The sequence below is a fragment of the Nomascus leucogenys genome, chromosome 10 (assembly GCF_006542625.1).
Source record: "Nomascus leucogenys isolate Asia chromosome 10, Asia_NLE_v1, whole genome shotgun sequence".
NCBI classification, from domain to species: Eukaryota; Metazoa; Chordata; class Mammalia; order Primates; family Hylobatidae; genus Nomascus; species Nomascus leucogenys.
Genome location: NC_044390.1, coordinates 1,889,041 through 1,961,129, shown reverse-complemented (window position 1 = coordinate 1,961,129; position 72,089 = coordinate 1,889,041). Strand labels below are relative to the sequence as shown.

The window sequence follows — 72,089 nt, the reverse complement described above, 5'->3', positions numbered from 1 at the left end:
AGATCATATGGGCATTTTATTTTTACTTTTTTCAGAAACTTTTATATAGTTTTCCATAGTGGCTGCCTTATATCACACCCAAACAACAGCACAAACGTTTTCCAATTTCTCCAAAGCCTGCCAGTACTTCTTATGCTCTGTCTTGTGTTTAGCAGCCATATTACTGAGAGTAACATGATTTCTTTTCTCTTTGGAAAAAACATACTATTTATTTCACTTTTCAATATTGCTTAATAATGGGAGGTATGTGCCTGTTGGGCACTGCACGACTTCTCACACTTTGGAATCAGCCTGGAAAATGTGATCCTCAGTTCCTTGTCTTTGCTGACTTCTAGGTGATACTTGCTTTTCTTTACAGCGACCACTGACAACCCAGCATCACAAATATGTGATGTGAACAAAAGTAAATGTTGAGGGGTCTAATTTGGAGACTGTGAGCCTCTGGAGCTGGTAGTTTGTGTGATGCATGATGACATAGAATATTGCTGTGGTTCCTTTCCATTGAAAATATAGCGATTCCTCTGCCGACATTTGCAGCTGTGAGAACAGAACAGCAGGAATGCAGTAGGTGTTCATTGGAGGGGTGGAGTGGAGGAGCTCATCTGGTTGCCAGGCAATGCTCAGTGTCCTTGGAGATGAGTCGCCATGGAAACAGTGAGGGGCAGAGAGGAGGGGCCGTTCCTTTCCAGCCAAGTGAGCTGCAGAGACGAATGAAAGTGAGGTGGACATCCCACAGTGTCTTTTAAAAATCCTCTCTCTTGTAAATTTGTTTGAGTTCATTGTAGATTCTGGATATTAGCCCTTTGTCAGATGAGTAGGTTGCAAAAATTTTCTCCCATTCTGTAGGTTGCCTGTTCACTCTGATGGTGGTTTCTTTTGCTGTGCAGAAGCTCTGTAGTTTAATTAGATCCCATTTGTCAATTTTGGCTTTTGTTGCCATTGCTTTTGGTGTTTTAGACATGAAGTCCTTGCCCATGCCTATGTCCTGAATGGTATTGCCTAGGTTTTCTTCTAGGGTTTTTATGGTTTTAGGTCTAACATGTAAGTCTTTAATCCATGGGGGAGGAGGGAGGGAAAGCATTAGGAGATATACCTAATGCTAAATGACGAGTTAATGGGTGCAGCACACCAACATGGCACATGTATACATATGTAACCTGCACATTGTGCACATGTACCCTAAAACTTAAAGTATAATAATAATAAAAAAAAAATCCTCTCTCATTGACAAGTTCAGATGGCCTCCATTTATAATTTCATGTATATCCGTTCTGCCTGTGGTTTCCAAAAAGTAGTTCAAGGCCTGCTAGGGGAATCAAGACCCTTTCGTTGTTCCAAACTATGTTTCTAAGAACAGGGAAATTGTATTTGCTTTTTTTCTTCTCATTTCCTCTGTACGATGTAATATTGCAGGTGTTTGAATTACGTAGTCTATCTGGGCAGCAGTTTTTTCATGGGGAAGAAAAACCAGAACAGAATTAAAAAATCAGAGCATGTGGCTTAGAGTAAGTGCCATTCCTTTAAACTTTCACTTCAGTTATACAGACATTTACTTACAGACACACACACTTGTGTGTGCACTGGATCAACATGGAGAAGGTGTGGGTTCCTGGGGCCTGCAGTGACCAATTTTTTTTTTTTTTTTTGAGACAAGAGTTTCGCTGTTGTTCCCCAGACTGGAGTGCAATAGCGTGATCTTGGCTCACTGCAACCTCCGCCTCCCAGGTTCAAGCAAGTCTCCTGCCTCAGTCTCCCAAGTAGCTGGGATTACAGGCATCCCAGTCACCATGCCTGGCTAATTTTGTATTTTTAGTAGAGACGGGGTTTCTCCGTGTTGGTCAGGCTGGTCTCAAACTCCTGATCTCAGGCTATCTATCTGCCTTGGCCTCCCAAACTGCTGGGATTACAGGCGTGAGCCACCACGCCCGGCCTTGCAGTGACCAAATTTTAAACGGTGCTGTTGCGAGCCTGGCTCCCAATTTTCACAGACACGGACTTGGGTGATGCTGCAGCTGCAGAAGTTGATAGCCCAGGGCCCATAACCAAGGGGATCTTTTCCTCCCTGCTTTTTGTTATGGAAATTCTCAAAAGTACACAAAAGTAGACAGAATAATGTATACCCACTGTGAAAGCATTCAGCTGTCTTCTCCTTTTTTCCTTCTAGTTTAAGTAAAGTAAATCCCAGAAATAATATAATTTTACCTACAAATACCTCAGTACATATGTCTATCAGATCATAATTTAACATAATATATTAAAGGAATTTGCAAAAATGTAAAATAATGCCACCTGTATTACTGTTTTTTTGTTTGGAATATGCAGTGTAATTATTGTTCGTAAAAAGTGTGTTATGATAACACACAATAGATTTATTGCAATATTTATTATTTTATTTTATTCATTTATTTTGAGATGGAGCCTTGCTCTGTCACCCAGACTGGATTGCATTGGCATGATCTTAGCTCACTGCAACCTCTGCCTCCCAGGTTCAAACGATTCTCCTGCCTCAGCCTCCTGAGTAGCTGGGATTACAGGCACCCACCACCACGCCCAGCTAATTTTTGTATTTTTAGTAGAGGTGGGGTTTCGCTATGTTGGTCAGGCCGGTCTCGAAGTCCTGACCTCAAGTGATCTGCCCCCATCAGCCTCCCAAAGTGCTGGGATTACAGGCACGAGCCACTGTGCCACAATTTTTATAATTTTAAATTTAATATTTTCAAATGTCGATGTATAATATGGCAAATATACATAGATACAAATCATAGCCAACAAAATTAATCATAGTTCCTTCTTTATCATTTAATATCTAGTCCTACATTTCTGGGGAACTTTATAGCCTTTTCTAAAAATTTAAGCAACGCAAATAAATTAGATCAATGCAAAAATATTTAACTTTGTTCAGGTTGAAATCACGGGCACCTGGTGGGGCAACCTGAGGCAGAGGCAGCAGACGCTGGGACCCACAACTGAGTTAAGACCACAAGGCAACTTCCTCAGGCTGCAAATCCCAATCCGAGCCAACATGAAAATGCTCACAACTGAGAATGATGGTTTCCAGCTTCATCCATGTCCCTACAAAGGACATACACATGTATACATATGTAACAAACCTGCACGGTGTGCACATGTACCCTGGAACTTAAAGTATAATAAAAAAATACATATATAAAATAAAAATAAAAATAAGGGCTGGGTGCGGTGGCTCACGCCTGTAATCCCAGCACTTTGGGAGGCTGAGGCGGGCAGATCACAAGGTCAGGAGATCGAGACCATCCTGGCTAACACGGTGAAACCCCGTCTCTACTAAAAATACAAAAAAAAAAAAAAAAAATTAGCCAGGCATGGTGGCGGGCGCCTGTAGTTCCAGCTACTTGGGAGGTTGAGGCAGGAGAATGGTGTGAAGCTGGGAGGTGGGGCTTGCAGTGAGCCGAGATCACGCCACTGCACTCCAGCCTGGGCGACAGAGTGAGACTCTGTCTCAAAAAACAAATAAACAAATAAATAAATAAATAAAATAAAAATAAAAATAAAAAAGCTTGAAACCTAAAAATAAAAATAAGAATAAAAAATAAAAAAATAAAAAATGAAGATATGCTGTTAACAGCCCCCCCCCAAAAAAATGCTCACAACTCAATTTAAGCGTACATCTAAGTTTCTTATAGAAGGGAATTACATCTCAAGTGGATAGTGGCACAATGCGTGGGACGTGGGTCTATTTTGTAGGTAGGAGCCTTATTCTCCAAACTCCAAATCAGGACTTGCAGGCTGAAAACTATCGTTTACTCTGGACATCAGGGCAGGAGAGCAGCCCCCAGCTGGTCACTTCTACACCCCAGGCCCCACACCTCTTGTGGCCAGTGGACTTCTCTGTCACTGTGCTCATTGCTTCAGATGTACCCAGCACCGATTCATGTCCCCATCAGCTCCTCGAGGCCCTCAGCTCTTCCTCAATGGAAACCAAAAACTATCTGAGTCTGGTCTCAACCACTTGAGAAGTTTATTGGCCAGGCTTGGTGGCTCACGCCTGTAATCCCAGCACTTTGGGAGGCCGAGGCGGGCGGATCACTTGAGGTCAGGAGTTCAAGACCAGCCTGACCAACATGGCGAAACCCCGTCTCTACTAAAAATATAAAAATTAGCCGGGCTTGGTGGCATTCACCTGTAATCCCAGCCACTCAGGAGGCTGAGGCAGGAGAATCGCCTGAACCCGGAAGGCGGAGGTTGCGGTGAGCCAAGATTGTGCCATTGTACTCCAGCCTGGGTAATAGAGTGAGACTCCGTCAAAAAAAAAAAAAAAAAAAATCTAGAAGTTATTTTGCCAACGTTAAGCACATGCCCGGAAGAAATAAACATGAAATCACAGAAACAGTCTGTGGTCTGTGCCTTGCTCCAAAGGTGACTTTGAGACCTTCAATATTGAAAGGGGAGGGGTGGGCTGAAGGGGAAAGAGGGAGGGTATGGTAAGAGGGAAGGTATAGGGAAATAGTCAATTATATATTCAGCTCAGGCTCAGTAAATTGACACTTTACGTAAGATACAGTGAACATAGAGTAGTTGCCTGTAGAGTTTTTTTTTTTTTTTTTTTTTGAGACGAGTTCTTACTCTGTCACTCAGGCTGGAGTATGTGGTGCAATCACAGCTCACTGCAGCCTCAAACTCCCGGTCTGAAGCCATCCTTCCACCCCAGTCTCCCAAGTAGCTGGGACTACAGGCATACACCACCATGCTTGGCTAATTTTTGTATGTTATGTAGAGGCGGGGGTTCGTCATGTTGCCTAGGCTGATCTCGAACTCTTGGGCTCATGTGATCCTTCTGTGTCGGCTTTCCAAAGTGCTGGGGTTACAGGTGTGACCCACCATGCCTGGCCAGGATATACACATTTAATGTTTCTGATACACAATGCCACATTGCTACAATGCTATTGTTCAGGCTCAGAAAACAATACTCCAGAAGCAACCTCAGTAACAACCTCAGACGCAAACGTTTTTCCTTGACCATCTCCTGTCCTCCTGTCATTCAGCCCCATTCTTCCCTTGGGCTAGCCATAGAAACTAGAATCCCTCCTTTAAGGTGGGTGATAGAAACCAGAATGCCTTTTCCCCAAAGCCAGCTATAAAATCCAAAAATATTACTTTAATTTTCCATCCACCCTTCTGTTGAAAAACTGGCCATAAAGAAATCTGGCTGGGCGCTGGTGGCTCATTCCTGTAATCTCAGGATTCTGGGAGGCCGAGGCAGGCAGATTACTTGAGGCCAGCAGTTTGAGACCAGCCTGGTCAACATGGTGAAACCCCATCTCTACTAAAAATACAAAAATTAGCCAGGTGTGGTGGCTCATGCCTGTAACCCCAGCTACTCAGGAGGCTGACACACGAGAATCCCTTGAGCCTGGGAGACAGAGGTTACAGCAAGTGCTGAGATTGCGCCACTGTACTCCAGCCCAGGAGATAGAGCAAGACTCTGTTTCAAAAAAAATAAAAAAAAAAAAATGTCTGATCTACCTTGTCTGACTGTAGGTTACAAGACCCTCATTCCAGAGAGTGTCCCTGCACAAAGAGGCCAAGGAGAATCTGAGCAGACGAACCTCACTGGGTTTCCCCACTCAGTCCGTTAGCATTAAACCAGACCCTTAGCATCCAATATTTCTACGTGGCTCTCCACACTTTGTTGAACCTAAGCATAAAAATGGGCAATTTCTCCCGTATCTTTGGGTGTTCATTCTTAAAGCTCCCATGCGTACATTTTTTTTTTTTTTTTTTGAGGCAGGATCTTGCTCTGTTGCCCGGGCTGGAGTGCAGTGGCATGATATCAGCTCACTGCAAACTCCACCTCCCGTGTTCAAGAGATTCTCCTGCCTCAGCCTCCCGAGTAGCTGGGATTACAGGCGCACGCCACCACACCCATCTAAGTTTTGTATTTTCAGTAGAGATGGGGTTTCAGCATGTTGGCCAGGCTGGTCTCGAACTCTTGACCTCAGGTGATCTGCCCACCTTGGCCTCCCAAAGTGCTGGGATTACAAGGTTGAGCCACTGTGCCTGGCCTCCATATGTACGTGTTAAGTAAGCTTGTTATACCTTTTCTCCTATTAACCAATCTGCTTTATGTCACTGATTTTCAGTGAACCATTAGGAGGCCAAGGGCCTTGGCCCGTACGCTATCTCATTGTTCCTGTGGCTTTAAATTCTCATGGGAAATGTAATCCAGGTCTGTCTGAGTCATTGATTTGCCAGGCTGCCTACCCTGATTAACCCAGTGAAGGAATTTCAATGGCAAGTGTGCTTGGACCCCAGTGACCTGGGCTTGTCGAGATCGCCTCTAGCATAGGATCAGTTTAGAATTCTCAGAAGAGAAGGAAATATGTAGATTCCCAAGATTACAAATCCTAACATTCATTATGTGGGTGATCATGGGCTAGACACCTCCCTTTTCTGAGCCTCATTTTCTTTTCTTCTTTTTTCTTTGTTTGTTGTTGTTGGTTTGAGACAGGGTTTCACTCTGTCACCCAGGCTAGACTGTAGTGGTGTGATCATGGCTCACTGCAGTCTTGACCTCCTGGGCTCAGGTGGTCCTCCCACCTCAGCCTCCTGAGTAGCTGGGACTACAGGTGAGTGCCACCATGCCCAGCTAATTTTTGTATTTTCTTGTAGAGATGGGGTTTTGCTATGTTGCCCAGGCTGGTCTTGAACTCCTGGGCCCAAGTTATCCACCCACCTCAGCCTTGCGAAGGGCTGGGATTACAAGTGTGAGCCAATGGGCCCAGACCCTCTGAGCCTCATTTGTTTTTACCTGTCAATGAGTGATAGACATGGGTAAAATTTTAACACAATGCCCCATACATTGTAAGCAATCAATAAATATTAGTTGGGTGTTTTTGTATTTCTAACATAATATAAAATACAATTTTAATTTAATACTATGAGCCAATGGGTGTTAGAAATGGTAGAGTTACCTTCTTTGTGATGTTTTCTCCATCTGCTGCTTTCACAATTGTTACAAGCTCCACCTCAACACTGTGATAATAATAGTGCTAGTAGGCTGGGCACGGTAGGTCACACCTGTAGTCCCAGTACTTTGGGAAGCTGAGGCGGGCGGATCACTTGAGGTCAGAAGTTCGAGACCAGCCTGGCCAATACGGTGAAACCCCATCTCTACTGAAAAAATACAGAAATTAGCCAGGCGTGGTGGTGGGCACCTGTAGTCCCAGCTACTTGGGAGGCTGAGGCAGGAGAATCACTTGAACCAGGGAGGTGGAGGTTGCAGTGAGCTGGCACCACTGCTCTCCAGCCTGGGTGACAGAGCGAGACTCCGTCTCAAAATAATAATAATAGTAGTAATAATAATAATAATAGTGCTAGTACTCTTGTTCCACATCTCTCATGGTGATGTAACTGACTGTTTGCTTGTTTCCCATGGCACTCCATGAGAATTTGGGCTGTGTCTCTAAAACCTGTATGTGTCTCTCTCTCTTTTTTTTTTTTTTTTTTTTGAGATGGAGTCTCGCTCTGTCACCCCAGGCTGGAGTGCAGTGGCGTGATCTCTGCCCACTGCAAGCTCCGCCTCTTGGGTTCACGCCATTCTCCTGCCTCAGCCTCCCGAGGAGCTGGGACTACCGGCTCCCGCCACCACGCCTGGTTAATTTTTTGTATTTTTAGTAGAGATGGGATTTCACCGTGTTAGCCAGGGTGGTCTCGATCTCCTGACCTTGTGATCTGCCTGACTTGGCCTCCCAAAGTGCTGGGATTACAGGCATGAACCACTGCGCCCAGCCAAACCTGTGTGTGTCTCTAAAGCCTGTATTAACAGCATTTTGCACTTGTAAACCAGGTAAATAGTTCCCTGGTGAAGCACTTGGTTTAAAAGTCAGCACAGCCCCGCCATTGACTATGACCCGTCCATGGTTTTCGAAGGCATGTCGAGCCTATGGACTCACCAATTGGCAATGGAGATTGTTGATGCTATAACTTGTGCAAAGGTGACCTCAAAGTATATTTCAGGAATAAATAAAAGCGAAATTTTGTTGTGTTGTAACCAAGAAGAGAAGGCCCCAATTTGGTCACGCCCTGCCCACAGCCCCACATAAAGACGGGTTAGGTATGTGTTTCTCCCATCAACAGCTCCTTAGCATGTGCCATGTGTTATGAATACTGCTGGGGACAGAGGAAAGAGGGCAGAAATAGTGCATATATAATCCCGCATTTAAAACTCCTCACAGTCTGTGTGATAGAAAGAATGAACGGCAGGGCGCGGTGGCTCACGCCTGTAATCCCAGCACTTTGGGAGGCTGAGGTGAGTAGATCACTTGAGGTCAGGAGTTCGAGACCAACCTGGCCAACATGGTGAAACTCTGTCTCTACTAAAAATACAAAAATTAGCCGGGCTTGGTTGTGGGTGCCTGTAGTCCCAGCTATTCAGGAGGCTGAGACAGGAGAATTGCTTGAATCCGAGAGGTGCAGGTTGCAGTGAACTGAGATGGCGCCAGTGCAATCCAGCCTGGGTGACAGAGCAAGACTCTGTCTCAAAAGAAAGAAAAGAAGAGAAAAGAAAAGAAGAGAAAGAAAAGAAAAGAAAGGAAAGAAAAGGAAAGGAAAGAAAAAAGGAAAGAAAAGAAAAGAACCCAAAATAATGGGCTTCTGAGGTTCCAGGTTGTTAATGGGGATTGAATAGGTCCAAAAAACCCACCAAAACAACTATATCTTCTTTCCTGTTGAACATTTAAAATATTCTTTTAACTTTTGTGTGGGAAATAGAAATTGAATGACCAAAGGTAGAGAGTGTTGGAGGCTTCAGGATAGAAAGCCTGCAGTGGACTAGGTATTCATTGGAGAAGAGAATGGAGGAGCTGGCCTGGTTGCCAAGCAACGCTCGGTGCCCCCGAGATTGGAGATGACTCACCAGGAAATTAGAGTGAGCGCAGGCAGTGAGGGAGAGGCTGTTCTGCCCCATCAAAAGTAGCTTCAGGACAAAGAAAAGTCATGTGAATGTCCTGCAGTTTCTCTAAAAAAAATAGCTTGTTATTTGTACATTCAGATGATCTCAATTTATAATTTTATGTCTATTACTTTTATATATCTTAGCCCACTAGTTCCAAAAGTGTAGTTTAAAAACTTCTGTTGGGGCGGGGGTGGGAATCAAGTTCCTTTTAAAGGGTCCAGAATTCCAAACTATTGTGCTAAGAACATTAAGATTTTATTTGCCTATTTCCGTCTCATTTTCTTCATGATGTAATATTGTGAGTATTTGACTTACTGAATTTGAGAATCTGTCTTGTATTAAAGGTTTTTATTGCCAAAATATGAAGCAATGCTACCTATATTACTGTTTTGTTTGGAAAATATAATCATTTTTCATAAAAAACATGTTTGTTAACAAATAATAGGTTTGTTACTTTTTACAGTTTTAAGTTTAGAATTTTCTGAGCTCCAATTTATAATATGGTAACTGGGTAAAAAATACAAATTATGCAAATAAAAATTATTTGAGGATCCCCAATTACTTTGAAAAATATAAAAGTGGACTGAGATTTAAAAGTTTCATAATTGCTCTCTTAGGTTAAGTACCTAGGTATCATCTGATTGGGTGGAGTAAAGCACACTTTTAATGTTTTTGACACATGAAGCCTGGTTGCTGAAGTGATAGACAGCTGTTCCCCTAGCTCCAAATTCTCATGGGAAATGTAATCTAGGTCTGTCTGACTTTAATTAATTTGTCAAATTATAAAATCAACCTAAGTAACCATCAACAGATATATATATATATATATACACACACAGTGGTTTATTATTCAGCCATGAAAAGAGTGAAATCTTGTCATTCGCAGCAGCGTGGATGGAACTGGAGGACATTATGGTAAGTGAAATGAGCCAGGCACAGGAAGGCAAACATCGCATGTTCTCACTCATACATGGACACTGAAAAAGTAGATCTAATGGAGGTAGAAAGTAGAGTGGTGGTTTCCAGAGACTGAGAAGCAGAGAAGATTGGGCAATGGGTAAAAATGGTTAAACAGAAGGAATAATGTCTAGTGTTTCATAGCACAATAGGGTGACTATAGTTCCTAAGTATTTATAGTATATTTCAAAATACCTAGAAGAGAAGATGTGGAATGTTCCCAAGAAAAATAAATGATAAATGTTTGGGTGATGAATAGCCTAATCACCCTGATTTGATCATTACACATTGTATGAATGTATCAAAGTATCACATGTACCCTATCAATATATACAACTATTATGTGTCAATTAAAAAAATCAGTGCAGTCCCATCACTGATAAGACCTGTCCATGGTGCCAAAAGTCATGTTGAGTCTTGAACTGATGGCATATGCCAAGTGTTCGGAGCCATACTGGATATAGAGGAATGAATGCCTGTATGATCCATGCATTTAAACTTTTTTACAATCCATGAGTATTCTGAAGGCACTAAGCTGGCTGTTACAAGGTTCATATTCTTATTTTTCCAATGGTCTAGAGCATTACCTGTACATAACGTGTGCTGATTGCTAATTAAGTAGGATTCTGGAGACCCCAACAATATTAGACTATGTTGAAGTAAGGATAAAACAAAAATAAGAAAGAGAGGGGAAAATAGGGAGGGAGTAAAATGGAAGAAGGATGAAGATAACATCAAAGAGACAGAGCAGAGTCCATGCAGACAGAAGGTTTTCTAGGAGAGAAATAGGGAGAGGTAAACAGTTTGGCTCCAGCCATGTGGGCCACTCTCTTTTCTTGGAATGAATCATCCTCAGGACCTTTGCACATGCAGTTCCTTCCATGACTCTGGGTCTTCATGTGGCTCCTTCCTGTCTCCATTCAGGATTCTGAGCAGAGTTCACCACCCGGGGAGTCCTCACTGATTGCCACCCCCAAGCACTTGCTTTGGTTCCATCATGAGGCTAACGCTTCCTTTTTAAAAAATACAGTCTCACTCTGTCACCCAGGCTGGAGTGCAGTGGCAGGATCGTAGCTCACCGCAGCCTCAAATTCCTGGGCTCAAGCAATCCTCCCAAGTAACTGAGACCACAGGTGCACACCACCACATCCAGCTCATTTTTTCTTTAAGACAGAGTCTACTCACTCTGATGCTCAGGCTGGAGTGCAGTGCCACAGTCTCAGTTCACTGCAACCTCTGCCTCCCGGGTTCAAGTGATTCTCGTGCCTCAGCCTCCCAAGTAGCTGAGATTACAGGCATGTGCCACAAGGCTTGTCTAATTTTTGTATTCTTAGTAGAGATGGGGTTTTGATATATTGATCAAACTGTTCTCAAACTCCTGGCCCCAAGTGATCTGCCTTCCTCGGCCTCCCAAAGTGCTGGGAATTACAGGCATGAGCCATTGCGCTAAGCCCCAGCTGATTTTTTCTATTTTTAGAGATGGGGTTTTGCTATGTTGCCCAGGCTGGTCTCAAACTCCTGACCTCAAGCAATCCTCCTGTCTCAGCCTCCCACAGCATGGGGATTACAGGCATGAGCCACTGCACCTAAACTGATGCTTCTTTTCCTTGCTTACTCTTTGTGCTCTTCCTTGCCTGGAATGTAAGCTTGGAGTGTGGTAGAAAAATATACCTAAAGTTGTGAGTATCTCAGGTTTTAGGTTTGTTACTGGAGATAGAAGAGGTTCAAAGGGCAAAAGTAAGAATTGTATCTTATTTCCTTTTGGACATCATTAAAAATGTTATTTTAATCTTGTTACTTTTGTTTGGGAAATAGGAATAAGGTGGCAATGGGAATGAAAGAGTTGAAGTCTTAAGATCAGAAAAGTCTGCCGGGGGCAGTGGCTCACGCCTGTAATCCCAGCACTTTGGGAGGCTGAGGCAGGCAGATCACTTGAGGTCAGAAGTTCGAGACCAGCCTGGCCAACACGGTGAAACCCCACCTCCACTAAAAATACAAAAAATTAGCCAGGTGTGGTGGCGCACACCTGTAATCCCAGCTACTCTGGAGGCTAAGGCAGGAGAATCCTTTGAATCTGGAAGGTGGAGGTTGCAGTGAGCCGAGATGGCGCCATTGTACTCCAGCCTGCGTGACAAGAGCGAAAAACTCTGTCAAAAAAAAAAAAAAAAAAAAAAGCCATTATGCAGTGGTCATGCATTGAAGTAGTGGTGTGCATAGGGGAGCTGGTCCTGCTTCCAGGCTGTGCTCGGAATCCTTGGAAGTGAGTCACCATGAAGTGAGGGTGAGAACAGCAATGGGGTAGCAGCTGTTTCTTTCTAGCCACCAGGAGTGAGGAGTAAGGGGGAGGGCAAGGGGAGTCAGAGCCCAACAGGGATGGAGTTTTCCAAGGGAATCACACGAACCAGACTATGAGAGTGGAGTGTGTGCAGAAAGAATCCGTTTCACAGATTGACCCTAGAAGGTGACTTGGATGTGGGAGTGAAGGTTTGATAAAAATGGTGGAATCAATGGAGCATTGGTCGTTAATGAATAAAAGAATGTTGGTATCAGGAGAGGAGGATAAGTCATCTGTTAGGTAGAATGTGATGTTGGAGATGGGAATGGGATGCTGGAAATGAGGGGAATGAGCGATCTTGGTTATTGGTAATGACAAGGCAGGTAGGAGCGGATGGCTTAGGGAGATTGAACGAAAGCCTTGGAGGAGAGGAGGTCAATATGGCGACGGTCAAACACGTTGGGAGGATCATCTGTATCATGTATTCTCTTCCAGGGTAACACTGAAAATTTGGTAGGATATTCTTTGTTGTAGCGGGAAGGGTTGTGCTAGGCAGTGTGGGTCACTCAGGGGCATTCCTGGATTCTCAGCAGCTCTCCACTCCTGTGATGACTAAAAACCCCTTCAGACGCTGCCAACTGTCCCCTAGGGGCATGAGGGCTAGTCCAAGCCTGAGGGTGGAACAAGACAGAAGCCCTGGAAACCCTTCTCCAGGAGGTGCCAGACCCCTCTCCTTGGATGTCCAGAAACAGGCTGGAGGAGCAGGTGATGGGGGTGTGGGCTCAGGGACAGGCAGCTTGGAGACGTCCCATCTCTGAGCTCAGTGCTTTCTGTAAAATGTGGACACTCCTAGGACCTTGCTCACAGCCAAGGCTGCTGGGGATGGTTGTGTGTATTTTCCTCTGCATTGGGATTCCTGTCCGTAGAGCTGAGCGGAATTTGAAATCCAGCCTGCACTCTCTCTACAGTTATGCCCACGCCAGAGCTGAAGAATCTCACCAGAGCCATACCACTGAAAGTGTCTTTGCAAAAATTACAACAGCAAAAATTGTGACAGTGAAAGAGATCTGATCTAACTGACCCCCATCTTGCCTTTAACCTCCAAAGTACCTAGATCATTGCTGAGTTTAGGCCAAGTTAATTTGGGGAGATGTTTTAATTCATAATTTAAATGATAATAGCCCTTCCCCCCAAAAAACCGAAACTGCCTTTGTAAAGCTAATGAAAGGTCAACAGGTTAGGAGGATGAGGAGCCTGCATTCTGCTCAGGGGTAGACTTAAATGATAACCAGGAGTCTGGAGGCCACAAGATTTGCCACTTCCACAATTACCTCTGCAGATAACATCGCTCTTGTAGAACCTAAGATTGGCCTTTTGAAATGTCTTTTCAGGTTTTTGCATTTCTGATGGCCAATGGCTCCATTCGAATCTGTCAACCCACCAACTGGTCCTTTAGCGCCACCCAGAAGTGGGGACTCCCTGGCCCACCAAACTAGCATTGAAGAACCCTAACCTTCGAATTTTCAAGAAGACTGATTTGAGTAATAACTCTGTCTCCCACGCTGTGTGGCCAGCCCCATATCCATAAACTCTTTGTTGCAGTGTCATGGCCTCAGTGAATTGCTTTTTGCTTGTTTGTTTTGTTTTTTCGTTTTTGTTTTTGTTTTTGAGATGGAGTCTTGCTTTGTCACCGAGGCTGAAGTGCAATGGTGCGATTTCGGCTCACTGCAACCTCCGCCTCCTGGGTTCAAGCGATTCTCCTGCCTCAGCCTCTTGAGTAGATGGGATTAGAGGTACCCACCACCATGCTCGGCTAAGTTTGTATTTTTAGTAGAGATGGGGTTTCACCACATTGGTCACCTTCTCTCAAACTCCTGACCTCAGGTGACCCACCTGCCTCAGCCTCCCAAAGTGCTGGGATTACAGGCATGAGCCACCGTGGCTGGTGTCTCGGTGGATTGCTTTTTTCATTGCAGTGAGCAGGAAAAACCAGCCCATCAGGAGGTTACACCATTGTAGATCAATCCGAAGTCCTACAGCCTTCCGTGGCTATGTGCTCATTAATAAAATTTGGGGCACAAATTCTTTTCAAAGAACAAACAAGAAACTGACACAGAAATTTTTAGGGTCTCATTTTTTTCTCTTCTCATTTGAAGCAATGCGTATGATTTTTTTTTCTTTTCTTTTTTCTTTTTTGAGACGGAGTCTTGCTCTGTTACCCAGGCTGGAGTGCAATGGCGCGATCTCAGCTCACTGTAAGCTCCGCCTCCCGGGTTCATGCCATTCTCCTGCCTCAGCTTCCCAAGTAGCTGGGACTACAGGCACCCACCACCACACCCAGCTAATTTTTTGTGTATTTAGTAGAGACGGGGTTTCACCATGTTGGCCAGGATGGTCTCGATCTCTTGACCTCAGGTGATCCACCCGCCTCGGCCTCCCAAAGTGCTGGGATTACAGGCGTGAGCCACCGTGCCCGGCCAATGCGTATGATTTTATCAAATGCTATCAAGGGCCTTTGCCACAGCTAGATGGCACTGTTGAAGCATTGGAAAGTAAATAGGCATTCCTAGTTAAAAATCTGGCAAACTACACAGGATATAAAATTTACCATATACTCCATATTTTGCTAATATTAATTCATAAGCAAAGACTTTCAAGTTTGTTTTAAATTTTTTAATAAAAATTGGGTAAATTATTACATAATTCAATATTTATATTTTAATCATTTTTAAGTGTGTAATTCAGTGTCATTAATTGCATTCACATTATTCACAAACATCACCACCTTCCATACCCAGAGTAGTTTTCGTATTGCAAAACTGGAATTCTGTACTCATGAAACACTAGCTCTCCGTTCCTTCTCTCTTTGCCCCTGGGAACCACCTTCTGTCTTTATAAATTAGACTAGTTTGGGTACGTTACGGAAGTGGAATCATGGAGAGTTGTTGCTTTGGGACTGGCTCATTCCCCTTGGCATCGTGCCCTAAAGTTCATCTGTGTTGCAGCATGTGCCAGGGTTTTATTTCTTTGTAAGGCTCAGTAATATTCCATTGCATGCAAAAACCACATTTTTTTTTTTTTTTTTTTGACAGAGTCTTGCTCTTATCTCCCAGGCACGATCTCAGTGTGGCATGATCATTCAGTGGCATATTCTCAGCTCACTGCAACCTCGAGATCTCTCAGTGGCACGAACTTGGCTCACTGCAGCCTCCGCCTCCCAGGTTCAAACGATTCTCCTGCCTCAGCCTCCCGAGTAGCTGGGATTATAGGCACCCGCCACCATGCCCGGCTAATTTTTGTATTTTTAGTAGAGACAGGGTTTCACCATGTTGGCCAGGCTGGTCTCGAACTCCTAACCTCAGGTGATCCACCCACCTCGGCCTCCCAAAGTGGAAAACCACAGTTTGTTTACCCATTATCCACTCATCCCTTGAAGGACACTTCAGTTTCTCTACTTTTGACTATTATGAAAAAAGCTGCTATAAACATGAGAGTACAAATATCTCTTTAAAACACTGTTTTCAATTATTTGGGGTATATACCCAAATGAGGACACAGCTGGATCATCTGGTAACTTTGTTATGAATTTAACAGAAACCATCTCACTTACAAAACCCCTGCACCACATCACATTCCCAACAACAGGGTGGAAGGCTTCTTATTTTTCCATAGCCTGCCAACACTTGTTATATTCTGTTTTATGGATAATAGCCGTGTTAATGTGTGGTGGTTCCTTCTTTCTCTCAAAATCTATTTTTTCAACTTTTCAGTAATGACAGTTATTGAATAATGGGATATGTGTGTCTGCTGGGCACCGTGCAACTTCTCGAACTTTCAAATCAGACAGGGCCATGCCACCCTCACTCCTCATTCCCACCGATTTTCATTTGGGGATTGCTTTTCTTCACAGCAAGCACTGACACCTCGGCTTCACAGAGACATTGTGTCAGCCCAGGAAATGTAGAGAGACCAAATGCAGAATCTGTGAACCATTGGAGCTGGTAGTTTCCGTGGCATCGGATGTGGAATGTGGCTGTTCTTCCCTCAATTTTAATGTATCTAGGTTTCCTCTGCAGACAACTGCAGGTGTGAGGATAGAACAGCAGGAAGGCAGTAGGTCTTCATTGCAGGGGGAGAGAATGGAGGAGCTGGTCTGGTTGCCAAGCAACGCTTAGTGTCTTTGGAGATGAGTCACCATGGAAACAGTGAGAACTGCAGTGGGGGAGGGGCTGTTCTGCCTCAGCCAAATGCAGCTGCACAGAATTTAAAAAGTGATGTGGATATTTCACAGTTTCTTGAATTAATAATCTCTCATTTGTACACTCTGATGGTCTCCATTTGTAATTTCTTAGACCAGTAATTTCCAAATGTAGCAAATCAAGACCTTTGTAAGGGTTCCACAACTTCAAACTATTTTTCTAAGAACATTAATTTTTATTTTATTTTATTTTATTGAATTTTTTTGAGACAGGGTCTTGCTCTGTTGCCCAGGCAGGAATGCAGTGGTGCCATCACAGCTTACTGCAACCTCGATCTCCTAGGCTCAAGTGATCCTCCCACTTCAGCTTCCTGAGTAGCTGGGACTATAGGCACACACCACCATGCCCCCCTGGTTTTTAATTTTTTTATTTTTAGTATTTTTTTATTTTTAGTAGAGGTCTTGCTACATTGCCCAGGCTGGTCTCAAACTCCTGAGCTCAAGCGATCTGCCCTCCTTGGCCTCCCAAAGTGCTGGGATTACAGGTGTGAGCCACTATGCCCAACCAGAACATTAATATTTTATTTGGCTTTTTTCCTTCTCATTTTCTCTGCAGATATAATTTTATGGGTAGATTGAGGAAATCTATCTGTCTTCTATTTAGGAGGAAATTAAAGGGATTTGCAAAAATGTAAAACAATATCACCTTTACCTTTACTAAGATTTTATTTGAAAAATATTAATGTTGTTCATAAAATGTGGGTTCTTTTAACATATAATAGATTTGTTGCTGTTTTTAAGTTTAAAATTGAAAAATTTCTCTGCTTTTATTTATAATATGACTAACAAAGGAGATATAAACTGTAGAAAGAAACATTCTTCGGGGATTTCTCAATAATTTTTAAGAGTATTGGGTTTCTGTAGATGACACAAATGGAGGGAAAATCATTCCATGATCATGGATTGGAAGAATCAATATCATTAAAATGGCTATACTACACAAAGCAAACTACAGATTCAACGTTATTCCTATCAAACGACCAATGTAATTCTTCACATAATTGGAAAAAAAATCTGAAGCAACAAGAACAAAGTTGGAGGTATCACGTTACCCAACTTCAAACTGTAAGACTACAGTCACCAAAACAGCAGGGTACTGGTACAAAAACACACATAGAGCAATGAAACAGAACAGAGAACCCAGAAATAAAGCCACTCACCTACAGCCATCTAATCTTTGACAAAGTTGACCAAAAAAAGCAATGCAAAAGGACTCTCTATTCAATAAATTGTGTTGGGATCACTGGCTAGCCATATACAGAAGAATAAAACCAGACCCCTATATTTCACCACATACAAAAATTAACTCCAGATGGAATAAAAATTTAAACGTAACACCTCAAGCTATACATAATCCTAGAAGAAAATCTAGAAAACACCATTCTGAACTTGGGCCTTGGGAATAATTTATGACTAAATTCTCAAAAGCTATTGCAACAAAAACAAAAATTGACAAGTGGGACCTAATTAAACTAAAGAGCTTCTGCGCAAGAAAAGAAACTTTCAACAGAGTAAACAGGCACCCTACAGAATGGGAGAAAATATTCACAAACTATGCATCTGACAAAGGTCTAATGTCAAAAAATCTGTAAGGAACTTAAACAATTAAACAAGGAAAAACCAAATAACCCTATTAAAAATTGGCAAAAGATATGAACAGACACTTCTGAAAAGATTACATATAAGCAGCCAACAAATATATGAAAAATGCTTATAATCACTAATAATCAGAGTAATGCAAGTCAAAACCACAATGAGACATCATCTCACACGAATAAGAATGGCTATTAATAAAAAGTCAAAAAACAGTAATCGCTGGTGATGCTGTGGAGAAATGGAAACACTTACACACTGTTGGCAGGAATGTCAATTAGTTCAGTCACTGTGGAAAGCAGTTTAGAGATTTCTCAAAGAACTTCGAACAGGACTACCATTTGACCCAGCAATCCCATTACTGGGTATATACCCAGGCATGGTGGCTCACACTTGTAATCCCAGCACTTTAGGAGGCTAAGGCTGGTGGATCACCTGAAGTCAGGAGCTCAAGACCAGCCTGGCCAACATGGTGAAACACTGCCTCTACTAAAAATACGAAAATTATCCAGGTGTGGCAGTGGGAGCCTGTAATCCCAGCTACTCAGGAGGCTGAGCCTGGAGAATCACTTGAACTCAGGAGGTGGAGGTTGCAGTGGAGATTGCACCACTGCACTCCAGCCTGGGCAACAAGAGTGAAACTCCGTTTCAAAAAGAAAAAGGAAATTGAGAATACAATGACTAAAATTTGAAATAGATAATGTAACCAACTTTTCCGTTATGTTTGGGGTCATCGCTATGGCAACAATAAAAGGGTTCCCTACTTCCCATCAGTCTTAAGCAAGATCTAGTGGCAACCTAACTGATACTGCTGTCACTTAAAAAGCAAAAGCTAGGCATGGTGGCATATGCCTGTAATCCCAGCACTTTGGGAGGGTAAGGTGGGAGGATCACTTGAGCTCAGGAGTTTGAGACCAGCCTGAGCAATATAGCGAGACTAGATCCCTACAGAAGTTTTAAAAGTTGGCTGTGCGTGGTGACAAGGATCTGTGATTCCAGCTCCCACTCAGGAAGCTGAGATGGGAGGATCCTGTTAGCCCAGGAGGTCAAGACTGCAGGGAGTCATGATCACACCACTGCATTCCAGCCTTAATGACAGAGTGAGACCCTGTCTCAAAAACAAACAAACAAAAGCCAAAACAGCATGCTAAAAATATTTTCAAAGAAGAAAACAGTCGGCCAGGTGCGGTGGCTCACGCCTGTAATCCCAGCACTTTGGGAGGCTGAGGTGGGCGGACAACAAGGTCAAGAGTTCGTGACCAGCCTGGTGAACATGGTGAAACCCCATCTCTACTAAAAATACAAAAATTAGCCTGACGTGGTGGTGTGCACCTGTAGTTCCAGCTACTTGGGAGGCTGAGGCAACATAATTGCTTGAACCCGGAAGGCGGAGGTTGCAGTGAGCCGAGATCATGCCACTGCACTCCAGCCTGGGCGACAGAGTGAGACTCTGTCAAAGAAAAGAAAAGAAAAGAAAAAAAGTAAAAATTATTTGAGGTGTATAATTGTTTTCTTAGCCAGTATGCATGTTTTAAATTTGGGACAATTTATCATTAACTATAGAAATTATAAAGATAATTAAACCTATATTACTCATGTTCTGAACCAAGAAAGCAGCATATTTGGCATTCTAAATACTTACAAAACATAGAAGATTGCTAGAGCAACAAGTCAGCCTTGTAATTAAATATGAAGAATCAACTTTTGGTTGTTGATAAGTCGTATCTCATGCTTACTTCCTGTTTCACTGATTTCTATTTTTAACTTTATTATTTCCTTCCATTCTTCCTCTTTCTTTCCTTTTTTTGAGAAAGGGTCTTGCTCTGTTACTCAGGCTAGAATGCAGTGGTGCAATCTTGGCTCACTGCAGCCTCCGCCTCCTGGGCTCAAGTGATCCTCCCACCTCAGGCTCCTCAGTAGCTGGGACTACAGGTGCATGCCACCATGCCCGGCTACTTTTTGTAGAGATGGGGTTTCACTCTGTTGCCTAGGCTGATCTCGAACTTCTGAGCTCAATTGATCCTCCCATCTCAGCCTCCCAAAGTGCTGGGATTACAGGTGTGAGCTATTGCGCCTGGCCTTCCTTCCTTAATCTTTCTTTAGACTCAATTTTGTTTATTTTTCACCTTTTTGAAATGGATGATTAGATAATCAATTTTCAGCTTTTCTTGTTTTCTATTATAGGTATTTAAGGCTGTACATTTCTATCTAAGCACAGCTTTACATAAGTATCATAAGTTTTGATAAATAATGTTTTCATTATTTTGCAGTCCAGATTTTAAAAATTTTTATTTTATCTTTTGACTGATGCATTATTTAGAAATATATTGCTTAATTTTCTAATACATGGATGTTTTTGAGTTTTCTTTTTGGTTTTGTTTCTAGTTAATTTGTACCATGATCGAAACCATACTCTGATTCAATTCTTTGAAATTTGTTGAGAATTTCTTTGTGTTCTGTATTTGGTTAATTCATGGGTACTTTATATGATTGTCTCTTCTAGTTATTGGGTGCAGTGTTTTATGTACACCAGTTAGGCCAGGTTTGTAATCATGATGTTTAAATATTCTTGTTTAAAAATTCACAATGTTTAAAAATTCTTGGTTCTTTTCTATTTCTTTTTTCAGTTACTGAGGGAATTATGTTAAACTCTCCTACTAAGAATATGAATTCATTTATTTTTATTTCAAAAAAGAGCATGAGTGTTCTAAAATAAAAGATTTGAGGATTACTCTCCTAGAATAAATTTCTAGATACAGTTTCACTGAATAGAAGGAAATACACATTTTTGGTTTCTGATACATGATGCCAAATTGCGACGATGCTTTTCAGTAATGTTCCTGGGCCCCAAATTCTCACGGGGAATGTAATCCAGCCTGTATGACTTTTACCAATTTGCCAGCCTGCCTCCCATAATAAACCCAGTGATGGAATGTCTATGGGAAGCATGCTTGGGCTCCTGTTACCTGAACTTCCAAAGATATCTTCTAATATAAAAACTTTTAGAATTGTCAGAAGAGATGGTAGATTGCATATACCTGGGTTTACCAACCACGGCCCCAACATTGATTACATGGATGATTATGAGCCAGACACGTGCCCTTTCTGAGCCTCACTTCTTGCACCTGGAAATACAGGATGAGGTTGGTAAGAACTTGACAAAATGCTTAATACATTCTAGGTGCTTAAAAAATCATTGCTGGGATTTGTTTTTTTGTATTTTTACAATAAATGTGAAAACAGTTTTAATTTAATGATTATGAACAAAAAAGGATGAAAACCAACAGTCAGTTTCTTTGTGAAATTTTTCCCAGCCAATCTGTCATCAGGTGTTTAAATAATTCACTCCTTACAACTGTTGGAGTAGGTGTCACACATCTCTTGATTTCCATAACTCCTGGTGCTATAACTGGCTGTTTTCCCTATCAGGCCATAAACTTATCGAGAGTTTGTACTGTGTCTTGACAACCTGTATCACTAGTGCTTTGCATCCAAGAAGGAGGTGAATATTTTTCTGTTTAAGCCCTTGATTAATCAGTACAGCCCCACCATTGACTGAGATCTGTCCGTGGTCCTGAAGGTCACACTTGAGACTATCAACTCATTCATAGGAAAGGGAGGCAGTTGATTCTAGCTGACTTGTGCAAAGGTGATCTCCACGTACATTCGTGAAATAAAGTGAGGACAAGCTTTATTGTTTAGTGAAAAGGGAAGGCTACAAATGAGTCATGGCATGCCCACAATCGCACATAAAGTCTGGTTTTATGTTTATTCCATCACTCAACAGTCACTTAGCAAATGCTGTGTTAGGGACAGTGCGGGGGCGGGGTAGGGGCAGAGAAAAAAAACAAAAATAATGCATATGTGATTCCTGCATTCAAAATTTTTCACAGTCTGTTGGTATTCTGAAAGTACTAACCTGACTATTACAATGTTCATATTCTTTTTATTTTTTGAGACAGAGTCTCACTCTGTCACCCAGGCTGGAGTGCAGTGGCACGATTTTGGTTAACTGCAACCTCCACCTCCCGGGTTCAAGTGATTCTCCTGCCTCAGCCTCCTGAGTAGCTGAGATTACAGGCACGCACCACCATGCCCAGCTAATCTTTGTATTTTTAGTAGAGACGGGGTTTCACCATGTTAGCCAGGCTGGTCTCAAACACCTGTCCTCTAGTGATCCACCTGTCTCAGCCTCCCAAAGTGCTGGGATTACAGGCGTGAGCCACCGTGCCCGGCCTTGTTCATATTCTGGTTTCTCCAATTGTCTGTAGCAATGCCTGTACATAAAATGTGTTGATTGCTAAGTAATTGTGCTATCAGGAGACCCTGAAAAAATAAGACTATATTGAAGAATAGATAAGAAGAAATAGAAAACTATAAGAGAAAGAGAAAACATAGGGAGATTGTAATATGAGAGAAAGGATGAGAAAGTGAAAGAGAGGAAGAAGAGCATATTCAGACAGAAGGAAATTCCAGGAGAGAAATAGAGGTGAATTATTTGGCTGCAGCCTCACGAGCCTCTGTGTGGGCCCTGAACGAGCCACCCTCAGGACCTTTGCACGTGCTGTTCCCGCTGCCACCCCGGTCTTCACAAGATTCCTCCTGTCTTCACATGGGGCTCTGATCAGAGGTCACCTGTCATGGAAGCGGTCCCTGACTGCTGTCCCCAAAAGCCCTTCAAGCACCCCCTGCATTCCATCCATCATGAGGCTCATTTTTATTTCTCCCTGTTTCTGCCTGTACTTACAGTGGAATCTAAACTCATTGAACAATGGTAGAAACAAGAAACTCCTGTTTTGAGATTATTCTGGTGCCAGGAGATTGTTACTGGAGATAGAAAAGGCCCGAAGGACAAAAATAAAACTATACCTGATTTCCTGTTAATCATCATTCAAAATGTTCACTTCTTGGCATGGTGTATGTGAAGGAACGAGGAATAAAACGTCAGCGGGCAAAGGAGAGTTGGAGGTCTGGGCATAGAAAAGCAGGAGATCAGTGGGTATTCATGGCAGGGAGAGTGAACAGAGGGGCTGGTCTTGTTTCCAGGCAGTGCTCAGCGTCCTTGGAGAGGGGCCACCGTGAAGTTAGGGTGAGAGCAGGCAGGATGAGGGCGAGGCTGTTCCTCCCCAGCCACCTGCAGCTGGAGGACTGAGGGATGGAGAAGGCAGAGTCAGAGCTCCGCGGGGATGGAGCTTTCCAAGGGAACCACATGAAGCAGAATATAAAAAGAGATTAAATTGTGTGCATAAGTACTGATTCTAATGATTGACCATGAAAGGTGACCTAGAGGTAAGGTCAAGATCAGTGGAAGATGGTTGTATGGATGGAGTGTTGGTCCCCCAGAGATGAATGGATGTCGGTGTCAGATGGGGAGGAGGAGTCCTCCGGAAGGGAAGGCAGGAGGTGATGCTCCAGATGGGATGCTTGAACGGAGGGGATGGTGTGATACTCTTTATTGGTAATGACAAGGATGATGGGAAGTGGATGGTTAAGGAAGTTTGGACAGGAGATTTGGGAGAGAGGAAATCAATGTGGAGATAGTGAAAAGTGGTGGGAGGATCACCTGTGTTAGTGTTATTCCACCTCAGCATCGTAGAAAATTTGGGCTGGAATGTTCTTTCACGCAGGGTGGAGGAGGCCGTCCTGATTTTCTAGGGCGTTTGTCAGCATCCCTGCCTGCTACCCGGGGGATGTCAATACTTCTCTTCAGTTGTGACCCCAAATGTTTATCCAAACTTGCCAAATGTCTCCTACGGGCAAAATACCCCTGGTTGGGAACCACAGATTACAATGCACATAACATTCACCTGGAAATTAGCGGGCAGTCATATTGGTGAGGATGACAGTTCACATCCACAGAGGACTAAGATCACAAAGAGTAAGGGTTTCATGAGGATCTAGGCACCAACCCTGTCTGTCATTTTCCATAATTCTGATCCATGACATCTGGGACCTTGCTGACTCCACAGGGATGATCCTGCCAGGTCTTGCCTATTCCGAAAGATGGCAATCAGTTTCCTTGAGAGGGAGCCTTTCATGTGGAAATGAATCCAGAGCCCACACCCCAACCAGCTCCTCTATGGAGCTGTCACACTCAGGGCCACTGTGACCTGCCCTATCACCCAGGGCCATAACCATGGACAGCCATGGGCTCTGCCCAGAGCCACTGAAATTATTGCAGGTAGTCAATCCTGAGCCTGCTTGTTTTGTCTCCCTTGTTTTTTCCTTCAGAAACCATAAGGAAGGCCCTTTGCCCACATGCTCCCCATGAGTTTCTGCCTCTTGACGGACACTGGGGCTTCCCCTGTGGCCCCTCTTGGCTTGGCGTGCCCCTTCCTCTTGTGAATGTCACAGGCTATTTTTTTTAGTGACAGTCATTTCCTGCTCTTTTTTTGTTTTGTTTTGAGACGGAGGGAGTCTCGCTCTGTCGCTCAGGCTGGAGTGCAATGGTGCGATCTCGGCTCGTGGCAACCTCCGCCTCCTGAGTTCAAACAATTCTCCTGCCTCAGCCTCCCGAGGAGCTGGGATTACGGGCGCCTGCCACCACACTGGCTAATTTTTTGTATTTTTAGTAAAGATGGGGTTTCACCATGTTCGCCAGGCTAGTCTTGAACTCCTGACTTCAAGCGATCCGCCCGCCTTGGCCTCCCAAAGTGCTGGGATTACAGGCATGAGTCACTGCACCCAGCCCTCCTGTTCTCTTTAACTGTTTAGTGTGAAACTTTGTGATGCGGGGAATTGCTTCCTGCGAGAATTCTTAAATTTCATTTTGTGAGAGTCCTTCAAAACCCAGAGGCATTTTCTCGTACTTCGCACACGCGTGCGTGCGTGTGTGTGTGTGTGTGTCTGTGTGTGTGTGTGTGTGATTGAAGGGGAATTGGGAGCTGACTCTTGAGTCTCAGGTCATTTTCTTGCCCCATATTTACCTTATTAGGACACTCCCTAAACCCAAACGCCTAATCTCAAGGCTAGAGCAAGACGGCAGCCCTGGAATCTCTCCTCTGGGAGGTGCCAGCACCCGGCTGCTTGGATGCTCAGAGGCAGGATGGGAGCAGGTGACGGGGGTGTGGGCTTGGGACCAGACAGCCTGGAGACCTCCCCTCTGTGAGCCCACTGTCCTCCTCGGTAAAATGCAGACACTCCTAGGACCTCGCTCACAGCCAGGGCTGCTAGGGATGGCTGTTTATGTTGTACCCTGCACTTAGGCTCCTGTCCAAGGCAAGGGGCAAAATGTACAACCCAGCCTGCTCTCCGCAGCTGTGTCTGTGCAGAGCTGAGGGATTATTTTCAGGCATCCCACTGATCTATCCCACTTCCCACAGCCCACCCTGTACATAGGCACAGCCAGTGTAATTTAGGAAAAACTCATTTTAGACAAACAAAAAATTGTCCCAGCCAATACAACATACCCCTTTAAAAAGTGCTTTATTGTGTTTTTCTTTTCATTTGAAGCAATGTCTATGACATTGCAACATATATATATATATAAAACTTAATATTTAACATTTTAACCATAATTAATTGTACAGTTCCCATATTAGGTGCATTCACATTGTTTTACTATGATCACCACTGTTCATCTCCAATATTCTTTTCATCTTGAAAAACTGAAACTCTGTGCCCACAAACAACAACTCCCTACTTCTCCCTCTCACCCCATCCCTAACATCCACTTTCTTTTTTTCTTCTTTCTTTCTTTTCTTTTCTTTCTCTCTCTCTTTCTTTCTTTTTCTCTTCCTTCCTTCCTTCTTCTTCTTCTTCTTCTTCTTCTTCTTCTTCTTCTTCTTCTTCTTCTTCTTCTTCTTCTTCTTCTTTCTTTCTTTCTTTCTTTCTTTCTTTCTTTCTTCTTTCTTTTTTTTTCTGAGATAGAGTCTGGCTCTGTCGCCTAGGCTGGAGTGCAGTGACACAGTCTCTGCTCACTGCAACCTCTGCCTCCCAGATTCAAGTGATTCTCCTGCCTCAACCTCCTGCGTAGCTGGGATTAAGGCTCCCGCCACCATGCCCGACTAAGTTTTGTATTTTTTTTTAGTAGAGACAGGGTTTCACCATGTTGACCAGGCTGGTCTCAAACTCCTGAGCTCAGGAGATCCACCCGCTTCGACCTCCCAAAGTGCTGGGATTACAGGCGTGAGCCACTGCGCCCGGCCCACTTTCTACTTTCTGCTGTATTAGCTGGTCAGCTTTAGGGACACTATATTATTGGAGTCATACGGTACGTCTTCTTTTGTGCCTGGCTTGTTTCACTGAGCATAATGTCTCGAGGTTTATCCAGGTTGTAGCATGTGGCAGGATTTCCTTCCTTCATAAGGATGAATAATATCCCATGGTATTGATAGAGGATATTGTGTTTATTCATTCATACTTTGATGGACCTTTGGGTTGCTTCTGCTTCTTGCTGTCGTGAATGCTGCTATGAACATGGGTGGACACATATCTGCTCGAGTTTCTGCTTTCAATTATTCTGGGTCTATATCTCGAAGTGGTGTTGATGCATCATATTGTTAGGGAAACAGGAGCATAGGAGAACAAGGGCGACACCATTTTAAAATCTGTCCAAAAAAACTAGCAAGGCACATTCCTTGCCAGCCCTCCTCCATGGCCATTAAGACGTGTATAGCTGAGGAAACAGCTTAATCAAGCCTGCAAGGACAAACTCCTATGAGAGCAAAATGTCCAGATACCCCAGTATGGCATTATATGCTTTTAAGATGATTATAGTTATGCTTTGATGCATTTATGCACCAAAATGCCAAGGATAGCTTTCCTTAAATCAACAAAATAATAAATTTTGTCATGCTGCGAGCCCACCTGCACATACACATAACTTTGCTTAGCTATTACATAGATAAGACCCCCACATAAGTAAAACTTAAAACAAAGATGAGGCATTCCTCTCTTTGCTTTCTGAGGACACCCTACTCTATATCTGAGTCACTTTCAGTAAATGATCTCTTCTTGCTGCACTCTGCAGCTCACCTGGAAGCACCTCCTGCAAGACATCCAAGGACCCTCTCTTGGGGTCTGAATTGATAACTGTTTTCTGGCAACAATATGGTAATTCTACTTTTATTTGTCCAGAAACGATTGCACTGTTTTACAAGGCAGCTGCACCATGTGTCCATCCCACTGTCAAAAACCAGAATTTCCACCAGTTTATTTCCACTGTAATCAGATTCAGGATCAGCTGCTCAATGCTCGAAAGCCAGGCACGGGAGGCAAGGGTTGGCAGAAGGAAAGACAGGTTCAATCAGAGAGCCAGAAAACCGAGACGGTGGCAAGCTAGCATTCTAAAGCACCATCTTCAATTTTAGAATTTACCATGGGGGTTTTAAAGGGAAACTTGGTATGGGAGACATGAGGAGTGTGCAGGGTGCAGGTCTGTGCCTTTGCTGTGGTGGCTATCATGGGTATCACCCACCCCGAGGCCGGGTTGGCATTATCCTGACTTCAGAGGAAGAGATAAAGGGGTCAGATGGGAGGGAAAGGCAGTGGGTGATTAAAATATATTTTAAAAACTGAGGTCCCTGGCTACACAATGATTGAATTGGCTTCTGTTAGCGATTTATGGATCAGGCTGCATCCCATCTAGAAATACAAAGGCATTTTTGCCCTCATGGCAGAACAGTTGGTGTGCTTTTTTGTCTTTTGTTTTTCTTTTGAGACGGATTCTCACTCGGTCACCCAAGGTGGAGTGCAGTGCTGTGATCTCAGCTCACTGCAACCTCTGCCTCCCAGGTTCTAGCAATTCTCCTGCCTCAGCCTCCTGAGTAGCTGGGATTACAGGCGCGCACCACCACGCCCGCCTAATTTTTTGTATTTTGGTTGAGACGGGGTTTCACCACGTTGCCCAGGCTTGTCTCGAACTCCTGAGCTCAGGCAATGCACCTGCCTCGGCCTCCCAAAGTGCTGGGATTACAGGCGTGAGCCCGCGCCCGGCCACCAGTTGGCTTTTGTAGGGCTTCCTGAGCAGGAACAAAGAAGCAGCACCATACAAAAAGGTGGCTCTTTTAACTTCTGGTTATTTTAGGTTACTTTCCTTGTAAGGGTTAAAGCAGAGGGGCTTCCTTCTCTCGGCAGCTCACGTTACTTGGGTTCTTTTAGATCAGATGCTGTGGATCTCCTGTGTTTTGAAAAAACTGGCCTGTTTAGGGATTTTCCTGTTTTTCCAAGTTTCAGTTTGATGACATGCACTTAACCTGAAAGACTCCTTTTCTGTTTGGTTTGTGAAGGGCCACAGAAGGAGCTCTCTCCACAACAACGGGCTCCTATCAACTTTATTTAACCCACTAAGTGCAGAAGGGTTCCAGTTTCCCCAAAGCCTACCAACATCCTTTATTTTCCATTTTATGGAGAGCAGCCATGTTAAAATAATGTGTGCTGGTTCTTTTTTTTCTTTTCAATGGAAAAAATTATATTTATTTCATTTTTCAATAGTAATTATTTACTAATGGTGTGTGCGTGTCTGTTGGGCACTGCACAATTTCTCAAACCTTGGGATCAGACTGGACCGTGCCACCTGATGTTCGAAACCTTGCTGATTTTCTTGTGGTAATTGCTCTTCTTCGCAGCAACCACGGATGCCCCAGCATCACAAAGACGTGATGTCAGCAAAGGAAATGTAGAGAGACCGAATGTGGAATCGTGAGCCACTGAAGCTGGTGGTTCACATGGCGTCAGAGGTGGAATGCTGCTGTGCTTCCCCCAATTTTAACGTATCCAGGGTCCCGCTGTGGACAGCTGAAGCTGTGAGGATAGAACAGCAGGAATGCAGTAGGAATTAGTTGGTGGGGGGAGGTAATGGGAGAGCTGATCTGGTTGCTAAGCAGCTCAGAATCTCTGGAGATGAATCGTAATAGAATTAGAGTGAGAGCAGGCAGTGTGGAAGGGGCTACTCTGCTCCAGCCAAATGCAGCTGCAGAGAATAAGAAAAGTGATGTAGATGTTCCACAGTCTCTCCTTCCCTTTCCTTTTCTCTCCTCTCCTCTCCTTTTCTCTCCTCCCCTCCCCTCCCCTCTCCTCTCCTGTCCTCCCCTCCCCTCCCCTCCCCTCCCTTCCCCTCCCTTCCCCACCCCTCCCCTCCCCTCTCCTTTCCTTCTTTTCTTTTCTTTCTTTCTTTTTTTTTTTTGAGACAGAGTCTTGCTCTGTTGCCCAGGCTGGAGTGCAGTGGCACAATCTTGGCTCACTGCGACCTCCACCTCCAGGCTCAAGTGATTCTTCTGTCTCAGTCTTCTGAGTAACTGGGACTACAGGCACCTGCCACCACGCCTGGCTAATTTTTGTATTTTTAGTAGAGACGGGGTTTCACCATATTGGCCAGGCTGGTCTCAAACTCCTGACCTCAAATGATCCGCCTGCCTTGGCCTGCAAAAGTGCTGGGATAACAGGCACCACATCCAGCCCCAAGTTTCTTTACTTAATAAGTTCTCATTTGTTTATTCTGATGGTCTCCATTTGTAATTGTATGTCCATTGCCTGTATGTATTTTGGCCAACAATCCCCTAATGCAGTTCAGGATCTGTGGGAAAAATCAAGACCTTTTCAGGGGGTCCACAATTTCTAGACTATTTTTTAAAGAACATTAATATTTTATTTGCTTAGTTTCTTCTTTTTCTCTGTATGATGTGATATTATAATATTTGAAGTAAAGAAGCAGAATGGAGAATCCATTTCTCTTCCATTAAAGAGGAAATTAAAGGAGTTTGCAAAAACCTTCAAACAATATCACACTTATTACTAAGTTTTTGTTTGGAAAATACAATTATTCACAAAATGTGACCTATGTTAATATACAATAGATTTGTTGTTGTTGTCGTTAAGCTTAAAATGTAACGTTTTCTCTGACTTTATTTATAACATGATCTATATGAGATCATGTTATGTTTTATTTATATCTTATACCAAGAAACATCGCTTGGGAGTTTCCCAATAATTTTCAGAGGGTAAAGGGGTTTGAGATGACAAACTTTGAGAATTACTGTCCTGGGTTAAATTCCTGGGTTCCGTTTCGCTGAATGGAAAGACACACACACTTAACGTTTCTGAGACATGACGCCGCATTGCTATGATGTTCCACAGCTGCTTCTCTGGCTCTGTTTTCCCATGGGAAATGTAACCCAGGTCTGTCGGACTCCTACCAATTTTCCAGTCTGCCTCCTCTCATAAATTCAGTGGAAGAATTTCTTTCTCTTTTTTTTTCTTTTCTTCTTTCTTTCTTTCTTTCTTTCTTTCTTTCTTTCTTTCTTTTTCTTTTCTTTTTCCTTTCTTCCTTTCTTTTTCCTTCCTTCCTTTCTTCCTTCCTTCTTTCTTTTTCTTTTTTTTTTTTTTCGTTTTCAGAATCTCGCTCTGTCACCCAGGCTGGAGTGCAGTGGTGCAATCTCAGCTCACTGCAAGCTCCGCCTCCCGGGTTCACGCCATTCTCCTGCCTCAGCCTCCTGAGTAGCTGGGACTATAGGCGTCTGCCACCATGCCCGGCTAATTTTTGTATTTTTAGTACAGACAGGGTTTCACCATGTTAGCCAGGGTGGTCCCGATCTCCTGACCTTGTGATCTGCCCGCCTCAGCTTCCCAAAGTGCTGGGATTATAGGCATGAGCCACCGTGCCTGGCCCAGTGAAGGAATTTCTATGGGAAGCACACATGGCCTCCAGTTACGTGGACGTTCAGAGATCTCCCCTCATGTGGGGTAAGATTAGATTTCTCAGAAGATAATGTTCAAGGTATATAGATAATGTTCAAGGTATAGACTTCAATTTATAAACCCCATTCCCGACATGGGGTGTCGTGGGTGATCGTGTGCCAGACATGTGCCCCTTCTGAACCTCATTTCCTTTACCTGTAAGTGGAGGATGGGTTGGGTAAAAACTCAACAAAATGGCCAACACATTATAGGCATTTAATACATTATAACTAGGTTCTTCTGCATTTTTACACTAAATAGGAATAAGTTTTAATTTAATAATTATGAGCAAAAGAGGATGAGAACAAATACAGAGTCAGTGTCTGTAAAATTTCTCTCAATAGGCCAGGTGCGGTGGCTCATGCCTGTATTCCCAGCTACTCGGGAGGCTGAGGCAGGAGAATCACTGGAACTTGAAAGAAGGAGGCTGCAGTGAGCCGAGGTCGTGCCACTGCACTCCAGCCTGTGTAACAGAGAGAGACTCCGTCTCAAAGGAAAAAAAAAAAAGGAATGGATATAGAAGAAAAGGAAAAAAGAAAAAATATAGAAGAAAAAGAACATAGGGACACTCATAATTTGGGATAATAAGCATAATAAAGTCAAAGTCAGGAAGAAGAATGTGATTCTAGAAGACAGAGAGAGGCAAATTATTTGGCACCAGGCCTCTGTGTTTCCCTTAAATGAGCCACCCCAGACCCTTTGCACCTGTTGCTCCTTCTGCCATCACTGGGTCTTCATGTGGTGCCTTCCTGTCTCCATTAAGGACCCTGACCAGAGGTCACCTCTCAGGGATGCCTTCCCTGATTCCTGTCTCCAGAAGCTTGTCATGCACCTCTGCCTTCCAACCATCATGAGGTTGATTTTTTTTAATTTCTTCTCTCTATATAAAAGAACAGGATCCATGTGCAGAACGTGCAGGTTTGTTGCATAGGTATACATGTGCCATGGTGGTTTGCTGCACCTATTGACCTGTCCTCTAAATTCCCTCCCCTCACTGCCTACCCCCCAACAGGCCCTGCTGTGTGTTGTTCCCCTCTCTGTGTCCATGTGTGCTCATTGCTGAACTCCCACTTATGAGTGAGAACATGTGGTGTTTGGTTTTCTGTTCCTGTGTTAGTTTGCTGAGGATGATGGCTTCCAGCTTCATCCATGTCCCTGCAAAGGACATGATTTCATTCCTTTTTATGGCTGCACAGTAGTCCATGATGTATATGTACCACATTTTCTTTATCTAGTCTACCATTGATGGGCATTTGGGTTGGTTCCATGCCTTTGCTATTGTAAATAGTGCTGTGATAAACATACGTGTGCATGTGTCTTTATAGCAGAATGATTTATATTCCTTTGGGTATATACCCAGTAATGGGATTGCTGGGTCAAATGGTATTTCTGGTTCTAGATCCTTGAGGAATCGCCATACCAAATCACCATACCATCTTCCACAATGATTGAGCTAATTTACATTCCCATCAACAGTGTAAAAGCATTCCCATTTCTCCACAGCCTCGCCAGCATCTATTGTTTCCTGACTTTTTAATAATCACCATCCATACAGAATCAAAGAAGACCCTGTATAGCCAAGACAATCCTAAGCAAAAAGAATAAAGCTGGAGGCATCATGCTACCTGACTTCAAACTATACTACAAGGCTACAGTAACCAAAGCAGCATGGTACTAGTACCAAGACAGACATATAGACCAATGGAGCAGAACAGAGACCTCACAAATAACACCACACATCTACAACCATCTGATCTTCAACAGACCTACCAAAAACAAGCAATGGGGAAAGGATCTCCTATTCAGTAAATGGTATTTGGAAAACTGGCTAGCCATATGCAGAAAACTGAAACTGGATCCCTTCCTTACACCTTATACAAAAATTAACTCAAGGTGGATTAAAGACTTAAATGTAAAACTGAAAACCATAAAAACCCTAGAAGAAAACCTAGGCAATACCACTCAGGACATAGGCATGGACAAAGACTTCATGACAAAAATGCCAAAAGCAATTGCAACAAAGGCCAAAATTGACAAATGGGTCTAATTAAACTAAAGAGCTTCTGCACAGCAAAAGAAACTATCATCAGAGTGAACAGGCAACCTACAGAATGGGAGAAAATTTTTGCAATCTACCCATCTGACAAAGGTTTGATATCTAGAATTTACAAGGAACTTAAGCAAATTTACAAGAAAAAAAACAATCCCATCAAAAATTGGGCAAAAGATATGAACAGACACTTCTCAAAAGAAGACATGTACGTGACCAACAAACATATGAAAAAAACCTCAACATCACTGATCACCAGAGAAATGCAAATCAAAACCACAATGAGATACCATCTCACGCCAGTCAGAGAGGCTGTCTTTTTTGGTTTACTTCCTGTTTATTGCCTCTCTCTCTAGTGGAAAATAAGCTCCTTCGAGGATGGTAGAAATAATGAACCCCTGGTTTGCATTACTGATTGTGCCAGAAGATTGTTACTGTGAATGAAAAGCTCCAAAGGACAAAAACAGATCCATACCTGATTTCCTGCTCATTATCATGAAAAATATTCATTTCTCAATGCTGCTCATACCAAGGAAATAGGAATAAAGTAACAACGCACACAAAAGAGTTGGAGGTTTGAGTATAGAAAAGCAGTCATGCGGTAGGTATTCACTGGACACAAAGTGAATGGAGAAGCTGGTCCTATTTCCAGGAATGCTCCGCCTCCTGGGTTCATGCCATTCTCCTGCCTCAGCCTCCAAGTAGCTGGGACTACAGGCGCCCGCCACCATGCCCGGCTAATTTTTTGTGTTTTTAATGGAGACGGGGTTTCACTGTGTAATACCAGGATGGTCTCGATCTCCTGACCTCGTGATCTGCCCGCCTCGGCCTCCCAAAGTGCTGGGATTACAGTGGGGCAGGGGCTGTTTCTCCCCAGCCACGTGTACCTGCAGGAGTGAGGATGAGGAATGACATGGAGGGAGTCACGGCTCATCAGGGATGAGGGTTTCCGAGAGAATCACATGAAGCAGAGCATGAAAAGGAGATTTGAGTTTGTGCGGAAGAAACTGGTTCTAACAATTGACCATAGACAGTGACCTGAAGGTGGGATGAAGATTAGCGGGAAATGGGTGAATCAAGACTATGTTTTTCCTAAAGAAAAGGAAAATTGGCATCAGGTGAGCAGAAGTCACCTGGAAGATAGGCAGTGATGTTGCAGATGGGAGGCTTGAGCTGAGGAGGTGGGCTGATAGCCTCTACTGGCAACGACAAGGCTGATGGCAATTGATGGCTAATGGAGTTTAGATAGGAAATTTGGGAGAGAGGAGATCCATTTTCAGATAGTGAAGTGTTGGGAGGGTCATCTATATTAGTGTTCCTCCACTTCAGCACTATTGAAAATTTGGGCTTGAAAGTTCTTTTTTTTGCAGGGTGGGGAAGCCTGTCCTGTTTTTGTTAGATGTTGATCAATAGGATGCTGTCTGCTACCCAGCTGATGCCTACAGCCCTCCTCCAGTTGTGACAACCAAACATGTTTCCAAAAATTGGCAGATGTCTCCTCATGGCAAAATCTTCCCTGGTGGAGAACCACGTGTAGGATATTCCCCAGGATTATAGAGGAAAGTGATGTTGGTGAGGACAACAGTCCACATGCACAGAGAATTGAGATCACACAGAAACAGGGGCTTTTCATAAGGCTGTGTGTACCAACCTTGCCTGTTATTTTCTGTAATTCTGATGGGTCACATCTTGGACCTTGCTGACCCTGGAGGGATGATCCTGCTGGGTCTCGTCAATTCCTGGAGAGAGTAAACAGCTCCCTTGAAAGGCAGCCTTTCATGTGGAAACCAATCCAGATCCCACTCCCCAATCATCACACTCAGGGCCACGAATCACTCAGCTGCCCTAATCACCCCAGGGCCAGGCATCAGACAGCTTGGGGACAACCCCTATGCCCAGAGCCACTGAAGTTCTTCAGATAAGCCAATCTTTTACCTGCTCGTTTACCCCCACCTATTCTTTCCCTTGGAAACCATAATTAAGGCTCTTCACTCACAAGTCCTTCCATCCCCTTCCTCTTGCCAGATACTTGTCCTTCCTGTGTGGCTACCTGGTGTGGTGTGCCCCTCCTCTTGGGAATGTGAGCAAACAGCTATGTCAGTCTGTGTTACCATTGTGTGTGAAACTTCGTAATTTCTGGTTTGATTCATGCAATTATGAGCCTCATTTTATGGAAGTCCCTTGAGCACCCTGATGCATCTCCTTGTGTGTGTGTGTGCGCACGCACGTGTGTTTGTGTGTGTGCATGCACGCACGTGTGTGTGTGGTTGAAGGGGAGTTTGGGAGACACGCCATTCTCAAGCAAATTGGAGACGCAGACCACTTTCCCTGCCCCTTGTCTATGTTATTAGAACCTTGCCCAAACCTAAATGCCCAATCCCAAAGATGGGGCAAGACAGGGGCCCTGGACTCTCCCTTCTGGGAGGGGCCAGGGCACTTTTCTTTGGATGCTCAGACGTGGCATGGGAGCAGGTGATGGAGGCGTGGGCTCAGGGCCAGAGAGCCTGGAGACTTCCCTCTCTGAGCCCAGTATTTGCCGCCATAAAATGCAGGCACTTGTAGGTCTCACTCACAACCAGGGCTATGGGGATGGCCACGTGTATGTTCCTCAGCATTGAGGCTTCTGTCCAAGAAGCTGAGGGGAGGTGAAATCCAGCCTACACTTTTTCCAAGTTGTGCCTAGTCCGAGGATGAATAATCCCACCAGCGCCACCCCCTCATTGACCTCTGCAAAGCCCCTTAGCCCACCATGGCCTTGGGTTCACTCATGAAATGTGAGAAACAAATTAGTTCAAGGAACAAGAGAGCAAATAAATAGTGACGTAGCTATTTTCAGGATCTCATTTTCTTCCTGTTTCTTCTTACATGAGGCAATGGTAAAGCTGTGAAGTGCCTTTGCCATCACTAGATGGCACTCTTGAAGCACTAGAAAGTATACAGACGTTTAAAACTTTTTTTCATTTTTAATTGTTGCAAAATACACAGAACATAAAATTTACCATATAAGCCATTTTTTACTAATATTAATTGAAAAACAAAGGCTGGCAAGTTTAATTTTTTTTTTGAGACAGAGTCTCGCTCTGTTGCCCAGGCTGGAGTGCAGTGGCACGATCTCGGCTCACTGCAAGCTCCGCCTCCTGGGTTCACGCCATTCTCCTGCTTCAGCCTCCAAGTAGCTGGGACTACAGGCGCCCGCCACCATGCCCGGCTAATTTTTTGTGTTTTTAGTAGAGACAGGGTTTCACTGTGTTAGCCAGGATGGTCTCGATCTCCTGACCTCGTGATCCACCTGCCTTGGCCTCCCAAAGTGCTGGGATTACAGGCGTGAGCCACCACGCCTGGCCTAAAAATTTTTTTAATTGTAAAAAATGATGTAGGCCAGGCGCAGTGGCTCAAGCTTGTAATCCCAGCACTTTGGGAGGTTGAGGTAGGAGCATCTTGTGAGCCCAGGAATTTGAGACCAACCCGGGCAACATGGCAAAACCCTGTCTCTACAAAAAATAAAAATAAATTAGCTGGGCATGATGGTGCAGGCCTGTAATCCCAGCTACTCAGGAGGCTGAGGTGGGAGGATGGCCTGAGCCCAGGAAGCGGAGGTTTGCAGTGAGCCATGATCGTGCTGCTGTACTCCAACCTGGGTGACAGAGCAAGATCTTGTCTAAAAAAATGGTGTAAATTATTACATAGTTTAACGCTGATATTTTCATCGTCTTTTAAGTGTGCAGTTTGTTGGCCTCCATTACATTCGGGTTATTTGCAAACATCACTACCTTCCATGCCCAGAACAGTGTTCATCTTGCAAAACTGGAATTCTGAGCCGATTGTACACGAGCTCTGCATTTCTCCTCTCTAAGCCCCCATGAACTACCATTGTACTTTGTGTGTCTATGAATTAGGCTAGTCTGGGGCCTGACCTAAGTGGAATCATGCGACAGTTGTCCCTCTGGGGCTGTTATTCCACTCGGCATCACGTCCTCAGGGTTCCTCCGTGTTGTAGCCTGTGTCTGGGTTTCCTTTCTTTGTAAGGCTCAGTCATATTCCATTGTATGTGACACTACAGCTTGTTTACCAATATCCACTCGTCCTTTGATAGACACTTGCGGTTTTCCATCTTTGACTATTATGAATAATGCATCGTGTCACATTTCCAGCAACAAGGCAGAAGGTTCCTACTTTTCCAAAGCCTGCCAGCACTTGTTATTTTCAGGCTGGGCATGGTGGCTCACGCCTGTAATCCCAGCACTTTGGGAGGCTGAGGTGGACAGATGACCTGAGGTCAGGAGTTCGAGAGCAGCCTGGCCAACATGGTGAAAATCTGTCTCTACTAAAAATACAAAAATTAGCCAGAAATTGCTTGAACCCTGGAGGCGGAGGTTGCAGTGAGCCGAGTTCATGCCACTGCACTCCAGCCTGGGCAACAGAGTGAGACTCCGTCTCAAAACAAGCAAACAAAAAACCACTTGTTATTTTCTGTTTTATGGATCATAGCAATGTTAATAAATGTGTGGTGGTTTCTTCTTTCTCTTAAAAATAATTTTTCTTTTCAAACAAAAACTATTTAGAAAAGCCATGTTGAATCATGGCCCAGCTTGGAAAGTTATTTATTAAAATTAATTAATTTTTATTAAAACTTTTTAAAAAGGTAGATACAGGCTTGTTACAAGGACATCTTGCCTGATGTGGAGTTTGGCTTCTAATGACCCCGTGGCCCGAGTAGTGAATGTGGCATGAGACAGGCGGTACCCTCCCTTCTGGTGTTGGCAGTGTCTACTGTTCTCATATCCGTGTGCCTGTGTACCCAATGTTTAGCTCCCACTTATAATGGAGAATGCATGGTAAAAATCATTCTTTATTCTTCAATCATGGCAATTCCTTCATCATGGGACGCACGTGCCTGTTGGGGACTGCACACCTCTCACCCCTTGGCATCAGCCTGGACTGCACCACTGTCATTTATCTATGTTAATTTTCGGGTGGCGATTGCTTCTCTTCACAGCAGCCACTGACACCCCAGCATCACAGAGATGTGATGTCAGCAAAGGAAATGTTGAAACTGCGAACCCCTGGAGCTGGCAGGTTCTGTGGTGTCAGATTTTGAATACAGCTGTATTTGATGCCTTCAGTGTTAAGATACCTAGGATCTCTCTGCAGAGATCGTCACAGCGGTGAGGACAGAACAGCAGGAATGCAGTAGGTGTTCACTGCAGGGGAGAGAATGGAGGAGCTGGTCTGATTAGCAGGCAATGCTCAGTGTCCTTGGAGATGAGTCACCATGGAAACAGAGTGGGAACAGGCAGTGGGGGAGGGGCTGTTCCTCCCCAGCCAAATGCAGTTGCAGAGAAGGAAAGTGATGTGGGGCCGGTGCAGTGGCTCAGGCCTGTAATCCCAGCACTTTGGGAGGCCGAGGTGGGTGGATCACTTGAGGTCAGGAGTTCGAGACCAGCACGGTCAACATGGTGAAACCCGTCTCTACTAAAAATACAAAATTATACAAAATACAAAAATACAAAAAATACAAAAATTAGCTGGGCATGGTGATGCACACCTGTAATCCCAGCTACTTGGAGGCTGAGGCAGGAGAATCACGTGAAACTGAGAGGTGGAGGTTGCAGTGAGCCGAGATCACACCAATGCACTCCAGCCTGGTTAATTCAAAGTGAAACTCCATCTCAAAAAAAAAAAAAAAAAAAAGAGAGAAAGAAAGAAAGAAAAAAAAAAAGGAAAATGATGTGGATGTCCTATAGTTTCTTTCATGGATAACCTCAGCCAAATGTAGTTAGTCTGGTTCTAAAATTTCAGAATTCCTTGGCAATGCTGAAGTGACCCTATTCTTGAGATGCTGGCTTTTTACGAGAAATGTAAGAAAAACTCTATAGAAGAAAACCCATAACTGCAAAAACATGCATAAATAACTAAGGAAAACTTGTGACATTTTGATAAGAAAACTATAAAGCTTTACTGATACAAAAGCTTGAATGAATGAAAAGACAGTATCGTATTCCTGGATGTTAAGATTAAATGTAACAATGTTAATCCTCCCTAATTTATAAGTTCATTGCAATAATAATCAAAAGGTTCGTTTTTGATTACTAAAGACAAATTTTAATCTGGAATAACAGAAACTTACATATATAACTTCACATAAATTTATGCATACATGTACACACACTTTTTAAAGGCACAATGATGGAAAACATTAAATATAGCTATAAAAATTAAAAAGAATATAGATCTAGGATAAAACAGGGCAACAAGCCAATAAAAGCAAATAGATGGTCCAAATATAGATCCTACATTATAAAATATAACTATTTATAATTTACTAATAATGTTGGGACAATTAACAATGAGGAAGAGTAATTTTAATTAATTCTCTTTTCATACAATATGCCCAAGTAAATTCAAGAATGACTAAAGCATATTTTTAAAACTCCAGAATAAAACACTAATGTTTACAGAGCGTTAGATTTTGTAGGGTTGGAAGAAAATAGAAGGATTGAAATATATAAAAATTGAAATATTTTCAAAAAATAAATACCAAACAGGGAAAATCACTTGCAGCCAAGATGATAACAAATAATTAATCTCTTTATTATATAAAGAGATGGTTCAAATTGATAGGAAGCTATTAAAGTTACATAGACAAATGATTAAAAGACAAGACGATGCGAGGAGAGGAAACAATGGCTAAAAAGCTTACAGGAGAAAGTTCAACATCCTTAAAAATCAAAGACAATTAAAGTGAGATGCCCCTTCCCCTATTAGCAAAGTTGCTACTAAACACCCTATAATGAGAAGTGCTGTTATTACAGAACGCCAGCTGCGCAGGAGGTGTGGGGGGCAGCGGGGGTGTGTGAGGAACACGTATCCCCAAAGCTTACTAGCAGTAGCAGCAGTGCAAACTGATATAGTGTTTCCAAAAGGAACTTGGATATATCAAAAATCTTAAGAGCAATTACACCTTCTGACACAGCGATTCCTCTTTGGCAAATATATATCTTAAAGAAATTTTACATTTTGAAAAATGTTTAAGCACCAAAGTGTTCATTATAGTATATTTATAACTATGAAAAATTGAAACTAAATTTTACCTCCCAACAACGGAGGAGAAGCCATACACAGAAAGCACTGGGTATGCTGTGCAATTGTTAAGGAGGTGATAACCATAGACAAGTGAGTGATGAAAGCAGTTTTGTAAGGTATAAGATTGGGTAGAAAAACAAGGTATATACTATTGCATACATGGAATGGTCACAGCTATATGACAACTATCTATAAATATCTTAAAAATAGGTAATACAGGGCTGGGTGTGGTGGCTCACGCCTGTAATCCCAGCACTTTGGGAGGCCAAGGCAGGCAGATCACCTGAGGTTAGGAGTTCCAGACCAGCCTGGCCAACATTGCGAAACCCTATCTCCACCAAAAATAGAAAGAAAAAAAAAAGCCAGGCAGGGTGGTGCATACCTGTAGTCCCAGCTACTTGGGAGGCTGAGGCAGAATTGCTTGAACCTGGAAGGTGGAGGCTGCAGTGAGCCAAGATCGTGCCATTGCACTCCAGCCTGGGCAACACAGCGTAATACAGTCACAAGGGTAACAAAGTGGACAGGTATAGACCATGAAAATGAGATCTTCAGCCACTCCCCAGAGGCAACGACCTTCATAAGTCTTAATTTTAAGTTACAAGAAAACAGACTAAAATGTTAATGGTGTTTATAGTGTATTTTTCTTTTCGGGGGCAGAGGGAAGGGGAGAGATCTATGTTTCTGTAAAGTAGTTGCCTTTAGTGAGTCAAATATTACTTTAAAAAGAAAAATAAACATTAATCCATCAGAAATGTGTACTTAAAAAAAATGAAAGTGAGTTCACACAAATTAGTAAGAAAAAGCATAAAGACAAAAAAGCTAAAGAGGTAAAGGGCCTAGGTTATACATAAAGAAGTTTTAAAAACTTATTTGGAGAAAAATGCATAATAATAATGCAAAAAATGGATTAATTATTGTTAATAATCTTTTTTTGGTTTATCAAATAGGTAAAGATTTTTTGGTTGTTGTTTAAGTGAATGAATAAATACCCAGTGCTGGCAAAGTTATTAAAAGGGAGTATTTATTTGATACTAGGGTAACAAAGGCAGTTCTTTGCACACACAAAAACTGCTTAGTGTGTCTTGTTTGCCTTGGGTGCTGTGCTGAGAAAGATCCAACCCTGTCCTCAGGTTCACTGGAACCAGAGAGTGTAAAACTGGTTAACAACGCCTGCCAGGGACTCGAAAGGGAGGATGGTTTACCACCTATTTCATACCTCTGGCCCTCCCTTTGCTGAGGGCTGCAAGTGGCAGAGCCCCTCCAGAAACAAATCCAGCAGCATCTTTCAAGAACCTTAGAAATGTTCATCACATGTCATCTAGTAAAACCACTTTTTGGAAATCGATTCTAAAAAAACTGTAAATACAGTACTTTATGCTTTGTTAATCAGACTTTTATATAAAGTCATTAAAAATTGTCACAAAATCAGAACTTTAAACTTGTAATGTTATTTTTAAAAACCTACACATAGAAAAAATTATTTGTAGAAAAAATACTAAAATATGATAAAATGTGGTTTGCATTTTGATGTGTTAATTGTGGTTTGCAACTCTAGTTTATTGCTGCTAATAAAACATTTTTAAAAATAAATTTTAGGCCGGGCACGGTGGCTCACGCCTGTAATCTCAGCACTTTGGGAGGCTGAGGTGGGCACATCATGAGGTCAGGAGTTTGAGACCAGCCTGACCAACATGGGGAAACCCCATCTCTACTAAAAATACAAAAATTAGCCGGGCGTGGTGGCGTGCACCTATAATCCCAGCTACTCAGGAGGCTGAGGCAGGAGAATTGCTTGAACCCAGGAGGTGGAGGTTGCAGTGAGCCGAGATCATACCACTGCACTCCAGCCTGGGTGACAGAGTGAGACTCCATCACAAAAATAAAATAAAATAAAATAATAAAATTTAAAATATTCCCTAATTGCAGCTACTCGTTACTGAGTGCCTTTTAAATATCAGGCACTATTAGGCTCTTTTCTATAAATGAACTCTAGGCCTTTCAATGGTTCTCCCAGGGGAGGGTCCCCATTTCCTAAGAAAACGAGGTATAATCAGCCTCTAAGGAGGACACTGAGATTTGACCTCAGCTCTTCCTGGCTCCAAAACCCACCCTCTCTCTTCTCTGCCAAGGGCCTCTTCTACCTGTGAATATAACCACCTCCCTGGACTTGCACTAGCTGCGTACCTAGAACTATTAGGAAGTTTATTATCCCTCTCTGTTTTCCAAAATTTTCTTTAATATGCTTAATATTATCTGTATAGTAAGGAAACAATACCTAATAAAACTATGTTAAAAATCAGAGTCCAAACAAAAGACTTCAGTTCATCTGTGGTTCTTTCTAGGTCTGACGTAAATCCTGTTATATCCTAATATGGGTTCATCATGCAGATTCTTCAAGGAGAAGAGGGTTGCGGAGGAGAGGTAAGTGGTTTATAGTCCTTCCCTAGAGAAAAAAATCAATACAACCTATAAACCCTGCTAGGATGAGGCTAGGAGTGTTTCTAAAACCCTCAAGATATACACATTTTGACTCAGAAATTCCACTGCTTGAGAATTTCCCCTTAGGAAACAAGACCAGATGCAAAGACGTTAGAGCAAATCAATAAGGAAAAATGCCAAAACGCCAAAACCCCAAAACCCAAGGGCTAAAGGGTTGGAAGCATAACTATAGCAGCAATGTGTATATAAGAGAGGAAATGGCCGGGCGTGGTGCCTCACACCTGTAATCCCAGCACTTTGGGAGGCCGAGGCGGGTGGATCACCTGAGGTCAGGAGTTTGAGAATCAGCCTGACCAACATGGTGAAACCCCATCTCTACTAAAAATACAAAAAAATTAGCTGGGTTTGGTGGCAAGTGCCTGTAGTCCCAGCTACTCAGGAGGCTGAGGCAGGAGAATGGTGTGAACCCAGGAGGTGGAGCTTGCAGTGAGCCAAGATTGCACTACTGCACTCCAGCCTGGGGGACAGAGTGAGACTCCATCTCAAAAAAAAAAAAAAAAAAAAAAAAAAAAAGGGAGAGAGATAAATTATAAGCAACTCCAGTTTCCAACCCTGAAAGGCCAGATGAAATAAATTAGGACACATCCATGCAACCAAGTACTAAAAGGAAACTTAGGAATGTATTTCTGTATATGGAAAGATGTTCATAATATATGAGAATGAAAATGATTGCCCTCAAAACAGTGTTTATGGTAGTATATTTCATTTCATAAAAATATAACTTTTTTTTTTTTTTGAGATGGAGTCTCACTCTGTTGTCCAGGCTGGACTGCAATGGCACAATCTCAGCTCAGTGTAACCTCTGCCTCCCAGGTTCAAGCGATTCTTGTGCTTCAGCCTCCCAAGTAGCTGGGACTATGGGTGAGCGCCACCATGCCCGGCTATTTTTTCATATTTTTAGTAGAGACAGGATTTCATCATTTTGGCCAGGCTGGTCTCAAACTCCTGACCTCAGGTGATCTGCCTGCCTCGGACTCCCAAAGTGCCAGGATTACAGGCATGGGCCACCATGCCCAGCCTAAAAATATAATTTTTAGAAACTATACAGATTTATGCATAAGAAAAAATGGGCACAAACTTTTAGCAGCAAGTATATTTGGGAGGGGGAAACACAAATATTCAAAGAAAAAACAAACATTTTCTAGTTTTCTTCAAGGAATGTATATTACTTGCATCACCACTAAAAAACTTAAAACATGAGTGTTTCTAAATTTATAGGCGCGAGCCACCGTGCCCAGCCTACAATGTGAATATACTAAACATTACTGAACTGTATGCTTAAAAACAGTTAAGACACTAAGCTTTATGTGGTTTTTACCACAATGAAATATAAGAATTTTTAAATGAGTTCTTCTAAATTTGAAAATGTAAACATGAAGAGGAGTGTCTAAACTGTTAGACATATCACGAACTGGGTAGGAACAGGAGGGAAGTTCTATATTAACCTCAGGGTTGCACAGGCCTTAAAATTGTGAGAGGGGATTGCTTTAGATTAAGAGACTTAAGAGATCAAACAACGAAATGCAATCTGTGGACCACATTTAGACCAGATTGAAACAAGCCAACTGTCAAAGGACATCTTGGAGATGATCAGGGAAGTCTGGTTATGGTGTGAGTAAAACCCTTTGTCTGAGGTGATTTAAAAATTTCCTTTTTAAGTAGAGGTACTGACGTTTAAAAAACATAAATGAGTCCATTAAAAATATGTTAAGTAAATAACAGTTCAAGCAGAATACAGATTTAGCAAAAACTGCAACGGGAGAAGTGAAATAAAAGACTGATCAGGCTATGAGTCTTCTGACCATGGGGAAAGAAGCAGGATTTCATGAGAGAGTGAATGAGGTAGAAACTACCTTAAAGACATGACAGGGTTTTCCTGGAGGTGAAGGGAGAAAAATTATGGAAGATGCAGAAAGGAAGTGGTTCCTGAAAAGGATGGGAGCTTATGGAAAAGGCACAGGAGCCGACTTGAAAGAGCTCCCAATGGCCAAAGCTGTAGCCATTTGAACAACAAAATAAATGACAGTACTGAATTACAGCCCATAGAATACATATCCACGAATCCATTCTGATAGAAAGGAGGGCAATCCTCCCTCACGATGAGTATCACTGAAAAAGGCAAAATCTGTTAGCTACTTTCCTATGCAACAAAAATATTCTTTGTAAGCTTTTCACCTGTGTGACACGTGAGGAATCCCCTCTTCAAAAAATTGCAACTTTTTTTTTTTTTTTACCACACTTTGATGAATTTTCAAGTTGTTAACAAGGTGTGGGGGCCAGTGAAAGACCTTCTCACATTCAGAACACTCTTTCTAGGATGAAGCCAAACATGTTGAGAAAAGTGTGTGCTGTGCCTGAAGGTTTCTCAACAGTGATTGCACTAGACAGTTTTCTCTTGAGAATGGAGTTGATAGTGTTGAGTGAGGTATGAGGGTCGGCCGAAACATTTCCCACATAGCTGACACTGGTAAGGCCTCTCTTGAGTGTGAGTTCTGTAATGCTGAATGAGATATGAATTCCGACTGAAGACTCTGCCACAGTCACAACACTGGCAGGCTCTCTCTCCAATGTAGTCATGCTTCCGCTGATAACGAATTAAGTATGTCTTGCTGTGGGACAACCCAGGAGGAAGGACTCTTGCTGCCTCATGGGCTTTGAGATGTTGAAGAAGATGCACATTCTGGAGAAAAGCTTTGCCGCACTGCAAACATTCACAGTAGTCCTCCTGACTATGAATTCTTACACGTTCACAGAGATTCGCACACTGGATGGAAGGCTTTCTACCTTCATTGGAGCCAGAAGGCTTCCTACCAGAATGGGTCTTCTGATGTCTGTTGAGGTGTGGCATGAGATAGAAGGCTTCACCACACTGTTTACATTCATAGGGTTTCTTCCCAGTATGGATCTGTTCGTGTCTCCCAAGGGCTACTTGAGTACTAAAGGTTCGTTTGCAAAATTCCCATCTGTTGTGTTTGTTCTCTTGGGATGCTGACTGGGGACTCGTACATATTCCAGGGGCAGTGCCTTCCTGGGGATCCTTTCCTAGAGGATCCTCTGATTGTTCACTAAGACTAGAGCTTCTCTCAAATTCATCACTGCCATAGCTTCTTTCCGGAGTGAGAGTCTTGGGGTCATTCATTGTTATAGGACTCAAAAGTTTCTCTTGGTTGCCCTGGTGTGGTTCCAATGAATCATCATGAGACTCTCCTGCAGAGACATGCCAGAAGTTACCTACTGCCAAATTATCCAATCCTGCCCCCCAATAATGGTATTTCTATAGGCAGGCTTTGCCCTGGAGTTAGTGCTTTGGTTTCAGGTCTCTTTTCCTAATCTAAAAAAAAAAAAAAGTAAAAATTCCTCTATTCTTTGTACTCAAAGAGAGACATACCAATATAATAGAAATAAAGAGACCAAGGATAACAAACAGATCTTATGGAGGTTGAGAGAGTTTTCTGAAAACCTAAAGAGAAAATGGAAAAAGGATAGAAAGGACAGTAAGTGGCCGGGCACAGTGTCTCACGCCTGTAATCCCAGAACCTTGGGAGGCCGAGGCGGGCAGATCACAAGGTCAAGAGATTGAGATCATCCTGGCCAACATGGTGAAACCCTGTCTCTACTAAAAATACAGAAAATTAGCTGGGCATGGTGGCGCATGCCTGTAGTCCCAGCTACTCAGGAGGCTGAGGCAGGAGAATCCCTTGAACCCGGGAGGCGGAGGTTGCAGTGAGCAGAGATCGCACCACTGCACTGCAGCCTGGATGACAGAGTGAGACTCTGTCTCAAAAAAAAAAAAGAAAAAGAAAAGACAGTAAGCAAGGAAGAGTGAGGAAGAAGGAGAAAAAATATCATCCAGGAGGATGGTGTGTCAAAAAGATGCCACAAATGTACAGAGTAGAATGAGCAGAAATCAGAGAAAGAGCTGGGATTGGGGTTTGTCAGCATTTTCTAAACCATGTTTGGCAGATCGCTAATATTCTGAAAAACAAATAGCTGTTACCATGAAGGGGGTTCCATTGTCAAGTTAATTTGGGAAGTGTTGTATGACACAAATCAAGCAGGTTTCATTCCTGTAGGATTCAGAACTTTTAATATGCACCTCGAACCCTAAAGAGGGAAGGTACAGAATGTGGCATTTCTTAAAGTGATCTTGCCATGAAACATTTTTTTTAGAACATCTATTACTGTGGTTCTTCAGGACTACTGAGGAAAGACTGGAGTAAACAGGTCAACAACCTCTTGTTCAGAATTAAAGATTCTCCTTTCTTAGCTCTGAATCTCTTGTTTTACCCCAATCTACATTGCCAACCAATCCCCTTTAATTCAGTATTTATTAAATGCCTGTTTTGTGCAAGGCATTATCTAACCAGATGGGTCAGAGGTCTGTAAAAGGGACTCTAATCAGACTATAAGTGACGACAGGAGCAGAGATGGGGGAACTGACTCCACTTAGGAACAGGAAATGATTAGTGGAGGGGACAGCATTTGGTGTCAGTAAACGGGGAAGGGGGGCGAGTTTATATGAAATAGCCTGAGTTAAGCTATAGAAATGTGAAAGTATACAGTCCTGGGGAGCTAGAAACACAGGATCTTAGTTGCAAGATCTGTAGAAGATGAGGCTGGGATGCAAATTTCAGGCCAGACTGGGACGAACTTCAGTGTTTTGGTAAAAGTTTGAATTTTATCTTGACGGAGGTAAGAGGCTGATAAAAAGTCCGTGCTTTATAAAGGCAACTCTCTGGTAGGAAAAATACTGAAGCCAAGGAAGTCAAGTTTAAGACTGTGGTTTGGAAGAGAGGTGATGAACACAGTGGTTGCATCCTGGCAGACACTCGAAGTATGTGAACAGAGTACAGGTAAAAGAGCAGAGCCAGAACATGGCTTAGGAAGTCATCAGGAAAAGAGGGATAGCTGGGCCCATCACAATGGATTAACTCTTTTAGGAAGTGGTCTTTGAAGAGAACACTCAAGAATGGAAGAGTAAGAGGACACCTAGTCCTCACTGGCTCTTCTGTTTTCCTCACCCTGCTGTACATCCAATATTTCAGCATGTTCTGCCAGTTCTTCTTTCAGGGAATACCTCCAACCTGACCCCTCTACAACCACAGCCTCAGCCTCCATCATCTTTAGCCTGGTAGACTTCAATGGTCTCTTGAACTGGTTTCTCTGGCTTTTCCTCTTAAAGCCCGTTCTCCATAGGACAGCCAGATAGATCTTTCTAGAATAGCACTGCCCAGTAGAACTCCCAGGGAAGATGGAAATGGTCTACATTTTTGCTGTCCAGCACAGTAGCCATTAGCCACATGTTGCTATCAAATACTTGCAATGTGGCTTGTGTGACTGAGGAACTAAATTTTAAATTTTATGTAATTCTTACTAGTGTAAATGTAAGTAGCCACATGTGCCTACTGTCTAGCATATTAGACAGCAAAGTTCTAAAATATCAATAACACTACTTCATTCCCCTGCTCAAAACTTCCCACCATCTTTGCATCTCACTTATAATAAAATTCTTTAACATACTCATAAGCGGGCTGGCCCTTGACTATCTCTGTGATCTCATCTTCTATCTTCCACTTAACTCAGACCATATTGCCCTTCTTCGTTTTTGGAACACCCAAGCTCATTCCAATCTCAGGGCCCTTGCACTTGCTGTTCGCTCTGCCTGTAACACTCTTCCTCAAGATTTCTACATGGGTCAGCCCCTCATCTCATTCAAGTCTTCCACAGTGAGGCCTTCTCAGACTATTCCATCTTAAGCAACCTCCCATATCTAATTCTCTATCTGCTTTACACTCAGTTATTATTTGTCTATTTTTTAAAACTACTGCCCCAATTAGAATGCAAGCTCTATGAAGGAAGAGATTTGTCTGTCTTATTCATTACTGTATCCACAGATACTAGGACAGTACCTGGCCCACCACAGAAGCCTGATAAATATCTACGGGATGACTGAATGAATGAAGAAGCCAGAGCAGGGAAAGAAAAGAAGACAATGAAAGAAACAGAGAGGAGTCTTCCTGGTAACTTCTTGAATTTTGTTTGGACATCCACTTTTCCACTCACACAGAAAAACGTGTAGGAGGGCTGTGTCAATCAGCACTGTACTGGACACAGCTGCTAGTTCAGGAAAGGGATATAACCCGACATGGAACAATGAAAAATCAGGAGAGCTGGAAAAGATGCTTCCTCTCTCTTGAGAATGCTTCTTGGACACATCAGCTCTTTCTTGCTCCTTCTTTGTACAGGAACAAAAAAATGCATCTAGGATTTATTGTCAGAGTGGAAGGCAGAGTAGAAGGAGAAAGTGAAACTAGGACTTCGATGACTTCACTGGGTCCCTGAATACAGCCCAGCTGATCAGTATTACAGGCTAATAATCCCTCTATGACTTTAGCCAATTTGGGTGTGGGTTTTCTGTTAACTACAACTGAAGGACAACAGTGATCCCAGCTGATGCACATGGTGACCCAATTCAAAGAAGGGGATTTCATGAAGATGGTAAGCGTTATTAGACTGTAGCCATAGAGTTTGGAGGAGGTGAACTCTATGGTTCCAGAATCATAAGGATGCTAGTGGAAACCTTTCGTGGAAGTTTCAGAAAAGAGCATATACGTGTGTCTGAGTTGGCAGAAGTAGGGGGATGGAAACCAGAGGGTGGGGGTTAAGAAGAAAAGAGAAGGGAGCATCTGGGTATCAACAAGTCTGAGGAGCTGATGTGAGGGAAAGTGGGAGGGCAGTGAGAAAGACAAGTGGTATCAGGCCAGGGTTTTTTGTTCGTCTCAGTTAAAGAGGAGAGATCTATGATTTCTAGCTGCAAGGAGAAAGGCATGAGTGAATGGAAGGGCTGGAACACAAGGGTAAAAGGACACTGGCCTCCCTGGAGCTAAGCAGGAGAGGAACTCATGTTGCATGAAGAGATGGGCTTCAGAAAGGAGATGAAGGGGAGTACTGAGGAGAAAGAGCCCCTGAGGCGACAGCACCTACCAGACTTCTCCTGGCCCAGGGGGCTTTGAGGAAAGCTCCCTGACTAGCATTTACTGGTCCCCTCTCCTACACCCCAGGCTTCCCCCTCACCGCTCACCTTGACAAATCACTGTATGTCTGCTGTCTGTCTCCATTGCACGTGATTCCTCCTCTTCCAGGCGTGAGATAATGTCAGGTTTAGAGAACTGGTACCCTGTTGGAGAGGAAGACTCAGAACTCAGGGTTTCAGTAACTCCCAACCCTGGGTCCCAAAGACTCTGGGATAATAAGGAAGGAAAAAACTTGCAGGAGTAAAATGAAGCCTGTTTTCCAGCCTATAGAGATTTTACCCCCAAGGGACATCTAAAATGTATGGAGATATCTTTGGTTGTCATAACTGTGGGAGCAGAGGGAGGGGTTCCTAGTGTCTAGTATGACTGGAGTCAGGGACACTGCTCAACATTCTGCAAGAGAGCCCCACAACCCGGGACGATCTGGCTCCATGTCAAGAGTGCCAAGGTTGAACAACTCTGCTATGAAGACTAAAAAGGGGGCATGAGGGCAGTATGCTGAGCTCTACACTTCAGCACCACGAATCTGACGTAGCTGCTCAAAAAGTCAACATTATGGTTCTTTTCCCTCCTGTGATAACGTCAACTGCCCCTTTGTCTTGAAGTGCTGCTCCTCCCCCTCCCTTAGTTCCTTGTTTCTCAAACTTCTATCATTTGCATACCAAATTATTATCTATTTGTTTACTGTCTGACTCTCTCCACTCAAATGTAACATCCATGAGTAGGGGAAATGTCATCTATTTTGTAACCCCAATGCCTATACCAGGCCTCGCACGTCTGAATTCACTGACAAGTTAATGAATGACCCTTGCATTTTGGCATTTCTATGTGCCATTTATAGTTGTATTCAGTATTTATTTAATGTTTTTCTTTAGATCACCTTTCTTTTTAACTTAGATATGCTTATTTTCTTTTTTTTTTGAGACAGAGTCTCACTCTGTCACCCAGGCTAGAGTGCAGTGGTGTGATCTCGGCTTCTTGCAGCCTCTGCCTCCCAGATTCAAGTGATTCTTCTGCCTCAGCCTCCTGAGTAGCTGAGACTACAGGCGCCCGCCACCACACCCAGCTAATTTTTCGTATTTTTAGTAGAGATGGGGTTTCACCATGTTGGCCAGGCTGGTCTTAAACTCCTGACCTCAAATGAACCACCTGCCTCAGCCTCCCAAACTGCTGGGATTACAGGCGTGAGCCACTGCGCCTGGCCAATATGCTTATTTTCAATGGAAGCTTTATATCAACCCTATAAATGGAAACCAATGTCACTCACACACACACAAAAAAATGGAAGGTAACATCATGATAAATATAACAGAAACTAAGGTTACTGAGTGCTAGCTAGCTTCTGTTGCCTATCTAACACTCAGGGTTTGATGTCTGCTCTCTTTGCTAAAATGGAAGAATAACAAGATAGACATGCTGACACCAAACTGATATTCTCTACTTGATACAATCAGAAGGCTTAAAGGAAAATTGAAGAACTTCTTTCTCACCAACAGATTGAAGGATTATGTCATGCTGTCCATGTACTGCCTAAAATCATCTTCTATTTAGCCCACTGTACTCATTCCACACTTAAGAAGACAATGTCCCAGGTGATATATAAGATGTCTATTAACACAAAACCTTCAGTGTTAAAGAAGCCAAGGGCTCACAAGATAGAAATGCCTCCAGGTCACTGCATAAGAGCTGGAAAGATAAAATTAACCTATTTCCTCTATTTTGATACTATTCCCTCTATTTTAAGTCATAAAATGTGGTAAGCTAGAGAAGAGTGTAAAATATGCTGGAAAATGTACTTCCTTGTAACCGATAAGAACCAGAGTTAAACATATGCATCCCTGTGCTAGGTTTGGGGCAGGATGTGTGTGTTTTCCCACTAGGTCTCACTTCACCAGGTTACTGCCAGTGGAACAGTGTTTGTTTTGGATTCTGTTTTTCAGGAGACCTCAAGCCCCCAAAAAAGCCACTGAAAAAGGAGCTTGGCACTGGCAACATAAACTTTTCACTTTTCACTTTCAACTTTACCTGTGAGAACAGATAAAACAATTTTGCCTCCACATGTAAAGAGAGATTGGCAATCTCTGATTCTTAAAATTCAAGCCAGTAGAAGTCTTTGGAGCTCCTGGAATTTTTAGCAATTCCTTCGCTCATTCAATAAACATCATTTTGATCCTTCCATTGTGCTGAGAACTAGTGGAGCAAACCCCTGTCAGGTAGCACATCAGAGTTTAAAAGAGCAGATTCTGGAGTCTGCTTGGGGTTAAATCCCAGCTTTCGACAAGTAATTTAACCTTTCAATGACTCAGTTTCCTCAACGTTAAAAATGTCAATAATAACAACAATAAGTATACCTCCCCCTCATAGGCCTAGTGTGAGGATTAAAGGAGTTGAAATATGTTAAACACTTACACAAGTGCCTGACACATATGTAGTGCTCAAGAAATGTTAGCTATTTTATAATTAACAGTGAATTTGATATTCAAATATTAAAATATTGCCTCTGACCTGGGTTGAGACTCACTGACATGGTGAACCGCCATTACTGATGAGAAGACACAAAGGAGTTGAGAGCCACTGCCCTAGTGGGAAGAAACCAAGTCCTGTGGAGAAGGTACACTTACCCAGGCAGACCAGGTTCCTGTAATTCTCCAGCATCACCTTCCTGTAGAGGTTTCTCTGAGCAGCACTAAGGGAGCTCAGTTCCTCTGGGCTGAAGTCCACAAACACATCCTCAAAGGTCACCAACTCCTCAAACACCAGAAATGTGCCTAAGTGTTTGAAGTCCAGGAACTATCCCAGAGAGAGGAGAAGGGACGTGATTAGAGAGGACTGAACATGATGCAGGCATTCAGACCAGCAGAGAGCTTCCACGTGCTCTAATCCAGAGCCACGGGCACCTGGCATTGCATCTTTCTTTGTCTTAGAGTCTGAGAGAAGTGGGAACATTACTGAAACAGTTCCTGTTGCTAATTACTACAGATTTAGGTTGAGGGGGAAATATCCTTTTAAGCTACTTTATAAAGATAGAATGGAAGCATGCAAATACTTAAAAGCTCAGCGGTATACCTCAGCCTCAGGAATCAGAGTCCTGGCTCTGGTTCTTTGTGAGTTTGGGTAGGTTAAGCCTCAGGGCCCCACCTGTAAAACAAAGTGCTCATAACATGAAGAAATATTCAATTGTGTTAATAAACAAGGAGATGAAAATCAAAATGACAAAATACCATTTTATACTCATTCAATTAAGTATTGGGTAAAAAGTAACTGAGTAAAAATTAAGAAGTGGGACAATACCAAGTATTATATAAAACATGGATTCACTGGAGATGCTAAGGGAAATGTAAATTAGAAAACCACTTTTGACCCAGAAATTCTTTTTCTAATTTTAAAAAATGTTGGGGGGTACACAGTACTTGTATATACTTACAGGGTACATGAGATGCTTTGATACAGGCAGGCAATGTGGAATAAGCACATCATGGGGAATGGGGTATCCATCCCCTTAGGCATTTATCCTTTGAGTTACAAACAATCCAATTACACTCTTTATTTTAAAATGTACAATTAAGTTATTATTGACTATAGACTCCCTATTGTACTATCAATAGTAGGTCTTATTCATTCTTTCTACTTTTTTTTGTACTCATTAACCATCTCTACCTCCCTCCAGCCCCCCAACTATCCTTCCCAGCCTCTGAGAACCACCCTTCTAATCTCTATTTGACCCCAAAATTCTATTCCTAGGTATATTTGCTCATGTGTACTTAAAGACATGGATGGGCTCGTCTGGGAAGTGAGGAGCGCCTCTGCCCGCCGCCCACCGTCTGGGATGTGAGGAGCGCCTCTGCCCGCCGCCCACCGTCTGGGATGTGAGGAGCGCCTCTGCCCGCCGCCCACCGTCTGGGATGTGAGGAGCGCCTCTGCCCGCCGCCCACCGTCTGGGATGTGAGGAGCGCCTCTGCGCGGCCACCCCGTCTGGGAAGTGAGGAGCGCCTCTGCCCGGCCGCCCCGTCTGGGAAGTGAGGAGCGCCTCTGCGCGGCCGCCCCGTCTGGGAAGTGAGGAGCACCTCTGCCCAGCTGCCCTGTCTGGGATGTGGAGAGCGCCTCTGCCCGCCCGCCCCGTCTGGGATGTGGAGAGCGCCTCTGCCCGGCCGCCCCGTCTGGGATGTGGAGAGCGCCTCTGCCCAGCCGCCCCGTCTGGGATGTGGGGAGCGCCTCTGCCCGGCCGCCCTGTCTGGGAGGTGTACCACAGAGACCAGAAGCAATGTGGGGGCTGGACGTGGTGGCTTGCGCCTGTAGTCCCGGTACTCTGGGAGGCCGAGGCGGGTTGATCACTTGAGGCTAGGAGTTCGGGACCAGCCTGGCCAACATGGCGAAACATATGAAAAATACAACAGACAAACCAACCAACCAACCAAGCGACAACAAAACAGGTCTACCCTGGAGTCATACTCTAATTTTTTCTATTTTCCTCCCTTTCTGATCCTTTACCCCACTTTCTTTTTCTTCCTCTTCCTTCTCCTTCTTCTTTATCAAATAGAGGATTGAGTTATTATCATTGATCCATATAAAGTCCCTCTCTCATTTATTTTCTTTAATTCCCACCCCCTATTTCTATTCCCCGTCTTCCCATGTGCAACCTTCCTAATATGTTTGATATACATCTTTTTGTTTGTACTTTTAAAAGATAAAAATAAAAAAATTAAAAAAAAAAAAGACATGGATGGGCATGTTTATAATAGCATGTTTGGAACATCCAAAATCTGGAAATAACCCAAACATTCATTAACAGTAGAAGAGATAAATATAGTATAGCCATACAATGAAATAGTATTCTAGCAATAGAAATCAATTAACTACAGTTATATACAACAATCTTGGTAGCCTAAGGTTGAATTTAAAAGGCAGATACCATATACCCAAAGGAAAATAAGCTGTCCTACCAAAAAGACACATGCACTCATATGTTCATTACGGCCCTGTTCACAGAAGCAAAGACATGGAATCAACCCAAGTGCCCATCTACAGTGGACTGGATAAAGAAAACGAGGTGTGTATACACCATTGAATACTATGCAGCCAAAAAAAGAACAAAATCGTGTCCTCTGCAGCAACACAGATGCAAGCGGAAACCATTATCCTAAGCGAACTAACGCAGAAACAGAAAACCAAATACCACGTGTTCTCACTTATTAATGGGAGCTGAACACTGAGTATACACGGTCATTAAAATGGGACAACAGACACTAGGGAATACAAGAGGAGGCAGGGAGGGAGGGGAGTAAGGGTTGGAAAAGGCCATTTATTGGGTACTGTGCTTACTACCTGAGGTGACATATTCATTCATGCTCCAAATCTTAGCATTGTGCAATACACCTTTGTAACAAACCTGCACATGTGTGCCCGGATTCTAAAATAAAAGTGAAAAAAAAAAAAGATAGACTGACCTCTTCAAATCTAACATTATCCTGAGGCAATAGGATACTTACCTTCCTTAGTGAATCTGAATATCTACCAACTAGAAAACTGTAACACGTATGAGAAAATGCATAGGATCTCCCCACTCAAATATGCTAATCCAATAAGTCTTTATAAACAGTTAACGACAAAAATTGAAAATTAAAACTTACTAGCCATTTTGCTCAAAATGTTATAGCAGTTAATGATTTTTCTGTTTGTGTCCAGTTATACTTTGGCAATGAAAAAAATGATTCAAAACCAAAGGTACATTGTTAGGCTTAGGTCTTAACCTGGCAATCATGGATTCTTAAGGCTGAGCTTTGTGGTGCATGTACACCTTTCTGGAAGATAAAAATTCCAAGTTTCTCAAAGGAGTCTGTGACTCAAAATATTTAGCATAGGGAGCAATCTCAGTTTTTCATAACCATTTTTTCTTGTGCTTTATTTTACTTAATACAGTTAATATGCTACAATACCTTGAATATAATGGATAATCAATATTATTATATTAAAAAAAGATTGTTAAAAGAGAAATGTTACCTGATTCAGTATAAGAGAATTGAATTTAGTTGTAGAAAAGGTATCTATTTCAAGTAAGAATCACTGTATGGTAGGTTATGATTTCTCAGTCACAGTGTCATATTTAAATGATGGTGGTCATATGGTAGTCAGAGCATTTTTAAGACTGCTCTCTTACTGTTCCCAAATGTTTTCCTACTGTAAACTGTCCATTGACTCTCCTTTCTTTTTTCCATCTCATCCTCTGTAACTATTAGAGAAAATCATGGGAACAAACCTATACTGGAATAAGGAGTTTTGAGTTCTGCTATTAGCTAGTTGTGAGGTATGCGTTAATTAATCTTTGATTCTCATTGTCTCATCTTTAAAATAAAGAGATCCATTACATTATCTCTAAAGTCATTTACACTCTAAAATCTTATAATAAAACACATAAAATCCTGTGATACTGTAAAAATAAAAAGGCAGATATCAGAAGATTACGTAAGACTATGATACCCATTTTATTAATATACATCTTTTGTGTTTTAAGTAAAACTTTCTAAAACTTTTTATGCAAATCAACAAACATTGGATTAAATTAGGGATCATATACTGGCTGCCCAGCTCCTTCAGATGGGTTTATTTGGCTCACGTGGTCCTTCTATTCTTTTTTAAAAATTTGTATTAGCTGCCAACACCAAAAAAATTAGGAAATGTCATTAACTGGTTTTGTGGCTTCTGATTAAAAGCATTAGAAAATCTGGGGACCTGGGTCCACATTCTCACATGGCACCATCAGCAAAAGCTGAGTCACAGCTGCCCCTATATATGGGACAGGCACTCCCCTGTTTGTCATAATCCACCCGGACCAATTCCTTATTTATATTCCCTTGGTAGTCGTTGGGGGCGTCTTCGCTTGGAATCCCTGGCACAGACAAGGTAGGGACAGAGGGCTACTCTCAGGAGCAGATATTCTACAACAGTGTTTCTCAACCTTTTTTCCTGATCTCGCTCCCCCCACCCCAGTAATCTTTATAGATCATTTTTTCTAATCACAACTCCCACGAATTTTTTCTGGTTCTAAAGAAAGCAGAGTATATTAATTTCATTATTGTCTTTTAGGTTTCTAAAACATGACTTACAAGAACACTGGAGAACATTTTTGAAACAAAAAATCAGAAAACCTCATAAGAGTATCATGTCCCTATAAGAGCTGCCATTTGTTAAAGGCCTACAGTAAGCCACACCCTTTGTGTGGGTACAAGGGGTTGTCTTCATTTACACTATTTTCACTTTTGCAAAGTACCTTCCAGCCCTTGACATGGATATACTTTTTCAAACAATTATAAATTAGCATTGATTCACATACACAGTTATTGGATGCTTCCAATTTTAATGTGCACACAAATCACCTGGGGATCTTGTTAAACACAGATTCTAATTCAGTTGGTGGAAGTGGGGCCACAGGTGCTGTGTGTCTATTTTTTTAAATAACAGCTTTATTGAGATTTAATTTACGTATTATAGAAGTCACCTATTTAAAGTATACAATTTAATGGGTTTTTAAGCATATTCACAGAGTTGTGCAACCATCACCCCAATAAATTTCAGAACATTTTATCACCCCAAAAGAAACCCTGCACCTCCTTGCAGTCACTCTCCATTTCCCTCCAACATCTTCCCACGTCCTACCCCAAGCCCTAGGCAACCACTAACATACTTTATGTCTCCATGGATTTGCTGATTCTGGATATTTCATAAAACTGGAATCGCACGGTACCCCATACATTTCAATATTGCAAATATACTGTGTATCTGTGTATATACTGTATGTATGTCTGTGCTGTACGCATAAGAAGAATAGTATGTGTTCACCCCCAAGAACCAATTTTCTTCCCCTTGAAGGCAATATCATCCTCCTTAAGATGCATGTTCTAGGACATGACTTTCAAGGAAAAGGCCCGTTTCAATTGCTCTGTGACTTTTTGGCACCCTCTATATGGTTCTAAGAACACTCTTTTTTCCCTCAAACAGAGCCTGACACTGGTAGACACTGGTGAATAAACAAACAGATGATGACACTACCAGAATCATTTGTATAATCTTGTACAACATGAAAAAAGTTTTATGTTTGATGATTTCATTAAAATATTATTCATTATTTTGGAGGAAATACATGGCAGGACATAATTATCTTTACTTTTTTTTAAAATTCTGGACTATTCTAGCCTATCCATGCTTCCCAATGGACCCCATTGTCTGAAATCCCCAAATCCAAAAATTTAGTTGAAACAGGATGGCCAGATAGAATTCAGCTTGCCCAGTTAAATTTGAATTTCAGTAAGTTTTAAGGAGCTGAGTTTTTTGAAATCTTTGACAATTTCATGGATAGTGTGTTGGGTGGGAAGAGCACTGGGCTGGCAGTTCAGAGACCTGGGTTCAAGTACTGTACTTTTTTTTTCTTGTTGGTTTTTTGAGATACAGTCTCACTCCGTTGCCCAGGCTGGAGTGCAGTGGTGCAATCTCAGCTCCCTGCAACCTCCACCTCCTGGGTTCAAGCAATTCTCGTGCCTCAGCCTCCCAAGTAGCTGGGATTACAGGTGTGTGTCACCATGCCCAGCTAATTTTTGTATTTTTAGTAGAGATGTGGTTTCGTCATGTTGGCCAGACTGGTCTTGAACTCCTGACCTAAGGTGATCTGCCTGCCTTGGCCTCCCAAAGTGCTGGGGTTACAGGTATGAGCCACTGCACCCGGCCTGTACTGTTATTTAATTGCACTGGACAAGACAGGTAACATCTCTGATCTGGATCTTGATCTATAAATGGTCATCATACTTTTTGTATCATAGGGTTTTGTGAAGAACAAATTTTGTTATGTGTCTATTAGAAATCTTTTTTTTTGTTTTTGTTTTTTGAGACAGAGTCTCACTCTCACTCAGGCTGGAGTGCAGCGACGTGATCTTGGCTCACTGCAACCTCCACCTCGCAGGTTCAAGTGAGTCTCCCACCTCAGCCTCCCGAGTAGCTGGGATTACAGGCATGTGCCACCATGCCCAGCTAATTTTTGTGTTTTTAGTACAGACGGGGTTTCACCATGTTAGCCAGGCTGGTCTCAAACTCCTGACCTTAGGTGATCCTCCCACCTCGGGAGGGATATTGGCCTGAAATTTTCTTTTTCTGTTGTCTCTGCCAGGTTTTGCTATCAGGATGATGCTGGCCTCATAAAATGAGCCTCTTTTTCTATTGTTTGGAATAGTTTCAGAAGGAATGGTACCAGCTCCTCTTTGTACCTCTGGTAGAATTCGGCTGTTAATCTGTCTGGTCCTGGGCTTTTTTTGGTTGGTAGGCTATTAATTACTGCCTCAATTTCAGAACTTGTTATTGTTCTATTCAGGGATTCTACTTCTTCCTGGTTTAGTCTTGGGAGGGTGTATGTGTCCAGGAATTTATCCATTTCTTCTAGATTTTCTAGTTTACTTGTGTAGAGGTGTTTATAGTATTCTCTCATGGTAGTTTGTATTTCTGTGGGATCAGTGGTGATATCCCTTTATCATTTTTTATTGTGTCTATTTGATTCTTCTCTCTTTTCTTCTTTATTAGTCTGGCAAGCAGTCTATCTAATTTGTTGATCTTTCCAAAAAACCAGCTCCTGGAGTCATTGATTTTTTTGAAGGGTTTTTTTTTTTTTTTTTTGTCTCTATCTCCTTTAGTTCTGCTCTGATCTTAGTTATTTCTTGTCTTGTTAGCTTTTGAATTTATTTGCTCTTGCTTCTCTAGTTATTTTAATTGTGATGTTAGGTTGTCAATTTTAGATCTTTCCTGCTTTCTCCTGTGGGCATTTAGTGCTATAAATTTCCCTGTAAACACTGCTTTAGCTGTGTCCCAGAGATTCTGGTACATTGTGTCTTTGTTCTCATTGGTTTCAAAGAACTTATTTATTTCTGCCTTAATTTCATCATTTACTGAGTCATTCAGGAGCAGGTTGTTCAATTTCCATGTAATCATGTGGTTTTGAGTGAGTTTCTTAATCCTGAGTTCTAAATTCTTTTCCTTAAGAATGTTGAATACTGACCTCCACTCTCTTGTGGCTTGTAGGGTTTCTGCAGAGAGATCTGCTGTTAGTCTGATGGGCTTCCCTTTGTGGGTAACCTGACCTTTCTCTCTGGCTGCCCTTAACATTTTTCCTTCATTTCAACCTTGTGAATCTGATGATTATATGTGTCTTGGAGTTGCTCTTCTCGAGGAGTATCTTTGTGGTGTTCTCTGTATTTCCTGAATTTGCATGTTGGCCTGTCTTGCTAGGTTGGGGAAGTTTTCCTGGGTAATATCCTGAAGAGTGTTTTCCAACTTGGTTTATTCTCCCCATCACTTTCAGGTATACCAATCAAACATAGGTTTGGTCTTTTCACATAGTCCCATATTTCTTGGAGGCTTTGTTCGTTTCTTTTCATTCTTTTCTCTCTAATCTTGTTTTCATGCTTTATTTCATTAAGTTGATCTCCAGTCTCTGATATCCTTTTTCTGCTTGATCGATTCGCTATTGATACTTATGTATGCTTCATCAAGTTCTCGTGCTGTGTTTTTTCAGCTCCATCAGGTCATTTATGTTTGTCTCTAAACTGGTTATTCTAGTTAGCAATTCCTCTAACCTTTTTTCAAGGTTCTTAGCTTCCTTGCATTGGGTTAGAACATGCTCCTTTGGCTTGGAGGAGTTTAGATAAACAACAGTTTTTTACGTAAGTATGTCTTAAATATTAAACATTGCATACTTATGCAAAAAATTGTCTATCTGAAATTCAAACTTCATACTAATGCTAAAAATTTATTTATACTTATGCTAAAAATTTATTCATAGTTTATCTAAAATTCAAATTTAATTTGGGTGTTGTGTATATTTACTTGCTAAATCTGGCCAGCCTAAGTTGGAGTAACTACACTACATTAGGCAGCAATAACTAAGTGGTTATGAATGTGGACTCTAAAGCCACACTGCCTGGGTTCATATCTCAATCGTATTATTTAACAGCTGTGTGACTTTCAGCATATTATTTAGTCTTTCTGCCTCCACTCCCTCACATATAAAAAGGGGTACAATAATAATGCAAACCATATAAGGGTTTTTCTGAATAAAACAGAATACTAAAAAAAAAGTAAACAATTAATTCAAAAGACAGGAAAAGAGGAAAAATAATAAATATATAGTATGTGGGATGGTGATAAGTACAAGACAGAAAAGTAAAGCACAGAAGGAGGATAAAAGAGTCAGAAGGATTTTTCTTGGAGAAAAAAGAAAAAAAAGAATCATAAGCAAATGTTAGATTAGTCAGAAAAAAGGCTCAGTAAAGTGATATTTATATAAAAACTTAATGGAAATGAGGATGTGTTTAATTAAATAAGGAAGTCCACAAATTAGGAAGATAAGATCCCCATATTTAATAACCATGTCAAAGGAAAGCCTGACTCACCTGGGACCCAGCAGATGGCAGATTGTCTAACATCTCTGTGTTCCTCTTTTCTGCAGGGACAGAGTCCTGAGCAAGGAAACCTAGAAGGGAGAGAGGAATAACCATGGAATTGAGTCCTGTCTGGCAGCACTGACAGACACAGTGGCCAGCCACCCTCATGCCACCCTGTCCTGCCATGGGAAGTAACAGCAGCTCTAGAGTTCCTATGGTGAGAAAGACAGAAATCATTTCTCAACTCAATATAACAAGTTCCAAAAGAGAGCTCTGGTTATTTCCCAGCTCTAAATCCTTCAATGGCTCCCACTGCCTTCCAAATAAAGTGAAAGTTCCCTCTATATCAGTCATTTTGGGCCTCACCATCCAATCAAGATCACCACAGAACCTCTGTTCCTCAACTGTAAAGCAGAAATAATGACAATACCTGTACAGTAGTCCCCACTTATCTGAGTTTTGCTTTCTGCAGTTTCAGTTACCCATGGTCAATTGGGGTCAAAAATATTAAATGGAAAATTCCAGAAATAAATAATTCATATGTTATAAATTGTGTGCCATTCTGGTGATGAAATCTCACGCTTTCCTGCTCTGTCCCACTTGGGACATGAATCATCCCTCTGTCCAGTGTATCCACTCTGTATACACTATCTACCCCTTAGTCACTTATTAGCTGTCTTGGTCATCAGATCAACTGTCATGGTATCTCAGTGCTTGTGTTCATGTAGCCCTTATTTTACTTAATAACGCCCCCAAAGCACAAGAGCAGTGATGCTAACCTACTGTTATAATTGTTCCATTTTATAACTAGTTGTTGTTAATATCGTACTGTGCCTAATTAATACACTTCATCACAGGTACGTATGTAGAGGAAAAGGCATAGTATATATAGGGTTTGATACTATCCACACTTTCATGTGTGTTAGAATGTATGCCCCTCAGATAAGGGGAGTATACTATACCTCTAAGGGCTCTTGTGAGAATTAAACATTACATATGTACGGCACACAGTAGGTATTTTTTTGGTAAATGGCAGCTCTTATGATTAAGCCTTTCCTACATATTTTTCACTCATTGATCTAAAAGACAACCACCACTTTCCCTCCAGGAGCCTTAACCTTGATGGCCTTCCTTGCCTATATATTCTCTTTTCTGGGTAAACCTTTCATTAATCTGTTGTTTCTTTCCGGTACCCTAGGGAACTCTCTTTCCTTCTCACTGAACTCTAGCTTCATCAGTAACTCAGTGCCTCTGGCCAAGTTTTTAGCCTCTGGGACAACATCCACTATATCCATATGAGGCACTCATGTAACACTGTGATTAAGAGTACAGATGCTAGAGCCAGCAGCCTAAGTCTGAATCCTGACTGCCAATTATTAATATAAGTTGTGGAACCATGGTCAAGTTACTCAGCCTCTTTATGCCTGTCTCCTGGTCTTGTACCTATTTCACAGAACTATTAATAGAAGAAAATGAACTAACATGAAAGAACACCTATGATAATACATTAAAACATTATAAGTGCTCAAGTGTTCACTATTAGCATTTTAAAAGTTCTTTTATGTGGGAGCACAGAATGGGATTAATCATAATCCTTAGTTCATGATATGCTATCTTTATTGAGCCATGCATGGCCCTCATGGTTATTTTAAATCCATTTCTTTATATTTTTAAGTATAATTAAGGCCTGTGAATGTACTATCCAGCCCAAAACTAGAACATTCCCAATAACTTATATCCGCCTGTGTGCTTCTTTCCTGTCCATACTCCAGCCTTCCCTCTAGAGATAACTATGCCCTGAGGTCTGGTGTTAGTATTCATTGTTCTGTTGCTATATATATGCCCCAAACAATTCTTTGCTTTTAGTTAGTATTATTTGTTTCAAAGGACTATAAGGACCCAGTGGCTTTCTTCTCTCATTCTTGAAATGCCTCCTTAGCTCTAATCTAATAACGTAAGTTTCTAAGATACCAGTCAAATTTTGGCAGAAGTTCCACTTCCAGTCTTTGTATCTCCCACATTTTATACCCCCTTGCATCTAAAATTTAGCTAATCATTCTTGTTCTTGAATAGAAAGACTAAATAATGTAAAGACCAATTTTCCCAAATTTACACTTAATATATTAATGCCACAAGCAATCCCAGGAGATTTTTTTTTTTGTGGTGTGTGTGTCTTGTTTTGTGTTGAAACTAAGGTTTACAATGGATAAGAAATGTGAGGCAAGGTGAACAAAGCTGGTACACTCAGAGAAATAGTAAATCTTAAAAGCAAAAGCCAAACCCACATAGGCATAAAAAGGAATGAAATCATGTCCTCTGCAGCAACATGGGTGCAGCTGAAGCCATTATCCTAAGCAAATTAACACAGAATCTGCGGTGGCTCTTGCCTATAATTCCAGCATTTTGGGAGGCCAAGGTGGGTGGATCACAAGGACAGGAGTTGAGACCAGCCCTACCAACATGGTGAAACCCTGTCTTTACTAAAAATACAAAAATTAGCCAGACGTGGTGGCGGGCCCCTGTAATTCCAGCTACCTGGGAGGCTGAGGCAGGAGAATTGTTTGAACCCAGGAGGTGGAGGTTGCAGTGAGCCGAGATCATGCCACTGCACTCTACCCTGGGTGACAGAGCAAGACTCCGTCTCAAAAAAAAAAAAAAAAAGAAAACCAAATACTACATGTTTCCACTTTTAGGTGGGAGCTAAACATTGCGTATACATGGACACTAAGATGGGAACAACAAACATGGAGAATTCCAAAAGGGGGTAATGAGGAAGGAGGGCAAAGGTTGAAAAACTGCCTATCCAGTACTATGTTCACCACTTGGGTGACAGAATCATTAGAAGCCCAAACTTCAGCAGCATCCAATACGCCCATGTAATAAACTTGCAAATGCACCCCTGAACTTAAAATAAAAATTTTAAAATAACCCAAACCCCAAATTTCTTTCATCTCACATGAGATTATGCAGATCAGGCTGAATGTATAAAATGCATTCTTTCATTCATTCACTCAACAAATTTCTATTCAGCTCCTATTACATGCCAGGCATACAGCAGATATTCAATAAACAGAAGCAGCTAGTTGCTTCCTCCTTCTCACCTTCCTTCTCACATGCCTGAATAAAGTTTGCCACCATGGTTCCTGCCTCTTTGCTGTTCTTGGGCTGTTTTGACCTCACCCATGTCTGAATCTCCTCTGGCAGGGTGCTCAGAAACTGTTTCAGCACTAGTTGATCTATCATCTGCTCCTTGGTGGGGATCTCCGGCTGCAGCCATTGCGAACAGAGCTCCTGGATTTGGCTCACAGCTTGATGAGGCCCATTCACTGACAGGTATTGAAAATCCCCAAACTTTTGATGGGAAACTTTCAGTGTCTCTGTTTCTAGTTTCTTCTCTTGACCACGCACACAAAAGATGTAGGGATTCCTCAAGATATCTGAAACCCCTGTCACATCCGGCATCTCTACACCTTGGCCCTTTACAGGACAGAGCTACTCTTAAAGGCAGGCTGCTCCAGTACACAATGCAGTGGAAGATGGTAGGCAGGGTTGTATCAGCTGAAAGGATTACAGAAACCTCAGGACCTGCAGAAATTACGTACAGACTTACAACTAGCCTGCATAGTTATGATTGGACAGTGGAGTGGAGGTGATCTGAACAAGTATTACACAAAAGATGACAGCTATAAATAGCCAATCAACATAAAACAAGGCTAAACTTCATTAGTTATCAGAGATATAGGAATTAAAACCCCAATAGGATAACACTACGCACCCTCCAAAATGTCCAAAATGAAAAAGTCAGACAATACTAAGTGTTGGCAAGGAGATAGAGCCACAGTAGGATGATATATTTGTATACTGGAACGCTAAACAGAAAATATGAATGTAAGTTGCTGTTGAATGAAAGAAACCAGGCTCAAAAAAAGGTCCATATTATATGATTCCATTTATATAAAGGTCAAAAACAGGCAAAATAAACCTGAAGTGTTAGAAGTCAGAATAGTGGCTGCTGTTGGAGGGAAGGGTGGTAATGACTGGAAGCAGGCATGAGGGCTTCTGGAAAGCTAGGAATGATGTGGACACAGTGTATTCACTTTCTGAAAACTGAGCTACATATTTGTGGTTTGTGCCCCTTTCCATATGTATATTTTGCTAAACATTTTTTAGCTGTATTGTAGTTGTAGGAAAACATCTAGGTCATAATATCAAGCGGAAAAAGGAAACCTGTACATAACAATATATGCTTACCCATATAAAGCACAGAAAAGGTGGTAAACCAAAATACTGTGCCAGTGGGTTAAGTATGATCGGTAATATTATAAGTGATTTTTATAGGTGATTTTGTACTTTCTCTCTCAAAACTATTTTCTAGCTGCAAGATGTTCTACAACAAACCTTCATTTCTTCTGTAATCAGAGAAATAAAACATACCTTCCATAAAGGCTACACTCACTCTAAGAAACCATGAACAAAGATGCCACTTGGGGGAAACATTTTCTTTTCTTCTCCCCACTAAAACTTACACTTTTTATTTCTATAATTTAAGTTTTTCCATTTGAAAGCATTTATTTTTGTTTTCCATTATTAGAAATCACAATGAAACATCACTGAAACTAAGTATTTGTTCCCAAATTACATAGACAAAAGGAATAAACTGTTTTTAAAAGTTCTTGACAAAATCTGCCAAATTTTCCTTTCAACGGCTTCTACCAACTTCTTCCAAACTCAATATATAAGATTACATGTCTCACTCAGTCCACCTTACAAGCCAATAGTGCCATATTCACGGGCTTGTGATCAGGGCAGTCACAAGGGCCCCATTCTCATAAAGCCCACAGGCCTAGTTTAATGCTTTACTGTCACTCTCTTGAAATTTTTCACAATTTTTTGGATAAGGAGCCCCACATTTTCATTTTGCACTAGGCCCTGCAAATTATGTAACTGGTTCTGCCAATCAAGAGCATTCTCATCCCTCAAAATCTGTTGTCAATTAGACAGATTTAAAAATATATCATTTTATTCTTTAATTTTACATTTCTTTTGATTAATAATACGGCTTTCTCTTTGTTTCAGATTTACAAGCCAATTATAGATTGTTCACGCCCTTTGTGCTTCTTTCCATTGGGGTTTTTTTTTTTTTTTTTTTTTTTTTTTTTTTTTTTTTTGAGGCAGAGTCTCGCTCAGTCGCCCAGGCTGGAGTGCAGTGGCGCAATCTCGGCTCACTGTAACCCCTGCCTCCTGGGCTCAAGTGATTCTCAAGCCTCAGCCTCCGGCCTTGGGGTGGGCTCCAGGCCCACCAGCGCAGAGCCGTCCTGGGTCCCTCCCTGCAGGGGCACCGATTTTATGGCAGTCAGACGCAGCCCTCGCCTCTGGGGTGGCTTTTCCACCACAAGGCCCCAGTAGGGCCCGCCGCGGAGTCTTCCTCACGAAGCCGCGCGCTGCTCCGCGCTGGATGCCTCTTGCGCCAAGTCCACTGGGGCCCCAGCCCCGCCCAGGCCCCTGGCTGGGCTACCCGCGCGCCGGCCGCTATCCCACCCCGGGCCCAGCGAACTCACCTCGCATGCCTCACGCCCTGGCCTGACTGAACGTCGCCCTGGCCTGACTGAACGTCTCCACGCTCTGACCAAAACCAGCAGCGCACGCGCCCTGGCTGGCTTGCGCGTGCGCTCTGCGGTGGACGGGCTGAGGAACCACAGCCGCTCCTGGCCAAGTGCCCTGTGAGACACGAGGATAGGGTTGGGACGGCGAGCAGAAGGGCGGCGCCGTAGGAGGGCGCTCCTGTGACCTTCCTACTTAAAACTAACGCCTACTGTTGGTAGTGGGCACCTGTAACCCCAGCTACTCGAGAGGCTGAGGCAGGAGAATTGCTTGAACCTGGGAGGCAGAAGTTGCAGTGAGCCGAGATCGCGCCACTGCACTCCAGCCTGGGCGACAGAGCAAGGCTCCGTCTCAAAAAAAAAACACACAAAACAACAAAAAAAACTAACGCCTTATGTAAGTTTTGGAGAGTTAATATATTATTTAGAACTTGAGGTTAAGTGGTAAAAATAAAAAATAACAAACTAGATACTTTCAAAAATTTGAAAATAAGCGGTAGTCAGTGAAAACCCTTCCTCACATCATGTGTGCACCATTCACCAAAATTTTACCCCCAAAACATAGGTAACCACTGTAACTGATCTGAAGTGTCCCACCAATGTTTCTTTATACTTGTAGAACGAATGTATATGTATATGTGTGTAAGGCTTCCCTCAGTATTCCTGCGAGATTTGTTTTAGGACCCCCACAATATCAAATTTTGTGGATGCTGAAGCCTCATGTAAAATGGCATAGTATTTGCATATAATCTATGCACATGCTTAGGCATACTTTAAATCATCTCTAGATTACTTACATTACCTAGTACAGTACCTACATATCATTTTTGTGGATTTGACAGTACGCAGCACACATGGCAAATTTAAGCTGTGGTTTTTGGAACTTGGTGGGATTTTCTTCCAAATTTTTCTTTTTCTTTTTTTTAACTGTGTTAGAGATGATGTCTCACTCTGTCACCCAGGCTAGAGTGACAGAACAGTGGCATCCCCAAAGCTGGATGCCACTGCTGCAGGTTGGCCCCACTCATGCCCGAACCTCAAAGCTGGAGGCTGATCCCCGCTGGACAGCGGGTCAGTCCTCTAGGCCCGGGAATGACCAAGCAAAGCTTCCCCTCTGGCTGCTCACCCATGGACAAGTGGGGTGAGCTTGCTCAGTGAGTCCACTAAAGGTCCCCCAGGCAGTGGGGGGCAGGGAGGCTGACCATATGCCCAGGATGAGTGGGACAAAGAGCAGGCAAATGAAAGCGTTGCCAGAAAAGAGTCTTGATCCAAACCCCAAAAGAGGGTTCTTGGATCTCGCACAGGAAGGAATTCAAGGCAAGTCACAGAGCACGGTGAAAAAGGCAAGTTTATTAGAAGCTATTCCATTACAGAGTAGGGGCATCGTCAGAAAGCAAGCAGACTAACACACCATCTTTAAGTTTTTAGGGGTTTTGTCTACGCAAAGACTAAATTAAGCTGTGACTACGTGAGGGTGAGCTGAAAGCCTGACAAAATTTATTATTCTATTGATTTAAAGAGGCCAGGCATGGTGGCTCACACCTGTAATCCCAGCACTTTGGGAGGCCGAGGCAGGCAGATGACCTGAGGTCAAGAGTTTGAGACCAGCCTAATCAACATGGTGAAACCCCCTCTCTACTAAAAATATTAAAAAAAAAAAAAAAAAACAGCTGGGTGTGGTGGCACACACTTGTAGTCCTAGCTACTCAGGAGGCTGAGGCATGAGAATGGCTTGAACTTGTGAAGTGCAGTGAGTTGCCCACTGCACTCCAGCCTGGGCAACAGAGTGAGACTATGTCTCAAATAAATAAATAAATAAATAAGCTGTGACTATATGAGGGTGAGCTGAAAGCATGACAAAATTTATTATTATATTGATTTAAAGAAAACCATCCTTAGAAAGGTGAGAGAGGAATGGGAGGGTTGACAGTGTAGACTGCAGAACCAGGAAATGACCTACCAGCAAGTCTTTTATGTGTGTGTGTTCTTTTCTATTTCTTTCTGTTTATTCCTTTAGTGTTTGTTCTCTTATGCCTGTGAAAACCTCCTACATGCCAATTTCCATGCACTGGAGAAACTTGGATTTCTCCCCTTCTTAAAAGTACCTCTTTCTTCTTCTCCTCCTTCCCCTCCTCCTCCTCCTCTTCCTCCTCCCTGAGGCCCTAAAGACAGGGTGGCCTTGGCTGCTCTACCAAAAGGAGGATGATTCAGAGGCTGTGAGTTTAAGGGACCACTTTTGGGGGATTGGAAGAAATCTCCATTATGAGGTTAAGGTACCCATGGGAGACTACCTGAGACAGGGTGCCAGTGATGCCCACTAGCCTCAATAAGACACCAGGGATGCCTGAGTGCAATGGTCAATATTGGTTTTGTGCACAGTAAGGAAAATTTAGAGCTTAAATGTTTAATCTGCTGCTACAGAGTTAAGTAGAGTCTTCTAAAGCTCTGTATCTTCCTTTCTTTTCTTCTCTGTCAGCTTTGAATCTGCTGTTATTAAGTTGCTGGTGCTGAAATAACACTTATTATTTATGGTCTAACTGAAATGGAAACACTGGAAACTTGTTTCAAACTAAAGAAAAAAAATGAAAGAGAAGTTTTTACAATCAAAACTGCCATGAAGACTGCTTTACCCAAAATTTTGGTCTACAGCTTTAATTGAATTACTTATCAGGGCAAACAAAGTTTAGCCATGTGAACAGGTTCCAATTTTGTTAGAAATAATTTGGATCCAGCTATCTTTATACAATGGTGAGTTTGTATTGCTATCTCATGGCTAAAATTCTGAGGTAAAGGCTTTTGGATCTTTGTGTGTGTGTGTGCATGTGACAAAAACAAGCAATGGGGAAAGGAGTCCCTATTTAATAAATGGTGTTGGGAGAACTGGCTAGCCATATGCAGAAAGTTGAAACTGGAGCCTCTCCTTATACCATATACAAAAATCAACTCAAGATGAATTAAAGACTTAAATGTAAAAACCCAAACTATAAAAACCCTAGAAGAAAATCTAGGCAATACCATTCAGGACATGGGCACAGGCAAATATTTCATGACAAAGATGCCAAAAGCAGTAGCAACAAAAGCAAAAATTGGCAAATGGAATCTAATTAAACTAAAGAGCTTCTGTAAAGCAAAGAAACTATCATCAGAGTGAACAGACAACCTACAGCATGGGAGAAAATTTTTGCAATATGTCCATCTGACAAAGGTCTAATATCCAGCATCTACAAGGAACTTAAACAAATTTACAAGAAAAAAAAAAAACAACGCCATTAAAAAATGGGCAAAGGACATGGACAGACACTTTTCAAAAGAAGACATTTATGTGGGCAATGAACATTTTTTTAAAAAAAGCTCAACACCACTGATCATTAGAGAAATGCACATGAAAACCACAATGAGATACCATCTCACACCAGTCAGAATGGCTATTATTTAAAGGTCAAAAAACAACAGATGATAGCAAGGTTGTGAAGAAAAATGAACGCTTTTATACTTTTGGTTGGAGTATAAATTAGTTCTACCCTTGTCGAAGACAGTGTGGTGATTCCTCAAAGACCTAGGGGAAGAAATACCATTTGACCCAGTAATCTCATTACTGGGTATATACCCAGAGGAATGTAAATCATTCTATTATAAAGATACATGTGCATGTTCATTGCAAAATAGCAAAAACATGGAATCAACCTAAATGCCCATCAATGACAGACTTGATAAAGGAAATATGGTACATATACACCAAGGAATACCATGCAGCCATAAAAAGGAACAAGATCATGTCTTTTGCAGGGACCTGGATGGAACCAGCAGCCATTATCCTCAGCAAATTAATGCAGGAACAGAAAAGCAAATACCACATGTTCTCACTTATAAGTGGGAGCTGAATGATGAGAACACATGGACACATGGAGGGGAAAAATACACACTGGGGCCTGTTGCAGGGTGCGGAGTGGGAGGGAGAGCATTGGGAAGAATAGCTAATGCATGCTGGGCTTAATACCTAGGGGATGGAATGATCTGTGCAGCAAACCACTATGGCACACATTTACCTATGTAACAAACCTACACATCCTGCGCATGTACCCCTGACCTTAAAATAAAAGTTGGAAATAAAAAAAACCCTAAACATATACCTACTATCTGATCCAGTGATTTCATTTTTAAGTATTTACCCAAGAGAAATAAAAACATATGGCCACATATGCAAAAAAAATACTTGTACATGAATGTTCTTAGCAGCTATATTCATAACAGCCAAAAATCTGGAAACAGCCCAGGTGTCAATCAATAGAATAAATAACCAAAGTATGCTAGGTTCATGTGATGGAATACTACTCAGCAAAAAAGGAACAAACTGCCTATACATGCAATAAAATGGATGAATATAGAAAAACATGCTGAGTGAAAGAAGAGTTACACAAAGAATGCATGCTGTGTCATTCCATTCATGCTAATTCTACAACAAGCAAAACTAATGTGCGGTGAAAATAAATTGGTGGTTGCCTCTATGGAGACAGAGTTGGAGACTGATTGATGAGGAGCAAGAGGGAATTTTGGGATTGTTTTGTATAACAATATTGTTTTGTATATTAATAGAGATTTGAGTTACACAGGTGTACATATTTTCCAAAACTCATTGAATAATATCCTTAAGATTTGTATGTTTTGATGTATGTAAATTTGACCTCACAATAGAAAAAAAGAAACCTTGAAAAAATGAAAGAACTAAGTACATATAAATGGGAAAAATGCTTGTAGACAAACTTTTCATGTAATTTAAAATCTTATAATTATCTTGAATAATAAATACTCATTAGATGTTGGGTGTTTTCCAATTACAAATGGGTTATATGAAAAAAACATGTTTCTAAAAATTATAGAATGGTTTCAGCTATAAAATGCTAACATCTGATAAACAGTTCAAGATTTATTGCTTCCTGAGTTTTCACTAAAATTTAAGGTTACTAAAAGTAAGAATTGCAATAATATATAACTGTAACTTGTATTCTTATTGAGAAAACAATAATTTTATGTAGTTTAGAGGTTATTTAAAAGTTATTTATTTAAAAAGGTAGAAAGGAACCAGTAAGTGAGAGAAAGAGAGAGATAAAAGATTTTTAGACATAAAGATGTATTTTCGGTAAGAAAAGAAAAGAATTTTATATAAGAAAAGGATTTCATGTGGTAAAGTTTTGTCCTAAAATAAAATGACCGATTATTTTAAAAGAGGTATTATAGAACAAATAAAAAGGTCCAAGCATGTCATAGATGATCTGTATAAGTCATGATCAAGTCTGTGGAAGAAAATTTATAAAAGGAATTTTGTATATGATTAAGTTGGCTATAATTAATAAGAAATTATTCATAATAGTCTGTCTGAGATTGGTCCCCTATGTTAAAACAAGGTTTCTTGATGGTATTAATTTTTTTTTTTTTTTGAGACAGAGTCTTGCTCAGTCACCCAGGCTAGAGTGCAGTGGCACGATCTCGGCTCACTGCAACCTCCGCCTCCCGGGTTCAAGCAATTCTCTGCCTCAGCCTCCCGAGTAGCTTGGATTACAGGTGCCCACCACCATGCCCAGCTGATTTTTTTGTGTTTTTAGTAGAGACAGGGCATTCACCATGTTGGCCAGGCTGGTCTTGAACTCCTGACCTCGTGATCCACCTGCCTTGCTCTCCCAAAGTGCTGGGATTACAGGTGTGAGCCTCCTCTCCCGGCCTC

The 72,089-nt window shown here is 42.2% G+C and overlaps 1 protein-coding gene and 1 long non-coding RNA gene across 2 annotated transcripts; one reads left to right on the top strand and one right to left on the bottom strand.

Annotated features, from left to right (window-relative positions):
- The first annotated feature begins 12,122 nt into the window (after positions 1-12,122).
- LOC115836901 lies at positions 12,123-34,355 on the top strand. The gene is made up of 3 exons (XR_004031900.1): positions 12,123-12,532; positions 13,315-13,316; positions 33,867-34,355. It is a non-coding gene; the product is annotated as an uncharacterized LOC115836901 (long non-coding RNA).
- An 8,940-nt stretch (positions 34,356-43,295) lies between these two features.
- On the bottom strand, positions 43,296-64,232 carry ZIM2 (zinc finger imprinted 2). The gene is made up of 5 exons (XM_030819971.1): positions 63,872-64,232; positions 60,780-60,859; positions 51,978-52,146; positions 49,404-49,499; positions 43,296-45,529 (listed from the first exon to the last, which is right to left on the bottom strand). The coding sequence occupies exons 1-5, from the start codon at positions 64,230-64,232 to the stop codon at positions 44,703-44,705; spliced, it is 1,533 nt and encodes a 510-aa protein (XP_030675831.1). The 3' UTR covers positions 43,296-44,702.
- Between the last annotated feature and the right edge of the window lie 7,857 nt (positions 64,233-72,089).

What these genes read in the sequence shown, in the direction of transcription:
- ZIM2 (XM_030819971.1), bottom strand. Translation starts at nt 64,232, where the DNA reads ATGCCGGATGTGACAGGGGTTTCAGATATCTTGAGGAATCCCTACATC. An exon ending in TCAGGCATGTGAGAAGGAAG is followed by an intron (nt 60,860 to 63,871) that starts GTGAGAAGGAGG and finishes TCTCCCTTCTAG; the next exon opens with GTTTCCTTGCTCAGGACTCT. An exon ending in ACATACAGTGATTTGTCAAG is followed by an intron (nt 45,530 to 49,403) that starts GTGAGCGGTGAG and finishes ATGTCTCTGCAG; the next exon opens with GAGAGTCTCATGATGATTCA.